The following is a 72089-nucleotide window of genomic DNA, read 5'->3' as shown; positions in this document are numbered from 1 at the left end:
AACTTTAGAACCTGAAAATGACTTTTCAGAAAACGGCAGGGTATCTGCCAACAAAAGAGACTGGGAAGCCCCGTATCTCTTAAAATTTTGACAGGGGTAGCGGAAGAAAAATCACTAGAAAGTGATATAAAACCATCATGAATAAATGGCTCGAAAATACCCATAATGCTATCCTGAGAAGAATTGACCTTGACCTCATTAATTGGGGATAAGAGGGGTTTAACCTCAGAAAATGTGTTGCACACATTATTAGACTCTAATTGAGTTGATGAAGAAATAAAGCCGGTTGGCTTAGATCCACTTTGACCACTTTGACCTTCATGTTTTCTTTTCAATTTGAAACAATCTGACATTAAATGGCCGTCTTTCTTACAATAATTACAAGAAAGTGTACCGAACTGTTTGTCAGAAGGAGATTGAGACTTGGGATCTGATGATGTGTGAGTGTTACTTAATTTTGTGAACTGTTGTCATTTGATTTCCTACTTTCCTTTGAGAAATTCTTGGATGAAAAGAGGAGTTAAATTTACCTGCATTGTTTCTGTATGAAAAGGACTGGGATGGTTTGCTGAGAAATGAAGATTTGTGGGTCAATGAATAATCATCGGCCAAACGTGCAGCGACCTCCAATGTATCTGCCTTTTGTTCATTGATAAACGTCTTGATGTCACTCCGGATGCACCTTTTAAATTCCTCAATCAAAACGAGCTGTCGTAATTTGTCATAATTCTGACTGACCTTTTCAGAAGAACACCAACGATCAAACAGTTGTTCTTTTGTTCGAGCAAATTCAACATAAGTTTGATCTTTCGCCTTCTCACAATCCCTAAATTTCTGACGGTACGCTTCAGGCACCAACTCATAGCCTTGAGAATTAATTCCTTCACAGAATCATAATCTGAAGCCTGCTCTACTGACAACTGAATGTAAATTTCTCTGGCTTTACCCACCAAAGCACTCTGCAAAAGCATAGACCAGGACTCCTTAGGCCAATTCAGACTCTGAGCAATTTTCTCAAAATGAAGGAAATATTTATCAACATCCTTTTCTTGGAAAGGGGGAACTAACCTGAAATGCTTAGTGATGTCAAAATTGTCTGAAGGGAAGAATTTTCCTGACTGTCCAAGCTCTAAACGTCTCATTTCTAACTGTAGTCGATGTTCTTCTAATTGCAATTCTTTTTCTCTCTGTCTTTCTTCCATTTCTAATTCTTTCTCTCTCATTTGTAATTCTAGTTTCTTGATCTCCAAATTTGTCTGCATTTCTAATTCTAATTTTCTTAGTTCAAAGGTAGACTCGGGCTCATAATATTTCAGGGTGGATTCCTCAAATTGGCCTAAATCAACTAGATGTTTGGCAATACGGTACTGTATTTCCCTCTTGCGCATAGATCTTTTGACTTCTACTTTAAGGAAATTGGCCAGTGTTATGAGGTTGTCTTTTCTGAGGGAATTAAATGTGTCCTGATCAAGGTCATCCATAATTCGTCTGGTTTAAATTCCGCCATGATTAAATTTCGCTGAGTTCACAGTATACAGTAGTTTTGAAAAGGCTGTCAAAATGTTGTCAAACGGCTCAAAATATTCGTCTCCCGGACGAGCCCCCAATTTTGTTACGTGCAGAGAAAACGAACAAAAGGGTGAACTCAGCAAATAACGTTTAAACAGAATTTATTACAAAAATAAAACTAATTGCTAAGTCGGGATAGAGTACAAGCTTTAAAAGTGTACAGACTACTTATCTCAGCTGGACGGCAAAGCTCCAGTCTCAGAGTTGTAACAGTCATCGGATGAATGAACAGTCCTTGCAGTTGAAGCTGCACAAAGTCCACAGTATAAATCCAGCGTTGGCAGTGAAGGTCTTGAAAAGTCTTGAGAATGACTACTGCTGGAGTTTAGTAACACACAAGAGACACGATCCCAAAAGTCTGACTGGAAGCTGTGCACGTCCCTTTTATAAAGGCATGTAAGAACAATCTAGAACTTTTATTGACATGCTAATTACTGTTCTAAAATTATCTCCCTTACACAACTAATCAACTTTCCAGAACATTCCAAACATGACTAATTGAATTCAAGGTTGTGAGGTCATCAAGGGCAGTGACCTTGGGAATGTTCTAGACTAATTGAACTCAGGTCATGATGAGTGTGGGGGAAATGACCTACATAACAGAAGTAGGGGAGACTTGAAAGTTTTGCTGTACATATAAGGAACTGAGAATAGTTATGGTTCCCAATTATTTTTTTATATTGTCCGATTCCATAGTTTGAATGGTTATTCAATGAAAAATTCATAAAAATTATGTCATCCAATGGTTCTAATGTTAGTAATAATTAAATAAAATCTAGAGCCATTTTGGCGCATTTCATGACTTTTATTTTGATAAAATCTATAAATGTATGCATTCTACTGAATTTTCGTAAGAAAAACAACAAGTGGGCCTTTAACTGGTAAAAGCTACAACTTTTTATTCAAAATTTTGTGCAATGTGTCAAATACAGTTTCTTGCTGTCTCCTCATTACATCCTGAAACACAATATTCAGTTTTTCAACAAAGTCTGTCGATTTAAACGCGCGATAATTAAATTAGACTCCAGACTGAATGTCATTTACCAATGATACAAACGAACGGTACACATTCACAGGCTGTGTTGGCAAGCTGAACACTGGGACAGTTCAACATCCGTAGGGAGTAGAACAAGACCGCAGTTGTATAAACTGACCAAAAACATTGTCAAAATTATCAAAGTTAATACAGCAACATTCATATCAGCAGTGACAGAGATAGCTCTTACTCTGATGTAGTTGAAGAAGAGTTTGGTCGTATGATGCTACGACAGTGAAACGTACTTGTATACAAGATCAGGCCAGAGAGCAACACATGGGAGACCAGGAGACTTGGCAGACAACGGCCAAAGGGGACAATAGGTGCATAACTGTTCACAAAAGGGTGCATCTCCTTGAATGTAATGGTACAGTAAACTTCTATCCCTACATGGCCACCTGTATTTGTCATTTTACATTAATACATTATCCTTACAGTGCAAAAAAATGTGAATGATAAGTAGGTATGCTAACTTAATTTTGTTCAACATCGTGCAAATTCTGGTACTAAAGAAACACAATACTCAAAATTTACCGATATTTGAAATTCGAAATGGCCACCGCCCCTATGTTAAGGAACTGGTCAGTTTTTTTCGGCCTAGGGGGAGGGGGTGGCGGTGGATTATTTTTTGCCGACGTCAAAAAGTCGTTGTACATTTTAGCCAAATCTAATGTGTGCAGTGTCGGAGATGAACTTTTCTTGTAATATTGAAACCATAAAAGCACAGCTAATAATGACAAAAACTACCCTTTTTAACTGTTATTTTGGTCATAAAAAAGCATCATTCTACAGAAAACCTGAGACACAAAGGAAACAGTTGTATCAATGAGAAAGAAATATATCTTGTCATTTTACTATCTCTTAAATATTAAAGTCACTGTGTCAAAATATTGTGAAATATTTGTGCATGTTGCTTTGCCATACTGAATTCTCATAGAGAGAACAGAAAAGTATCAGGAATTTGTCTTGCTTATCATATGGAATGCAGATTTCATAACAGTACACTTTCACTTAGCAAACATCAAGATATCTCTGGCATATATCTCTGATTTATTAAAGTACGGAGAAAAATATAAAACATCCTGATATCTCGATACATATGCCTTGTATATTAAAGTCATGCACAGGAAGGGCGTGCTGAAAAATATCTGATATATTAAAGTAATGCGCTCGAAGAGCATGCTTAAAATATTGAACATACAGATATCTCTGATATATGTAAGCATGATATGTTAAAGTTGGGCGTGCTGAAAAAAAATGTCTGATTATTAAAGTTACGCGCCCGAAGGCGAGCCGAAAAATGAAACTGAATGATGAAATTTTAGGCTGACAAGATGCCTTTTAGGCAATGATGAACCTGTGTCGAAATTCAAAAACACATTGACCCCACCCCCCCCCTATTGAGCATTTCTAAAACAAGGTGACCCCCCATCACCAAAGTCAAAAACAGGGTGACCCCTGCCCCCATGAATCCACCGATCCCCCCCAGCCGAAGAAACTGACCAGTCCCTAACTATATGGGAAAATCTATATTCGGTTTTCGAAAAGTAAGAACAGTGAAATGTTTTCTGACACCAACAGATTTAAAATGAACACCAACATATCAGAAAACATTGTAAAAGTTAGAGAGTCCGAATATCTGCCCCCGAGGTGCATTCTACCACAAGGCTCGACTCCTGAACCCTCGTCACAACTTTGCTTTCTAAATATCGACATTGTGCACTTGTACTTAACTTTATCATATTATAATAATGTTGTACATAATAACAATAACATAATAATGTTGCGCTCGGGTATTCGCTTGTGGATATAGGACCTCTTTGGTGAAAATTGGAATATTTTGAGGGGAATAATCACCTCCTTTTGCTTGGTGTTTACCTAAATGATGTTCTTGCAAGTGCTACCGCACAGTCAAGTCACATCATTTTCGCCAACGGGAGATTGCTTATCGAATATATTTTGTCAATTATCGTCTATATTTTGAAACTACAACATTCCACAACTATTGACTTTTGCTCATATAAATATTCAAGTTTATCGATGCATTCAAGAAACATAGTCGCTAAAACATAGCCGTGAAACTTTTACCATTGTCTCAGTATAGATAAAAACATCTATTTTAAAGCCAACAGGCTAATTGTAGTATGTTACGAGAAATGGCGCAAACGTTTCCACAAAAACAATATTCAAGAGGTTCACGGTGTTAGGGAGAACGTACCTACAGCCTTTCATTTATTGAAAACATCGAACATATAGCGCGGATTGTGAATGTCAAAATCCTATCTGAAAAAGTAGCTTAATTAGTATTATGAACAAGGTCGCTACCGAACAGAAACGTCCATAGTATCAGTTGAAATGTTTGTGAGAGCGTACATGACAGCTTTTTGCCATACAAATTTCTGAGAGAGCGTTTGCCAGCTTAATGAGTTAGTGGGTGTGTGTGTCAATATGTACAGTGAATTTTAAATTTGACGCCTAAACCAAGCATGGCCAATGATAGGACAGAAACGCCGTTCCACTTATCACGAACACCCCCACCAAGTGTAACATTTTGTTCATTGGGTCCTAAACGCTACTTCTAAGTTTTCTAGACAAAGCATAAAGAAAATTTTCACTGGCGCTTTACACAGTGTTGCATGACTATGCTTTCTCAAAGAAGCAGGTCTTTGATGCTGAAGGAATATGACTAGAAAGTCTATTCCATAAGAAAGCAGCGGCATTCATCTGTGTAGTCGTAGCTCTCGTTTTTCTCGGACGAATATGGATTGCAAAGGGAAACTCCGAGTCGTGCAACGGAAAAAAAGTTTTTTCCGTCGCAACGTACGAGAGCTAGCTATGGCTGCTGCTACGGCGACATATGAGAAAGAACGATCATCATAATTTGAGTCTTGTTGGTTGAGTTTTAAGAGAAACTTCGTCACTTGAACAGAGAGATCTGAATTCTGGTTTATGAAATCGAAAACTTTAGTGTATACACAGTTCCTCATAACAAGACCAATTACTACGCTTTTAATAACAAGTTATTAATAGCGTATACTGTCAGTAAAATTGTCTCGGGTTCATTGGAGGAGAAAGGAAAAAATTGAGCCATGATTCTTGAAGTTGGCCGGCAATGTTAGCCGTAAGTTGCGTACAGCCTCCGTGTGTTCCCGGCGTTACACGGGCTAGCCGGCATGTGAGCATTTTTTCAGTTTGTCTGTGAATAAGTCAGCATATCAAAATTAGACTACAGTATATCAAAATTGGACCACATATATATCTCACATGGATATACTAGGCTTACATTAGATAAAAGATAAAAACAGTTAACCGCCAGCTAAGTACAAAGCAGGGATCGAGGTACGGGCCCGGGTACGGGCTGAGCGAATCCTTGTCCCCGTGAACGCTAGCGCTTACAAACAGGCGAAGTTGGTCAGTTTTTGTTTTATTGTTATGTCCCATTAGCCGAAATGTTCTGTGTCTGTGAATGCCGGACCCTTGTCCATAACAACGGAGAAAACATCAGTTTTGTAGTCATTCAAGTCACTTGAACTGGACCATTGATACATGTCATACCGTCGTACCGATCGACACGATCGCAAGCGTAGCACTCGGAGCTTACGGACATAAGCGAGCGCGTTCATGTATGGCCGTGGTTTGAGGGACTGTGGGGCTTAAATACTCGAAATTATCGTGTGTCGCAGCGCATTTCTTTTCATTTTCGACCAAAAATGGTGACTTTGGTATTTTACAACATAAAATGCACTTTTAATAGTTTGCTAGTATCCGTTTCAACTCACATCGTTTGGTATCGCCGTTCTCAACTACCGAAAATCCAGTCGTTGTGGACTGACCAGGTGGGAATGCAGAGAAATACTTAGAAGAGCCAAGTGTAGAATTTGGGACTCAGTGGAGATAATTTGTTTGCGTTCCTGCCAGCCTTATCCGAAGCAGTCTTTGTAGTTTTATCGCCCTCGTTCACGACTGAATATTCATAGACGTGGGCACTATACGGTTCTCGGGCCTGTATTTAAATAGTGTTCCCTCAGAGATGCGCAATGGCTAGTATTGAGCAGTTATAACTCTCATTATAGTTTCTATAGTTTATTCATAATAGGTTTCACTTAATGATAAAGTCATTTAATCACGTGATAAATTACTTTTTGTCACATACCATGCATTATGATAAGCTAAATTACAGTTTCTTCTCACTTCGATTTTCTTTTAACAAAAGTGGGCAAAAGACCTTCCTTAAATTTCTGTAAAATTACATTCAAAAAGAGTATGAAATCCATATTCAGAAGAGTGTGTATTAACAATTTCATTACATGTTCTGATCGGTCAAAAACCTAGACACAACGACTACTTTCAATAGACGGTTTTGGGACTAGAATATCGTACGGTCGTATCCGCAGGCAGGCATTAATGGATCATTGCAGATCAATGCGACTCATCATTCTCCGAGAGCAGTTTTTTGATGTTGACATATGGCTATAGAGTGTCCTTGTTTTCCATAGATCATTTGTTTGTCATTCAATTGATGGCTCGTTTAGGGTCGATCCTTAATTGCTTGGTTAATCGACGATTCGTACTCAATTTCTTCTCGCGTAGGCACTAATATGATAAAAAATACACCGTTTTTACTTGAGTTGACGTGATATGGTTAATTTTGTGTTATATATATCATGTGTGTGAAAACGCTATCATCGATAAAACGCCTTGGCTATAGTTTGGCATGCAGTGAATGACATGTTCACATTGTCATCATACAATAACACAGAAGTGTTAAACCGTAAAAATTATAATTTGAACGAACAAATTGTATGAATAAACTGGATTTTTTCAATTTTCATCGATTTTTCCATTATTACGACCAATATTCTGAGATTTAAAGCTTTATGAGTAGCATCTAGGTAATGTAATGATGCCTTGTACTTTTATAAAAATTTCTTCGGCAAAGTTTAGCCAGGAATTAACAATGTGCATTAATCTCTCGTGACCGTACATTGTAGCTCGATGAACTCACAAATAATGCTTTGTACAAGCAGCGACGGCGATGAAAGAATTACACGTTTCATCAAATTATAATTGAGCGTTTTTTTATGACCCGACAAGATTCGGATTAACTCCAGTCGGCTGGACATGTAATCCAAAAAGTCCACTGATGCTTTTAAAAATGAATTAATTTAAGAACTTGCCATAGGAATATGGCTCTACTAACTGCCGAGAACCTTTAAAGCCACTACCGAGATTTACGTAGTGTCGTATATATCTACGAGCAGAACTTCACTATGCATTTTATTTTTTTCTACCCGTACTAATGTATACGGCTATATGATACCTCGGGGAACTTTGATCACATATAAATGTATAGACGGGGTTTAAAATTTTTGTGACGGTAATGAGGGAGTCTGAAAAAAATAAAATGTTTTAATCTTCAACCGATACCCCAAGCCCCCTCCCCCCCATTATTTGCGAAAGCAACCTTACCTGCAACATTACTTTTTGCATAGTCAAACTCTTAAAGGCAATTATAATGCTTAGCCGGACTTTGGCAATCTGGTTGACTAGAGCAAAGGTTTGTATTCGCAACACATTTGGAAGTTCGTGCATATTTTGAAGTAAAGCTTGAGAGCTCAAAGAGCGTTTATGTAGGACTGGTCTAAGGCTTTAAGTTGATTTTTATTATTACATTTTAGTCTGGTGCAGTTCGATTAACTCACAAATGAAGTGTTTGTACACTCAGCGACGGCGATGAAAAAGTAATACATTTTTTTTTTTAATTTCAGTTCGAGCGTTTTTCAGGTAAATCATTCAAGACTGATGTGCATTCGATGCGTTGCGTTACCGTATTGTATGGATTCAACTGTGCACGCGTTCGCGTTTCTGACATGTTCTTTTTGGGTTTGTATAAATGCTAGGCTTCTGAACCGTCGTCAAAACTTTACGTCCTCAACATCGACATTGTCCACTTGTATTTTAACTTTATCATAATTATAATGACGCTGTAAATGGTGCGCTTTTCAGGGTATTTGGTTGTGGATATAAGACCTCTGGATGAAAGTTTGCATATTTTGGGGAAATAATCACCTCGTTTCGTGACGTTCTTGCAAGTACTATCGCACGGCACGAAACGTCATTTACACTGAAATATAGCAGTGAAACTTTTACCATTGTCTCAATATATATATATAGATGGCTCTTCTAAAGCGAAGTGACTAATTGTAATATGTTACGAGAAATAGAGTTAACATTTCCACAACAACAATATTCAAGAGGATTTTGTGGTTCACGGTGTTAGGTAAAACGTAACTACAGCATTGCATTCATGGAAAACATTGAATATACAATGCAGAATGTGAATGTCAAAATCTTACCTGGATAAGTAGCTTAATTAGTATTATGAACAGGGTCGCTACCGAACAGAAACGACGATCCATGGCATCGGTTGTACTGTTTGTAAGAGCGTTTTAAATAAGTTCCCTCAGAGATGCGCGATGGACCACTGTCTTAGTAACGGTCATCATAACACTCATCAGAGTTTCTATAATTATCCATAGTAGGTTCATGTTAATAACATACTCATTTTGCCGGTAATATATTACTTTTGTCACATACAATTCATCATGTCAAAAGATATGGAAAATCATTATTTCTCCAAAACGCTCTGATTGGTCTAAACCCTACACTACGACTACTTTCAGTTGACAGTTTGTGACTATAGCATAGTACCGTTGTGTCCACAGGCAATCGTTTTTGGATCTCTGCATGCCATGTGACTCATAATTATCGAAAGCAGTTTTAGATGGTGACATGTGGCTATAGAGTGTCTTGTTTCCATAGTTCCTTGTAAAATATTCAATTAATTGATCAGTTAGTTATCCTTGAGTGGTTGATTAATCGACTGCTCGTACTCACTTCCTCTCGGGTCGGCAAAGTATGATGAAAACAAATCATTCGTTATCACGTTAGTTGACGTGACGCATGATGTTCTGTTATATAGATCATGTGTGTGAAAAAAGCAATCATGGATTAAACTTACCCATATTTTTCCATCAAAATAAGGCTATCTTTGCCTACAAACTATTTGAAAGGTTTCCCACGCATTTAGATTTTACATAACAAATCCATTGGCTGTGAGAAATGTTCAGTGAGTGATGTTTCACTTAACGAAAGAGGACGGAGCTATTTCGTCGTGTTTCAATGCGTGCCATCGGTCAGCTTTGTTCATTCTTTCAAGCCTGGTGGCAATTGTATGACGTAATTGGAGAGTTATGTAATTAGGTCAATGCGCCTAGAAAGTGAACGACTTAGACTGTTGCTTAAACTTTCCTCTATGCAACTTTCGACTACTTTCTTAGCAAAACAAGAATAAAAATAAGGGACATTTTGCAAAAGTTTGTACGTGAAAGACAAATTACTTTACATTTCTCGATATTTGAAATATAAAACTGCCTTACACTTGTGTTAACTCTATGGGAAAATAAAATTTTCGATTTTCGAAAATTAAGACGGTGAAAACTTTACCTTACACCAAGCTCTTTAAAATGAACCCCGTAAGTATTAGATCAGAAGTAAATTGATAAAATTTGAAAGACCAAATTTCTCTCGGGTGCGTTCTACTTTACAATTTTATTTATTTATTTTTATTTATTTATTTGCACAAAATGATACATAAAACACACAAAATGAACAAATTGTGCATGGATTATACAGAAAAGTCGAAAGACTTATTTCCACTGTGGTCCATAATTGACAAATGACTAACAAAACAATGGAAAAATACAAAGTGAAAAATCCGACTACAAGAGTAAAACAAGCACTTCCAAAAGATAAGTAAAACGAACTAAAACCCTCTGAAATCACACCAAAGATTAAATGAAATCTCTCCTGACACGATCGACATAAGAATCTTGCAAATGTCGTTTTAACTTTTTAAAAATTGTAATCGGAATCAATATTCTTTACACTATGTGGAAGGCAATTCCATAACTGCGAAGGTGAGTACTGAAAACTTGTTTGAAATAATTTAGCTCCTCCTTGGATAAAACTGAGTTATTGCCAGAACGTGTATTATAATTGACAATGTGTACATTTTGTCTGGTAATAAAATTTGATGCTAGTTAGGATGGAGCTTGACCCCTTATTATTTTATGCATGAGATCCAGTTTCAGTATGACACTCTTTGCTCTACACAAAGCCATCCAATTTTTTTAAAGTGAGCTGGCCCAATATGTTCCCGGGTGCATATCTAGAACAAACCTTATTATTTTATTTTGTGTTGTTTGTAGTCTATGTTTACTGACAACCTTCAAACCTTGATACCAGTAGGCACAGGCATAATCAGAAGACAAATAATGAGACTGCTGGCAAGAAGTTTCCGTGTTTTCCTGTCCAAAAAGTGAAACAAAAACTTGAGACGAATGTTTGCCTTCTGAATTATTTGTGTGGCCATACTCTCTCCTGATAGTGTTTGATTCAGATCGGCACCCAAATAATTAACGATATCCTTGGCGATGACATTGGTATAGTTACAGACTATATCCAGCTTAGACTGTTCTTTTAAGAAATGATTCGAGCCAAAAAGAATTGACTCCGTTTTACCAAGATGTAAAGTCAATTTGTTATCCACTAACCATTCATTCAAACTTTGCAATTCTAAGCTTAGTTCGTTTTGTATTTTACCAATATCCTTGTCAGTTACCATCAGTGCTGAGTCATCAGCAGACAAAAGAAGTTTACAATTTACAGCAGAACACATGTCATTAACATATATTGAAAACTAGAATCGGACCCAGTATCGATCCTTGAGGCACCCCACAATTAATCTGATTAAATGATGACATGTGATTATTTACGTTGACCACTTGCTGTCTGCCAGTCAGATAAAAACTGAACCAACGAACAGCTTTGTGACTCAGCCTAACGTTTTGAGCTTATCTCATAAGATCGTTGCTCCACGGTATCAAATGCCTTCTGAAGGTCGATAAGCACCATCCCTGTTCGTTTACCCACAGAGGAAAGAAATCAGTCCCCTGGGGTGGGGAGGGAGGGTTTTTTGTGCAACGGTTTACTTTATTTGATTTTATGAATATTGACTGTGTGATATTCGAATAAAGAGTTCAACTCCAAACCGTCTGACTGCTTTCTTTAATTTATTAATTTTGACTGTAGTATTTCAAATAATGATTTCGACTCCAAACCGTCTGACTGCTTTCTCTATTACTACAAGTCCATATCTCCTCTCAAATCTGTGTATAAATCACTGTAATTGCTCCGAAAACATTGCCAACTTGCTAATCCGCTGTCCGTATCAGCGGATTAATTGATTGAGTCAACACCACAGCCGTCCCACTGGCATTAAAATAAGGAAAGGGTTGAAGATCACAGACACAGTGTCACGATGTCGTCCGTAAAACTAGTGGACGCTTAAAATATTCATGAATTCGTAAATAAATAGGAAGGTACACAACTTATTATTCATAGATAAACGGAAAGGAGCTCCCTTGTGACCGGCCATTGAGAGAAATTACTGAAAAAAGTCGAAAACCTGAAAGCCACAACCTCGCGACTGGTCTTGTAGACAAATGTTGGCAAAAATTCCACACTTAACACTTACAGCCACGACCCCACGATAGGTCGTTGAGATAAATTACTGGAAAAAAGTCAAAGCATAAAATCCGTTACCTCATGACCGATCGTTGTAAAAATGTCGGGAAAAATTCAACAGTTTACGGCGACGACCCCAACCGGTCGTAGACAGAAAATGAAGTCGAATACCTGAAAGCCACGGTCGTTGAGAAAAATGTGAAAATTCAACACTTTACAGCCACGACCTGTTGCGATCGGTTTTGGAGAGAAAATATTCGGAAATAAATCGGAAACCTGAAAATCTACGACCATGGACGCTTAAAATATTCTCGTGGAAAGAAATTGAAGCTCCTTGTCTGTGATGAAATCAACTAGTCTACCGTCCGACCGATCAAGAGAGAAAATGTAGAAAAGTTTAAAAGTCACTAACAACAGCCATTTGGAGAGACAGCTCAGAAAAAATTAATATACAATCTGGACGGCCTGGAGGAGAACAGCAACGTTACAAAATTTTTGATGACATAGATTAAGTTCCTGACTATGTATTTCCTATCCTAGAACTTAAAAAGCTAAGTCATCCATGCTTTAGCTCATTCTTATTATGTGCTGCCGTCGTTGAGTTGCGTGTTTGAAGAATGAAATGGTGGAAAGTGCATTAACAATACAGCGAAAATATATAAAGTCAGCGTGGACCCTCTGATGTGGCGCGATCAACAACCTAAACGTAGCCGCTGACGTTTTTACAGACAGAATACACAGACAATGTGGCGAATACCATGATATCGTTTTTGTTGAAAAGGCGTGCTCGCAGTACCACACCTACAAACAAAATGTAATAAAAAGTTGATGATTTTATCCATCTAGTTCTCGGATACTAAGCGAGGGCTGTCCGTCTTTGGGGAAAATACTATAACTTACGCTACACATTGACGCGGAAGTGAAAACACACTTACATTTTAAAACGAGAACGGCCAAGAAAATGTCAGCAAATTTGTAGTCCTGGTAACAACTGGGTTAATATTAGGAAGTCTAGTCGTGTCCCTTGCCATTCAAGATGTTTTGTTGATACGATGTGCACATTGTGAGGTTCTTTTGGAGTACCTGTAGGTGAGAACTTCATTGGTACGGATTGTCGCTGATGTATTAGCGGGGAGGCCGGGCAAACGAGTCAGTCACAGTCGATGACGGTGTGCTACGTTTACGATAGACGCTATAGATGTACGGTGACGATGATGGCATCGAATAATATCTGAATATGATAGTGTATAATACTGGCATACACGATGACATCAATCTATATTGAGCTGCCTGCAGCGGTGTTCGTTCGGTTGATGCTGTCTGAGCCTCGCTACAAGGAGAAAAATTCTCCTTGTCTGTGGCTGTTGAAGCTACCACCTCGATAACCAAGGAGGTTTGTGTAGATGCAGAGGCAGGAAATGTGATACCTCGCCCTTCAGCTCTTTCTGTGCAGGATTTACAGAAGTTTTGGTTATATTCTCGAACTCATCGTTAGCAACATTTTGTGACAAAAAGGATACAAATTGAATCCTTGTTTTGATTTTGTAGGATTGATTAAAACCAGTCGTGTAGCGTGATCTTATAAAACTTTGCTCATTTTGAGCATGATGTACTAACTTTGACATTATATAACATCAAACGCATCATGGGAAATATGTTTACTTCTGGATTGGAAATAAACAGGTTTGAGGTCAAAAGGTTCTACTTCCGACTTCCGCTCTTACGGACGACATCGGACCATGACCGACTCAAAAATGTAGGTTGGTTTTCTGGCTCAAGATGACCATTTTAGACGGCGTACTTTGGCATGTAACAGTTCATCGGTATAGCGATGCTTTTGATAGTCGTTAAATTTCGATTGACTTCTATATCTGCTCAGATTTGCGTTTTTTGTGACACTGTGTCTGTGATCTTCAACCCTTTCCTTATTTTACTACGTGTGTGACGGCTGTGGTGTTGACTCAATCAATTAATCCGCTGATACGGACAGCGGATTAGCAAGTTGGCAATGTTTTCGGAGCAATTACAGTGGTGTATACACAAGTTGGAGAGGAGACAAGGACTTGTCGGTAATATATAAAGCAGTCAGACGGTGTGGAGTCGAAATCTTTATTTGAAATACCACAGTCAAAATTAATAAAATCATGTAAAGTAAACTGTTGCACAAAAAAACCATCCCTCCCCACCCCTCTTCCACCCCAGAGGACTGATTTCTATGCCCTGTGGTTTACCCTGGTCAGTTTGGTGCTTAATGTGATCAGTGATGTAAATCAAGCATGTATCATAGAGTACCCTGGTCGAAATCCTGATTGAAAGTCATACAGTAATTTTTTTTTCAAAAGGTACTCTTCTAGCTGGTCATAAATTATTCTCTCCAGAACTTAGAAACATGCTTGTAATCGAAACTGGCCGATAATTACCTTCAAAGTTTTGTCATTCTTTTTGTAAATTGGGACAACTTTGGCATTTTTAAATCATTCGGAACAACTTGTTGATGAATTGATAAATTAATAACTGAGTTAGACGAGCAGCAATTTGCTCAGCGCCGTCTTTAATAAATTTGGCTGGAATATTGTCTAAACCTGTCGATTTAGTGCTGTCAAGACAGGAAAGATGCTTGTAGACAACATAATCACTAACAAGGGACAGTTTGAAATCGTTTTCTACAACTCCTTTGCTAGAGTAAAAATGTTTGACGTGGTCTATGCCAAACTTACCTGACATAGGAGGTAGTTTGTCAACAAGTGAAGATGCTATTGTGCTGAAGAAGTGATTAAATCTTTGTGCAACTTTTGTTTTATCAAAACAAACCTCATTGCCTATAACCAAGCCAATATTTGTGAAAGTAGAACCAACTTTTTTAAGGGGAGCTCCCAAGTTTTTCAAGATTTTCCAAAGCTCTTTGCTGTTATTTCCACAATTGACTAATTTTGTCTTGAAGAAATCGGATTTTGCTCGTTTGATAAGTCTGGAAACCTTATTTCTCTGAAGGCGAAACTGCCTAAATAGGCTGTCCTCCCCGTGTTTTTTAATTTCCTAAATAAGCGATCTCTCTCTTTAATTCCGTCTAAAATATCAGAGTTAATCCACGGTTCCGACTTTGTTTCAAACGAATTCTTTGATAGGGGCAATTTTGTCTACAACAGATAAAAACAAGGATTTAAATGTAATCCACGTAGTCCGTGGGCTGGAGGGACCCACCGTGCACCCCCTCCCAATAAACCTACTACATGGGTATTTTTTGTGCTTTGGGATCTGCTGAACTAGAAAAAAGATGTTGATATTAGATATTTCGGGATGCACTACCTATGTACCGAAAAAAATGGCGAAAATGGGTAGGGATAGGGGGTACTATATTCTCCCCTAAATTGAGTAAACTAGCATGAAATAGCACAAACCTTACATTTTTGGAAAGCTCAGATACTGCGCTTTTCGAGGAACCACCAATTTAGCAAATTAATTTTTGAACAAGAATAGGACTACTTTAAATTGATTTTTTGACAATTTTGAAAATTTTTACCAAAAATACCATGTAACATTTTGATTTACTTTTATTAAGCAAAATTTTCGCAACTTTTTGTACTTGGGCCTCAGCCCAAGTACATTTGTTCATTCCGTGGGAAAAAACTGTAAGGTATAACCATTTCTGGCTGAGACCAGGGAGGGCAAAATGTATTGGCTTCATCTTTCTTGGCATAATAAATGGCGTAATGATGTAACTGAATGGAAGTGCTGCTCTCAGCCAGTCTTGAATAAGTGAGATGTGAATATAAATGCTTCTCTATCTGAGTTTTGCCACAAAATCTTCTGAATATAATCAAAATGTGCATCGAAATGCAACAATTAATGCACCCTCCGTTTCCTAGGCGATGGCACGACCCTTGCTACACCCACTGGACGAGCCAAAGTGGGAGGGGTAATTTCGGTTTGGTCGAACAGGAGGGCTCGAGACCAGAATTTAACATTTAAACTTGAAACATGTTTAATCACTGACAAGATGTGGATTAGTGTTAATCAAAGAGAAAGTTTGAAAAGGAAAGGTTTTATATCCCGGACACAATGAAAAACATTACGACTGGAAACTGTACCCCCGGTTGAGAATAGTAATGCCCACAGCGATGGAGAACACTTATCCTTGAGCTGAGAAAACCAGACCATCATTTCGAAATAGAGCTGCAGATTCGAGAAGCTCGTTAAAAATAGCTAGGTCACACCCCGTAAGGGGTGGTTTCGAGTCTTGAGGGCAAATTTCGCCTCCTTCATTTAGAAATCGTACGTTTGTTTTTCCAGGGGAACACATCATTTGACACAAAATTTGCATGAAAAGGGGTCGCCAGTAAGCACGTGGTCAAATCTGGCATAAGAAACAATATGAAATGTTGGGTAAAGCCAGTCCAAAATAAACTGATTTGAACTTTTGTGTTTTGTAATTTATACCACTGCAGTAACATGACTTTTTTTGACAACATCACACAATGTAATACGTTTTGAAACTGAATACTCCGACGTATTCTGTGTCCCCTTTGCTAAAAAATACGGTATGCCGATTACCATGTAAGGAGATGATGACGTCAAGACAGATTTGTAGTGCGTTTGGTCTTGGATGGTGCACGAAGTTTTGTCGAGGTAGCTTGTGTATTTATTTCCTAAATGGGAGATATTAGGGTCGATCTAAAAGAAGGCCGAAAAATGTTATGATACTCTAAGCGAGCTGAACTCCAATGCGAATGGTTGGATAATTTGGAGGATGTCTAGACTGATCTCGTCTAAGATTATTTGGCGGTCAGTATTGAATTTCAACTGCGTCACAAGTTTGCGTCGAACGGTCAACGAACGATATTTTAGAAATCTGGAGACATGGCACATCGCAGTTTTATTTTAGTATTTTATATTTTACAAAAGATGTAAGAAGCAATGATTTTGTTGAAAATTCTGAAAAAAATATAGGAAGATTTGATCGCGAACACATTTTCACTTGGGTCAACTAGCCCTGCGTACGATGCTGTGTGTTCCGCTACAGCTAACCGCCCCGCTCACCACAGCCCTGCAAAGACCCGTACGTTGGGTCGGTGACTTCAAATCCATTTTGGGACTTGACGTAAAAAGCCAAATTACTGCCGAAATTCAGCGTTCTTGGGCCCAAGTCGTATCCCAGCCTACCTCAGCTACTCGATCGCTTCCAAAAATGACAGTCTTTTATTCACTTCTCGTAAATAACCGTCGATGTCGGCAACTCTCTCGCTGGCCCTGCGTACGATGCTGTGTGTTAGCTGTAGCACATAGCATCGTACGCAGGGCTAGGGGTCACATGGGGTCGCAGCCATGTTGCCTCAAAACTTATTTCTGTCTGCACTCAAAACTCAAAAATGTCGCATATGAACCTGAAAAATCGATGTAATTTTGTCAAACTTCGCGAAATTTCAGCCTATAGACAAAATTTCATCTAGGTAAGGTAAATTTACTGAAATTTGATCGACAAATAATCCTGAGCTTGAACGTGACTCGCCTTCTCCGGGAAGTCATGCATCCGGCCAGCTGCCCATATGGCCGGGTGCATGAGATTGTTTTCAAGCGACGGCGGCAGACCGTACGGGGCTCTGGATATGAACCTACCGCCGGTGTAGCTGTAATAACTGTTGCGTTGTTTTTAATCACCACGGACGAAGTCCGAGGGGACTTATAGGTTTGGTCATGTCCGTGCGTCCGTCCGTCCGTTCACGCCTAGTACCCAACCCCATACAGATGCACGTCGATTTGTTTCACAATGCTATCAATTTGGCCGTGTTAGAGGACTTTTTAGTTTACACCTCCATAGACTCCCATGTATAAGGCAGTTCTCCATAGACTCGCATGTATGATGCCAAGAAAAATAAAATTTAGTTTCTCATCGTATTCATATTGCCTAAAGGATGCAGTGACAGTTTTTTTGTCCCCACGGATAAAGTCCAGGGGGCTTATAGATTGGCTCATATCCGTCCGTGAGTCCATCAGTGAGTCCATCGGTTCACGCAGATATCTCAGACATTTTGACAAAATATCATGTGACCTTGGTGACCTTTGACCTCAAATATACATTATTGTCCATAACTCAGTAACCACAAGTGCTAAACCTTTCATATTTGGTATGATGGGACACCTTATGATGCCACATATTGTACCCATTAATTATGTGCATATCTAATTATGAGCGAGCCAATAGAGCAAGAGGTCTGATTTCTGGTATATAGGGATAAGTTAACAATATAATTGTTTGACAAAACTTCACGTGACCTCAATGACCTTTGACCTCAAATATCATATTTGTCCACAACTCAGTAACCACAAGTGCTACACCCTTCATATTTGGTATGAAAGGACACCTTATGACACCATATATTGTACCTCATTAATTATGTGCATATCTTATTTTGAGCGAGCCAATAGAGCTAGAGGTCTGATTTTTGGTATATAGGAATAACTTAGCAATACAATTATTATGACAAAATGTGACGTGACCTCAATGACCTTTGACCTCAAATATATATATTTGTCCACAACTCAGTAACCACAAGTGCTACATCCTTCATATTTGGTATGATAAGACACCTTATGACACCACATATTGTACCTCATTAATTATGCGCATATATAATTTTGAGCGCGCCAATAGAGCTAGAGGTCTGATTTTGGTATATAGGAATAACTTAGCAATACAATTATTTTGACAAAATGTCACGTGACCTCGATGACCTTTGACCTCAGATATATATATTTGTCCACAACTCAGTAACCACAAGTGCTACACCCTTCATAAATGGTATGATGGGACACCTTATGACACCACATATTGTACCTCATTAATTATGTGCATATCTAATTCTGAGCAAGCCAATAGAGCTGGATGTCCGATTTTTGGTATATAGGGATAACTATAGGGTAGAAATCTAAATATGCCCATCTAAATATTAGACATCTACCATCGAGAACAAAAGAAATTTGCTGTAATTTGAATATTTAAGGAGTTTAAGCAATTCCCGCTATAAATAAAGAACCCCTGCCTCAAACTCCACAAAAGTTGCTAGACATATTTTGCCGTTGTCATGCCATTGCTTCGTTTAATAACCAGTTAATCAAATGCCTCATTGACAGGAGGAAATTCAAGACCATATTTGAATAGTAGTATATATTGTCCTCAAAATTACTCTATCACGGCCCAAGTACTCATTGCCTTCAGCAATACTGCCTTGTTATGTTTAAATTATTTATTCCGACATATTAACAAGAAAAATTGTTAACATCAGATATTTAACTACACACTACTTCTCTGGAGTAAATTTTGAATTGCGTGTATCTGTATGGGGTGCGCAAAAGCTAGGGGTAGGGGTACAACATTCTTTCCTCGATGTAGTAAACGGGCTTAAATGCCATATACCTTATAGTTTTAGAAAGCTTAGATACTGGTCTTTCTAAAATGCATAAGGTTTAAGTAAAAAAAATAAGACGTCATAAAATTGGATAACTTTAAATCAATTTTTTCAGGTAATTCAGTATTTTTAACCGGAAGAAAATACGATAACTATTGTTCCTCCCAATCAAGCATATCAAACAGATTTATGGATGTTATTTACTAATTGCAATGTGCTGAAGAAGAAAATAAATGTCAAAATAGGGTATTTACAATGCATTATTGTCTCTACTCACTAAAATTTAAGCAATAACCCCCCGCCGCAGGAGGGTATACACGAGATTTTGGTACAATGCGCGACATATAGCACGAGCCGATAGGCGAGTGCTATATGGAGCGAATTGTACCAAAATCGAGTGTATACCCGACTGCGAAGGGGGTTATTTCTATTATATTATATCAACTTGCGTGTATTTGTTGTCTTACTTGGGTATTTTCATCACTCTAAGCGCCAAATGCAGAAAATGGACGTGTGAGAGATCGAACGTCGGAAATTCTGCGCCCGAGACCGAGCATTTTTATAAGTTGGGATTCGTACAGGCACACAGTATCCTACGCATTACGTCCATATCGACATTGCATTTTATTCGCATGCAACACGAACGATACTTGTCAAAAAATACCTGCTGCACTCACACAGAAAATGGGTCAAGAGTTCAAATCAAAAGAAAAAAGTAACAATTTTTTTCGTAAATTTACATAAGAACAATAGTCCTGGCTTTTTTGGCATACTAAAAATAGATTTGTCTCATTCTGTACAGCGCATACCGTCGCGACATTCCGTGGTGGCACAGCGAAGTTACAGGATCTATTTTTGATGGATAATTTCGACGTTAATTGTACCAGAAAACAAGCAGTTTTAAAATAATCCAGACTTGCGATGACTGCAACTGTGATGAACAGTTGTGCAGATTCTGAGTGTGTTGCCCGATGCAGGGAGAGCTGGACGCTGACACTGCTCGTTGCATTTGATGTCAAATATCGTCGCAGTCGCCAGGAGTCATCCCATTGTTATTTTGAACTTCTTGGTCTACATCGTCAGGACATCCCGATCTGTTACAGCCCAAACTTTGGTAAATAATATCTGACATACCGTTACTGTGAGGAAGTGTCAATTTATTTGTGTATGAACGGATACTATATTCATTTTAAAGAGCGATACTAGGATATATCCCATCTCGATTCCCGCAAGGTGCACGGTGCGCTGTCGCCCTAATATTTGTGTGCATCATACCCCAAATGTGATGCTTCAGAGATGTCTCTCATCATCGATCCCAACTTATTTACACCAAGAGGTGAGTTACAGACCCACACTTTATCTGTGTATCAAAATTCGGTCTTCGGTTTTTGAAACAAAGGGGACTGTTTCGGTCTTTCTCGAGGGTCTATGGTTTAGATAGGTACGTTCAAATGCACCGACCGGGCAATTTTCGAAAATGCTGGTTTAGGGGCCCGTTTTAGCACTGCTATCAGTGCTAAAACAGTATTTTAGCATCGGTGGAATGAGCTCTCGTCCAATCAGAATGGCGCATGGTAGCATGATATAATATAATGCAAGTTTTGCTACATGGTATATCGTGAATGGGATTTTATGTTATGCAATGAACTAATGCACAGCCTTAAAAAGAAGACTTTAAAACGCACACACATAGTCATATTGCCATTTTCTCCTTCAAGTAAATAGATTGTTGATGACTGTTTTTTTTATACTTAATATTGCCGATTTAACCGAATATATCTTTACTTAGCTATATCATACTATATCTTCACGGTAACAGGACAGTTACCCCCGGACATTTAGTCCCCGGACATTTGTCACCTACCATTCACCCCCGCTATTTAGCACCGGACACATTCCACTCGAACATTTACCACACAAGACATTTACCTCCTGGATAATTACTCCTCTCTTAAAAATAAATTTTAAAGGATGTCTGATTGATTATCTTTATTTTCAAACAGTTTCGAATTTTTTGTATAGCATAGACACTGACTATTATTCAAACAGCCTTATGAAGTGTATGTTATAGTGTTGGTGATGAAGTAATTATTAAGTATTTTATGAAACATCTAACACACATTCTACCCGTAAAACATGAACTTTCGATGCAACCCGACCGGTTTTGACTGAAAAAAGACAAAAATGGAAAAGGAGACAAATGTTATTAGTTGTCTAGTGTTAGGGTCAAGTTAGGTTTATGGTAAGGTAATAAAATTATTCGTAGAGTGACATCACTTTAGTCCGTTAACATTGTTCATTAACATTATATAGTTGTTATTCTAATGTAACCAATAAGCTTGATTTAAAGACTCACCTTTTTAAAGCACTATTCCTATGTATGGACGTGTAACCATTTTTCAGTAACCGTTGATGCGTGATATATTTTTAACATTTACTGATGCTTACTTCGTAGAATTTTAATCATTATTTTACTTATACTACTGTTTTAACTTGAAATTTCATCATTTTCAACCATGTACATTTCTATCTTATTTAATTGTTTTTACACTTTACGTTTCTTGTCTTGCTTTGCTGGTATTTTTATATATTTAAACATGTTAAGCGCACAGAGACGTATGTGCAGTGTATTTTTTTAAAATAAATAATTAGTATTATCACATGCACAAGCAAAGTTTGTCGTCTCCGAACAAAAAATACGGGATTTATTCTCTGGTCGTTCTACGTCACGACAACCCGCGTCTATGTCATCAATTTTGGTGCGTCGGACCTTTTTTTTGTCGATCTTCGGTGTGCTCGTAAATATGTAAACAAACAACATGGCGGCCGATGTTTCTCCCACGATCAAAAGTCATTTAATGAAATCAATATTTTCACAGACTACGACATTACTAATCCGAACAATGTAAACACAAAAGTGTACCGCCTGTATATTCCGAAGGAATTACGTGAATAATTTGCGGAAACAACGAACTCGAAGCTGGTCGCGTATATCGTGGGTTCCGTACGCATTGCAAACAGGGTCAGGCGCGACGAATACGCGCCGTCGAGATTAAGTCTATATTTGTTCACGAAAACTAGCGTATCTTCGTCTTTGATAAATTTCTAGGACTATGCTATCTTTGAAATAGAGTATAATTTGCGGAAGGTAGCCTACGTGTAGACAGAGAGCTGTCATTCGCTCCACACACGAAAGAACGTGAGCGCTAACGCACACGACGGACGACTGGAAAATATTGACAACTTGTGCACGGCGTACTGATATTTATTCCTATAGTATTTCAAAAGTTTAAACGTGGAATCGTCATTAAATTTTTATTTTATTTTGCAAAAATAACGAATTCTTGGCTTGTGCATGTGAGAAGTATATTATTCCCTAATATTTTTTCTTCGTTCAGCTCGGAAAATACTCGTGACGTAATGACCGTGTCACCACTCGTCTCCGACTCGTGGTGACACGGTCATTACGTCACTTGTATTTTCATTCGCTGAACGAAGAAAAATATAGGGAATAATGTCTAATTATTATACACCTACGTTTGTAACCTATGGAATTTTGTCGTACAGTAAGTTTCGGTATCAGAATACGCGGAGTCCATAACTTTGACGCGGAGTACAAACACCTTTACGTCAGTACGGAGAAAAAGAAGAGAAAATTTTAGACCTTTTACAAAAACATATTCTTCTTAGCATTCATTACTTCAAAATAAAATCGTGGTCAGTCCAAAACCTGTGAATTCGAGTCAAATTATGCTGCTGACGTACAATTCTACCATGTGCACCGCGCAGCTCAGGTAGGAATTTCGTTCTGTGCGCTTAGTAGACGCGCTTAACGCGTTCCAAGTCTGCTCGCGATCACTAAGTACAGTGCGCGACAAGCATCACAAGACGCCTTAATTTCGACTTTTTTCTTGTAAAGTTGGACTAAAAAGGTCTTTACTAATAAGTTTATTCCCAAAATACCGGAGTTAGTCGGAGTACATCGTGCAGCGGAGGTATGGTCGGAGACGCGTAGCGTCGAGGACAATACCGAACCGTACGATGTACAAGGACATAAATCCCGTTATTAGGGGAATAACCTTATGCTATTATATTATTATTATTATTCACTTATAGTATTCATTTATTATATAATGCATGGTTAGACATGCAGTGTAAAGTTCAAGATTAACATTTCAACTGACATGCGGCAGACAATACCCGTGGCGTTGGCGTTAGAGAGAGTGGTCTTTAGTATCCGGCGTCCTGGTTCGCTTCCCTGACAGGCAAAGGTTACATTTTTGAATAGGTAAAATTAAAATGTATGTGAAAGTAGTCAGGTTTAAATGCTTACCAAACATAGCGAAAGACAATACAAGAAAAAGATCGATGCAAACGCAGTCTTCGTGATTGTTCGGGAACCGTCATTTTTCATCATTTCATATTTTGGACGTTTTCGACAAAACAATATTGTCGTTATAAATAGTATTGAGGGGGTAAATGTCCGGGTGGTGAATGTTTTGGGCAAATGTCTCGGTAGTAAACGGTTGGTGGTAATTAGCCGGGGAAGTGGTAATGTCTGGTGGTGATCCAATCTCCACATAGATTGAAGCGCAGTGGGGCAGCAGCGCGGCGTGGATAATTCGAACCAAGCTAGAGGGTCTCCGAGTCGTTGACCGCGCGCCCCCATCAATCTCTGCTGCAGGCAAATTTAAATATTCCAAACTCGGACTTCTTTCAGTCCTGCGCGCGCCCAACTGGCTAAATAAACGTGGCGGAAATAGTAAACGGATAGGAGCAATCCAGCTAGAGATCGCACTTTCCGCACACTGGTAAAAATAATACATTAATACACTAATAAAAATAATAAATAATCTGCTAAAACTTTGGCAATCGCGTCTGCAAAGCTGATAGCCGTTGGGGCCAGCCGTTGGGGCATACATTTTGAATCATCAATTTACATCCATGTAACCTAGAGCAAGGTCTATGTTTTTCAAGTGTTCACGGAATCGAGGATCGATATTGAAACTAGTGTACTATTCATTTATCTAATTTTTTTTGGTTCGAAGTATTATATATAAAAAAAAGAAAATGTCTACCATGGAAAACGCGCAATACCCAAAAAGTTGGTGAAAAACCGTCGCCTGTGGCAGAGATTAGTGTGGCTACTGCTGAGACTCCCCAGCTAGGTTATAATTTTCAAACAGCGCTACAATCTCTGTATGGAGATTGGTGGTGATCGTCAAGGGGCTATTTGTCTGGTGGTTACTGTCCTTGAACAATCTTTACAAGCAATATTCAGTTTGACGTTGCTTTGCGCTCAGAAATGTTACACCTCGGCCACAGATCAGTAACAACTTCATTGAACTTCTCGCTTTTGCCAGTATATATACAGAACAAGGTCAGGTTCTCTACTAAATTATGCCCGACAAATCGCAACTTCAGCAATGATCATCCTCTACACTCAACAGGTCCACCGAAGTGTAGAAAGATGGCTTTGCAGTCTCTAAGGAATTCAATAGTCTGGTAGAATATGATTCAGTGACCTCGAGTTGAAACTCCAGTATACATGCCAACTCGCTTCGCTAAAGATGTTCCATTAGCTAATTGAATCGGTGAGGAGGTTGGTTGTTGACAAAAATGGCTGCAAAGTTCTCTTCCTTTTCTGAAATAACGACAATATTTAGAAACGCGTTTGGTTTTGCTTTTTGTAGTTAATATATCCTTATGATTATCAAGTTTACTTCTTTATTTCTTCAGTTCGTCTCACGGGCCATTCTTCTCATTATTATTTTATGCACTGCAGCGTGTTGTCGGCAGAACGATACAAAGAAACAAACCAAAGGGGACACTTCACTGCAGCATTAGCCATACATAATGATCAATTAAATACAAATGCCAGCACGTAGTAACTATTATTTGGCACTAAAAACTTTTCACCATTGCCGTACAGTTGACATGATTTACTACTGTCAGAGTTAAAATTGTTTGCCGGTGCTGACAGATATCACTCTGATTCATAATATTGGCCGTTTTAACCAAATGTATCTTCAATCAGCTACATCATGCTATATCTTTACAAGCAATATTCAGTTTTACGTTACTTTGCGCTCAGAAATGTTACACCTCGGCCACAGATCAGTCACAACTTCATTGAACTTCTCGTTTTTGCCAGTATATATACAGAACAAGGTCAGGTCCTCTATTAATTGTGCCCGAAATCGCAACTTTCCCAATGATCATTCACTACACTCAACAGGTCCACCAAATTGTTGAAAGACATCTTTGCAGCATGTTTTCTTTAAGTCTCTGAGGATTGAGTGGTAAATTATGATTCAGCGAAATCTAGTTGAAACTCCAGTAGACATGAAACTCGCTTCGCCTAGATTTCCATTAGCTAATTGAATTGGTAGGGAGGTTGGTTATGACAAAATGGCTGCAAACTTTAAGTTCTATTCCTTTTCTGAAATGACAACAATATTTAGAAACACGTTTGGTTTTGCTTTTTTAGTTAATATACCCTTGTGATTTTCAAATTTACTTCTCATTTTCTTCAGTTCGTCTCACGCCATTTTCATTATTTTGTGCACTACAGCGTGTTGTCGGCAGACGTTTATACCTAGACAAAGGTAAGGTTCTCTACTAAATAATGCATGAAATAGCAACTTCCAGAATGTTTATCCCTACAGTCAACAGGTCAACCAAATTGTCAAGCAAAGTTCCTTGATGTCTTTGAGGAATAAAATTGTCTGGCAGAATATTATTCAGTGACCTTGGGTTGAAACTCCGGTAGGCATGCCAACTCGCTTCGCTAAAGACGTTCAATTAGCTTAGTGAGTTGGTGGGGGAGTTGGTTATTGCCAAAAACGCCTGCAGAGTTAACTGCATTTTCTGAAATATCGACCCAATTTAGAAACAGCGTTAAGTTTTGCTTTTTGTTAATACACCCTTCATTCATGATTTTAAAGTTTACTTGAATTTTCTTCAGTTCGTGTCATCGCCATTTTTCTCATTATAATTTTAGGTACGTACTTCAGCGTGTTGTCGACAGGACGATATAAAGAAGCAATACCCAAGGGGACAGTTCACTGCAGAGTTAGCAATGCATATTATTATCAATTAGGCATATATGCTACAACGTACTAATTGTTGGTTTGACGATGACGTTTTCACCATGGCCGTACAGTTGACATGACTTATTTTCAAAATTTTCAAATATTTGGCCGTGAAGACCATTGTCACTCTATTTCTTAATTATTACCCGTTTCACCAAATGTATCTGTACTAATTTATTTCCGTTACACCTTGGCTGCATATCAGTCACAGTTTAATTCAACAACTTTGTGGTTCGCTACTATATATCCAGGACAAGTTTAGGACCTCTACTAAATTATACTAAACTCGCCACTTCCAGAATGCTCATCCACTACACACAAGAGAAACATCACAATGTTGATGGCGATAATGATAACGCAGTGAGAGTTATCAGTTTCCATGGTAAAGTTTTCAGCAACATCACCATAACGCATACCATAAAATGTATAATTATGCATTTGAAGTGTCCTGTTTGGCAAATGTACCATGCTAACTTGCCCTGCATGCGTTATGGTGTTCGGGAAACGTAGAATATGCTTAGGGCCAAGAATGTTGGACGTTATGGCTGTTGATGCACCTAAAAAAATCGAGAGATGGCCCGAAGTAAGATGTAACGGTCTAGACAGGTTGCTTGTTATTGGCTGATCCATTTTCAAGTCACTTTTCAAAATAGAACACAGCTATTACACGAACGGTGTATAACAATAATCCTCATTCTAAGGAAATGATCTATTTCCTAACACATTATTTTCGACTTGCCTAGTTCCGAGAACAAATAAGTAATGTCCAAAGTTTATTGAAATGCAATAGTAGTGAGTTTTATTGAGAATGTTAGAGTTTCCTCTGGGAAGTTTTAGATTCATTGTATAAAATCATGAACCTGGACATTTTCACACTCCCGTGTAGAGAGTGACTGTCTCTCTGGGATTTACTATGCGCCATTTTGACGATATTACCCGGTCGACAGCCTCCAGAAATAAAAGTCTCAAAGCGAAGCTGACCGAGCGTAATATCTTCCTGGCACTTCAAGTATTGGACATGGAAGGAATTTCGTTTTGTTTACTCGACACAACCATAAACAGCAAACTATACTGTCTGTGACTAACGTACTGGTTATCTCTCTGTTCCTTTTTCTCTAGAGCGACAGCAAACTTTGATTGCACGTTATATATCTTGTAAACGCAAACATGCAAAAAGCAGAAACAAACCTATGATATATCGATTGCTGACGTGGCATCGAGATTTAAATGATTGTTGGAATACGTGTTTGAGACAGATTGCATTATGGAGGTGATCAGAGGTATAGAGGCTCAGATCGTCTGGAATTAGCTTGTGTTGTACTTTATTTTCAAGCTCCGGGGTTCTTATGAATGGGTTTGACCATTCAGATGGCAAACTCTCCGGTAGCTTTCGGCAAAATTCTTAACTCTCAGTGGCAAAATCTGACAGCAATGTGAAACAAGCCATGAGCAGACAGGCGGTGAAGATGAATACTAGGAGAAACGGTCGCCTGCACGGAGAAGCCCTCGACTACAATGTGACACAAGGACTAAAACTCTTATTTTTGGTACAACATATTTTCAGAAGAACAAAGCTTTGAACATCGAACAATTGTATTGCCTGGAAAACTTGCCGAAAACTATACCTTGCAAAAATAGAAAATCTGATACTCGTGTTCTCGAAAGAACAGCAGAAAATGTTTCCAGCGTATGATAAACATATCTGAGACCGCTGTGTTGTTATTCCTAAAATGCCACTTTTACATTAGATTTCGGTGCAACAAAGTAATTCCCTAGAATAATTGCTTCCTTAAATAGGGTAGGAAGATTTCCAGCAATTTTTAATGGATAATTCAAATCTCAGAAGTACAGTAAAAAAGGAAATTTTCAAAAGTTCCCTGATGTCTGATAAATGGCCTATATACAAAGTATGAGCGATCATTAGATTTTCAATATCATGTGTCCAAAAAGAATGCATAACATGGGACCACGGGGTGGTATTGGACTTTACCACTTTTGTTCATTCCCCCAATACGTAAAGCAAAACAGCAACATTGTGTTTTGATGATAACTTGGACGAACCCGTCTGTACGCTGCTGAAGTGTCTTGCTAGACTGATTATCTACTTCCAAACTTCCCACTTAAAGTTCCGTAGCCCCGCCCACGCATTATTTTTTAAAGCCACGTGTCAAATTCACGTAACGCGAAGACATCAATTTCTCTCTATACTATCGAACCGCGGGAAATTATATTTAAGTATTGTTAGGCTGCATTTGCAAATACTTGTGAGAGGGCTGGAGGAATTTGGCGGGGGGGGGGGGGAATTAGAAATATCTGGGGGGGTATAAGGGTTGACTTGAACGTTTTAGTATGCGTATAGGGGGACCTGAAAATATTTTGTTCTTTTTTATTTGTAACTTTTTCCTATTCCAACGTTTGGTAGGTAATTCAACGAAAATTAGGTAATATCGTTATGCCATCCAATGACTCTGAGTTATTTAAAGAAGAGTTAAGGTCATATGACATCCATGGTAGTGAAACTACTTGTACACATGATCAGCCTAGAGAGCAAAATAGGGAATACCAGGAATTATAGTTGTCAGGGATCTTAAAATTCTCGCATATCAGGTTAATAAAAAATAATCGAAAAAAGATAGTGTCACATACGACGAAATGTCAAAGATTTTCATGAAAATTACTTAAAATCGATATATAAAACCATTCATTTCAATTTAAGTAAAAGAATTTTTCACATTCTCATTGTACAACTACACAAAAGTAAAACTTCGAACAGTAAAGACGTTTATTTGACGGAATAGTTTAACCCTTTGCACCCCAAGGCCCTGGGTGAGTTGACATTTGGAAGTACCATCTAGTATGACATCTGACTTCTTAAATTAGCAAAGACTGTCCCCCATACCAATATATTTTTGGAATCACCATAAAATACTTGTCCCAAAAATATGCAAATTATGATCATGTGACCTCATTAATATTCAAAATGGCCGCCAACATATAAAATATTGTATTTTTTCAACATATTTCTTTATATTTATAGGAAATCCTCATTAATTTATCATTTTTCATCACCACAAACCATTGCTTTCTATCACATCAGCATGAACTCATATAATATTGAGACAAAAATTATGAAAAACACTGATATTTGTATAGTTTTGGCCTGCTAAGTGTAATGTAAACAAAGGCCCTGTATAAGGGTTAGTTCAGTCAAAGCATAATGTAACATAACATCCAGCATCTTATATTGTGAAATATTTCAAATGGTAAGGATGTATATTTTGAATGACAATGAAACACTTGTCCCAAAAATATGCAAATGCTAGTCATGTGACCTAATTAAGTATTCAAAATGGCCGCCAACAATAGAAATTTATCATTATTTTTACATGTTTTCCAATTTTCCAGTAAAAAATAATCAATATTGTATCATATGCCAATGCTGAATCACATTTTATAGTCCCATGACCATGAACTTTGATGTAAACTTTATACATTATGATAAACTTTACACAGATTTGATAAACCTACACAGATGTCCTTGTCCTCACTCGTAAGTGAAGAATTATACACTGTGCCCTTGAATTGGGGTCAGACAGGTCAAGTATCCTATTTTATAACATCTAACTATTGAATTCATCAAATTTGTCCACAATAACAAGATATTTTTTGAATTGTAGAATAACAATTGCCAGGAAAATATGCAAATACTGGTCACATGACCTCATTAAATATTCAAAATGGCCACCAGTATTCTAAATTTACAATGTTTTCAAATATTTGCTTCTCTTTCTGGTGACATTCTAAAGAATTTATCACTTCCCATTACTCAATTATGTCTAAATGTATATTAGATTCTGCTTTCTACAACTGATGATTCCAAGAAAATGTTTGAACATCATTTTTATGAATCCAATAAAAGCTTTTTTCAAACCACAGAGAACAGTAATGTTACAATCATTTTGCAAAACGCAGACTTTGATTATTCGAGTTTGCAAATTTCATCCAATATGCATGCAAAACATAAGAACACACAATTTCATTGTAACCAAAACAACATTATATTTTTCTTTAGTAAAAAAAGTAAAAATAATGTAGCAACACACTATAAACCAGACCAAAAACCCTAAAATATCACAAGGAACCATATCTGGACAAGGTGGGTTTTGTGGCATGTACATCATTTGTATAATAAATTGGGTCTTAGAACACAACACTATCAATATTGATGATATCAATGTCTTTTATCATATTCTGAGCTATGCATGTAATCTGTAAGTCTTCCTCTTTCCATCTACCAACTGTAACATTGAGAGAAAAAATGCAGAAAGACCTACAGTATATTGTCTTTTCAAAGTACAGTACTGTATGTAAAACCTACTAAACTTTCTTATTTTGTTTTCTCAATTATAAACCACATACAATAAATCTCATTCTGCCTTCAATTGCATTTTTACTATCAAACAAATTACTCTGAAGAGAACAAAAGACTACAAACCCCAAGCATTATACTTGAAGACAAAAACAAATTGAGTATCTATACAGTACAAAAATGTCATATGATACTATTTTTACTATCAAACAAATTACTCTGTACAAAATAAATACTACAGACCCCAAGCGTTATACTTGGAGACAAAAATAAATTGAGTATCTACACGGTCCTATATGTCATCTGATGCTGACATACAGTCACCGGTGGACCATCGTCCTCTGGTGAATGAATAGTTGACAGAAAACAGACTGGCTTACTATCCATCCAAGGAAGGGCCAGCTATCCTCAATCACATCATTTCACTCTGAACGTAGGTAAGCATGTCTAGCAGAGCAGAACTAAATTTGACTGTTCCACACAGTCATGTGTCCTGTTGATAAGGTCTTGCTATCCTAACACTTGTATAAACGTTGTCTGTCTTCAGATGATGGCCTAAATTTAGTAAACCCTGCATAAGATCAAACATTCCTTGCCTAGCTTGCTTCACACTCCTTGCCTTCTGGTTTTAGGTTCTCTTTGCCTGAAACATAAACAAATACAAAATTTTTAAAATGTTATATATTTTGTGCAAATAAGTTTCAGTAAGATAATCCAAGTACAAAGCCATGCCTTTTTCATGGTGGCATATTCTATAAATAAGAAGAACAAAGCTTGATATGGACTAAGGAATTACTATTACATCTCTCTCTCTCTCTCTCTCTCTCTCTCTCTCTCTCTCTCTCTCTCTCTCTCTCTCTCTCTCTCTCTCTCTCTCTCTCTGTCAGGGTAGTGCAAACATGTTGCAGTTACATATTGCAAATACTAAAATATAAGAGTATGTAATACACTCTTGATGGAAATCTGCAAGGTATTAGCACCCATTTGCTTCGATAAAATTTATACCACAAATAATAAGTTTGTACAATGCTTACACACACTATCTGTATCCTCCTTACATTTGAACAAGCAGCTAAATAGTTCACCTTTGGCATTAGTATCCATGAATAAAAACAATAAGATTATGAGGAATATTTATATAAAACCATATGTAATACAAAAGACAGACGGTAAGTTCCGCCTGCAATACACATCTACAGTCAGTAGGGCACGTCCTACAGTAAACCTAACAATGCCCTATCTTGCATCTGTCAACGTCTGTCTTATCATCTCTGTTGTTGCTCTGTCTTTGCCTTGTTGCTTTGAGGTCTGTCATGTTTACTATAAACATCGAGCTATGCCAAGTGTCATCATCGATACATACATCTAACTGTGCACTGCAAGTTGTCAATTATAAAGAGGAACTAGCCTACTTTTCTTACTCTGCGCTGCCGCGGTGCCGGATTACTTTGAAGGCACGGGTCGGACTTCCAGTTGCTCTACTAGTGGCTGAATTTCTTCGCCGTTGGTGTGGTCATAGGACGCCATTTTGATCGACATCGATGTCCCGTTGGTCTAATGTGCGATGTTCACTTTCTGAGCGGATTTCTACTCGGCTTCGGTCAAAACTATCCCCCAAACACCCCCGTCTTATAACGGATCAAAGTGTAGCTGTCGTCGGCCGCCATTTTTAAATTCCTGTCAACTTTCGCTAACGATCGCCGCTTAGATATCACGAACTTGATAAAGCTGTTCGTATGTGAAACAGTATGTGGTTGTTTAGAAAGTCGTATTAGGCCCCCCTAGCTTTCTGACTCAGTGTTATATGGCTGGCATTGCTATTCAGGCCGGAAAGGACCTGACGTCAACGTATTGCAAAATCAGGGTCAAAAGGTCATCTTGCGGCAGTTTAGTGCCGAACGGGGTTCAGAGGGTTAACCCATGTATTGTCAATTTCACAGAACATTTTAGGACCATCTATGTCATATGTATCTCGTACTTTGCAAATATTCCAGTTGGTCACTGTGCTTAGTATTTAACAATTTGGCAAAATGTAGTAAGGAATTCACAATTTGTATACTATCTAATAATATTCATTTTGTGTGCTCATCAACAGCTGCCATTGAGCTGGCAAGAGTCGGATGAACTCAAGTCAGCTTAGACTGATTATGCAAAATGTCCACTGATGCATTTAAAATATATCAATTAAAGAATTTGTCTAAGGAATATGGGTCTACAAACTGCTGATAAAAAGTAGTGTCGAAAATCTGCGAGCAGAACTACAAATTTCATGTTTTCCCCCTTCGTATATATCCCTAATAAATATGCGTTGATATGATAATTGGGTACTCGAAACATTTTGATCATATAGATTGGGGACTCGAAAATATTTTAGGGTGTTTAGAGGCGGAGCTGAAAAAGTACGATTTCAATAGTGATTCCTCGAGCCCCCTCCCTCCCCTTAATCATTATTTGTGAACGCAGCCTTACGTATATTACATGCCTGTATAGAAAAATATCTTGTGTTTGTTCACACAGAGTAAAATCACACTATTCTGCAATTAACTTATCCACTCTGAAATATATTTATCACATTTACATTGACGGTCTAAATTATCTAAATGACAGTTACATTGGGACATCAATTGAATTGTCTAGGGTGACCCGGAGTCGACATAGCAACCGCCATGACATTTTATATATTCACAGCCTAACTTTTGCTATTCTAGATCAGAAAGCCGTTGAGTTCGAGAGCCAGGACACAGAAGTCGCGGGGTCAAAACGATTTGCTGATCTCACAGAGCTAACCGTGTGTATCTGGGTAAAAAACGAGAGATCCCAGTGGGAAGGGGACGCTTGTCTCGTCCTCAGTCCATGATGAAGATAACGAGCTAGCCCTGCACGATACGACAGCATATATTGCAATTAACCATCAAACGTGAAACAGCAGCGATGGAATTAGCGGTGATTGATGCAAAGTGGAAACATGTTTGTGTTACTTGGTATTGATGTGATGGGCTTGGCAGATCTAATGGAATGGCAGTTTCTCAAACAGCGGGGCAGCGTTGAAACCTGATTTTCGTTCCTCGGCGAAGGTAACCTAGGCTTAGGACAGGTGAAGGAACTTACCGGATGAGAATACATGCCGACACTGGCATTTCTTGACACTCTTGCGGAATTCAACTTTTGGTCATTGGCAATGACAGGTCTTGAGATATCGAAAGTTGCCGGAGATAGATGATCTTTTCTAATGGGTGTAACTTCAGTATCGGAACAAGGCGATGTTTCCCTGAGCAGGTCTCATCTTCTTTGTAAGCTGTCATGACAGCTTTACCCAAACAGATTTAGACTTGGTGCCTATGGCCTCTTCTGGCTAATTCGGCCATACTCACCACGTCTATTAAAATTCATGAATTTACTTTTCTTGTTGAATTTATCCATGGAAATCAGGGGAATGGCTATTACATCAGGTTGACAACCCAAACATGTAAGCTGCGAATTCAGATTACTCTTTGTATGGAGCTAGCTCCATGCTCTTTGTAAGACAGTTGCGATTCTGAATAAAGCAAGACAAATTTGTTGGATTCACGTAATTTCCCTGCAGTTACAACTCTAATGCTCATCAAACAGGGAAAGCTATGCAGACCTAGCAAAGCCTTGTGTAGTGACATTCGAAACACAGTGAGCATGTAGTGACCAGGATATTCCACATTGCTAGCCGTATAGCAAGGAGGTACTAGCTCCGCGCCTGGCTCCATGACTAACCATGGAGGCAGAAGAGAACTTTTTACCTTCTTGGACTAACGTACGCATGATCTAAAAAAAAGTCACCGAAGTTGCCATTAAAGTGATTTTCTGCCACGGTAACAACCGATGCGCGATGGTCAGCTATTAGCCCTACGGCCGGTATGAGTCAAGAGTGCTCGGCTATGACCTCACCGTAGTGGTATTATAACCCTGCCACGCAGAGCGGAGTAGCGCATGTGTAGATGCTAAATAAGTAGCCTAGGCCCTTCTTTTATTGTACATGTGGTCTTTGGTCCTTGCAAACTTTACAGCAACCTGTGTGTGATGATTTGTGTTCGTCCTCAGTGTTTCCCTCTACTGTAGTGCAGCGTAACATAGTGAACGGAACATGTACACAAAGGTCCACACAGCATCGTACCTATGGTGCATCAGTAAAACATGATAATTTTTTCTTCCTTAGAGAGGGATTGAATGCATACAATTAGCACCTAGTTAAAGCTTGTGGCAACTTCTTATAGAACACAAACTGACCCTGAATCATTTCCTCTATTATTAACAATCCATGTAGGCATAGACCTTGTCCTTGATGTATGAGGCATCATCGTTTTTTACTCCATGGATCAACTATATTGATTGGTGAGGGACACGATGGAATTTAGTTTTATTTCTTTTTTTTTTTTGGTCCAATTACGTGTGTTGCAAATTTGATTGTATATTTATCTTTACTGAAGTGATATAATCGTCACCAACTGGAACAATTTGATGTCGATTTGTTGCAGTTCTAGCCCCCTCCCCCAACATCCCATTGACCAGCTTCTCTATATTCTCTTCGCGAAACATTCGGCTTTTAGCGCGGCGATTGAGCCATTTGTTGTATGGAGCTACCTCCATGTTTGTTGCTTCACGTCACGGTGAAAACATATGACTGAAGTTCAGATTTTTTTACTGCTATACTGTACAATATATTTTACGTTTCAATGTAGAAAAATGTTCAGTTAAATGTATGTCACACAATTTCTGTATCGTTTGCTGTCTTGTAGCGTCTGATCTAAATCCACCCCTATGTCAAAACCCCCTGAGAAGGAACACTGCACAGCGTCTCAATGCAACTTTTTAGTAGTGTAACAGCTTTTTGTAGTTTAAAACATACACAGTAGAGGGGACTTCTCACTATACTGTCTATGTTTAGAACTAATGTTATATAGGCAACATGATATCTGACCATTACATAGGCCTAAGGGTAATTACAAATGCTCAGAACAGCCATTTTATCCAATCACAAACGCGCTTCGTGAAAGGTGTCACATTAATTGGGCTGATCTAACATTTGTAGTTAAATATCGAGAACAATAGTATTATGCATATGCTATAATCCCAAGCTGGCCAGTTTCTGTGTAGGGAAAAGTTGGAATGGTCATGACCAAGTCAATGATATAACACGAATGCTGTAATGTATGTTTATATTTTTTTATATTTTTCAATCTGGGCGGATGAAAGTTTACAGTGACAGAGAATGCTGGATGGAACCTGTGGAGACAGCCTCGTTTAGAAAATAAATGCCGAAAGGGCTCTACAAAAGGAGCTCAGCAGGATAAATGATCGATGCCACCGCAAGACATAGGCACTCAAAATGAAGTACAATGAGGTTGTTGACAGCAACATGGCGAAGCGAAAGTACTACATTGTTCATTTCAGCTATTTAGTTACAATGCTGTATGCTGTATGCTTAGCAAGAAACACCTTTTGAACTCGAGAGGGTGCATTAATCCAGCTTAAACCAAAACAAAGACTTATTTTTGTGTGTGTGGACACAAGCGGACTAAAACTATTAATTCCTGTCTTTGCAAATCACAGATAGTCACAGAAACGTTTCCAATATTTCCCTGTCGGAATGTAGTATTAATTACAGTATATAAACGGCAAGCGAGGGTATTTGTTTGAGGATATAAGACCTCTGGGATGAAAATAAGCATATTTAGTCGAAATAATTTCCTCGCTTTGTTCGGTGATTATTCTTCGACAAATATGCCCAAGCTCATTGTTTATAACCTCATAACATGCTAATTGTAAGTTAAATACAGTGGACAATGTCGTCATTTAGCCTTTAGGACCAAAGACTGAACAAGCGTTCAGGAGCCCAGCCTCAACGCAATTATACTCTAAAAAGAACGTTTAAGAACCCATCGATATCGCTATTACACATCGAACTTGTTAACATTTTTCCTTGGAAAAAACGCTCAAAAACGTTAACAATTATGTTTTTGTTACATTGCTGTCACTGATTATACAAACTCTTCATTTGTTGGGTCGTCGAGCTGCAGAAAACTAAAATTTAACAATCAAAATCATTCTAAGCCGTACACTTTTTCGACATTATGGCGCGTTGAATTCTGAGCTGGAGTTCGAAATTTGTGTGAGGTCAATTTTTTTTCCCATACAGTTAACACAAGGATTTCGATCATGTTGAATTTCTAGTGTTGGTAAATATGCTGTAATTTTGTTTTTCTGATACCAAATTTTGCGATTATACTCAGCTTTTTATCCCAATGGGAATGGTGTACGCCTTTCTTACAAAATGTTCGATCAAAGGTTCAGGGCTTTCAATTTCTTGGCGCGTACTACCTTATTTTTAACTGTTACAACCGCGATGGAGTCGGAAAATACCAGGAAATTGACCGTGCATTACGGTAGCTGAAACATTCGATGCATATGGCTGCGGATCACTCGTCAAAACTGCGTAGTCCAAAGCGTTAGGATATACTCTGACAGAAGACATATTATTAAGTGTTGTCTATTTCAATATATCAGCTATATAAAGAATGGTGATTTTTGTTATATAGACTCGAAGGTGGTAGCTCTTCATTACTGTTCCTTTTGTGTCAAGCAAATTAGCTGAAATGTAGTCGCTCTTTGGTAAATGAGCTAATAGCTCGACTTGAAAGGCTAGGCTTGAAACAATGTAAGAGCTGCCTCTGACAAAATTAACGAATGGGTGACAGTATTTCTATGCTACGTGGAGAAAATCGAAAACCCTTTTATTTTTTCTCATTGCCTTCTTTTATATTTTGTCATTACCTTTCTACTCTCCTCCCCGTAACCTGTAACCGTTACTTTACATAATCACACATATTAAGAAGCAATGATGTTCTTACAAGTAATATCATTTACACAAAATGGAGATTTTCCTATCGAAAACATTCCTTCAATTACTGTTTAGTTTCGACATTAGAACATTCCACGCAGTACAACAGTTAACTATATAATAACTCTTGTTAACTTACACGGTTTTTTTATTCGGTAACACTAAAAGAAAAGTCATTAAAACATAGTCGCAAAACCGTTCGTATTGTTTCATAACAAATACGGAAGGTTCTTTCAAAGCGAAGAGACTAATTTTAATATGTTATGTGACACTCATGAGGTAACCGTTTTCTGAACGAAAATATTTTTTGGAGTTTTATGGTTCATGGTATCAGGAGAGGCAAATAGGCAGTTATAACCTTGCATTAATATGGGCTTAAATTTACGTTTTGAATACGTATAAAATACAATGTAAAAGGTTCATGTCAAAACTTACCAGCAAAAGCGTTGCAAACAGTACTATGAACTGCTTATTCATGGTCGCCACTGAATGGACACGATCTTAGTATCGATTTAAAATGAACTATAAGACAATCATCTTTACACGGCATGGTAATAAGCTATCTCACTCATAAAATTTGCCTAATTATTAGTAATAGGTACACGATGATAAAAAACTCACTTTCAATGTCCATGCATTATTTAACAAGACATGGAAAACACTTGATGACACAAATAGGTGCACTTACATTTTAAAGAGCCGAAGTAATCATCTTTCCCCGTGTACATATTTTTAATGCCCATGCATAATGTAACGAAAAATGGAAATACTTGACAACATATGTAGGTCTACTTAAATTTTAAAGAGCCGAAGAAATCATCTCACCCCTTCTCCCCGCCCGCGTGTGTGTGTAATTCACGATTTGATTTAACAACTTAATTCCAGATTTCGCCAGTTTACATCCAGAACAAGGTCAGGTACTTCACGAAATTATGCCATAAATTCCAGAATGCTCATCTGCTACACTCAACGGGAAAATCAAAATTCTAGCGCCAATGACAACGTAGTGACAGCTTTATCAACGTAGTCGTTTTTTTTAGGAATCGATAGCAATGACGGCTACGTAGACAGACAAACATAATATTTCGTACATACAATGCACCTTGTTGTCTATTTAGCAGTCACGATACTGGTGACTGTCTCTTTATGATATTTTGTGTGCTATAGTACCATATGCATATGATTTGAGCTTGAAAAATAAATACGCACATAAACTCGGAAACGTGTTTGTTTTGATTTTACACTTTCACTTGGGGTCCCAAAGAGAAAAGAACCCAGTTACAAAGGTTTGAGCAGGCGGACTTAGCCGGAAACCGTTCCTATCGCCTCAAAATCAACACACATGGCTTTTTAACCGCGAAGAGACTTATTTTAATATGTGATGTGATATAAGGAGATGCAAAAATTCACTAACTGTAGCTATAACCTTGCATTCATATGATCGTAATGTATATTTTTAATATTTGAACATACATTATAATAATACCAAATAATATTAAATCTTACCTGCAAAAGCGTTGCACTCAGTATCACAAGCTGTTTTTTCATCGTGGCCACTGAACGGACATGATCTATGATAGCAGTTAAACTGCAATTTTGAAATGAATGAGTTTTCTAAATGTTTCTATCAGATATCCGTTATGAATCAATGGCTCCGTAACTATGCAACCAATCGTCTTTACATCGCCTAGTAATTAGCTATGTCTCTCTTTAAAGTTTTCTTAATTATTAATGACAGGTAAGCATTGATAGCAAACTCATTTTTTGAATAACCATTTTTAATGAAACGACAGATGGGGAATCCTTTGTGACATATGTAGATTTCGCATGGAAGATACTTAGCTATAGACTCTACCTTTTATCAACCAAATCTAGCACCAAGGTTATGTATGTCGAAAGGTGATCGAATGCTTTTCTTTTTCCGCCATTGGAAGAATGACACCAGTACTACTGACCGAAAATCCGACAATTTAACATGTGACTTTAGTAGCATCTTCCAGTAAAATGATTATATTACTACGGAAAATAATACTACAACAATAAAAATAAATAAAAAAATGAAGAACTGATGGTAAACGTGACCTATTTGTTTATCTAATTAACATAATTGTAAACCAGGCTGTGACAACTGCTGAAATTATGAGTGTAGATGAACAGAGTAGAGTAGATGTTGATTTCATGGATGAAGGAACGTGACATCTATTCGCCAGTCGCTAGCAGAAGTATAGATAAGTTTCGTTCCTGTTGGTAATTGTTGTAGAAATACACAACAAATCTAACACTTTTGTAGCTAAAATATCAACGAGCACCAAATACATAAGTGAGCCACACTGGCGACTACGTAGTTAATTTAGCACATGAGTGAAAACTGTTTATCGGACTCATTATAAAAAATGAATGCGATGATTTTGGACTAGTTTGAGCGTAGAGTTGATACAAAAAAACGAGTTGCATAGGTGGACAAACGGTGGTTAGAAGTGGATGTGTGTGCAACAAATTTGATTTTGAAATGTTGATACAACATACATGACAGTCTATGAGGAAACTAGGAATAATTTTTTCCACTTCAAAAATAGCTAAATGTTTGTATTTATTGACATTTGATAATTCATTTCAAAGTTCTTGATTAGACTATGGTCGTTAGAAGTTTCTATGTTTGCAAGAAACTGGATCTTGGAATTTCTCCGCAATGTTGATTCACTATACATGGAAGTCTATGAGGAAACTTTGAATAACTTTTTCCTATTCATAACTATCTAAATCTGTGTATTTATTATGTTTCATAATTCATTTCAAAGTTCTGGACTAGACTAGGGTGGGTACAAGTTGATATGTGAGCAAGAAATTTGATTTTGGAGTTTAATCGAAATGTCCACTATACAATGAAGTTTATGAGAAAAATTTGAATAATTCTTATACAATACGAAACTAGCTAAATCTGTGATTTTATAGGTGTTTGACAATTGACACAAATGCCCTTGGTTCAAATAGGGTGTGTGAAAGTTCAGATGTGGAAAACATATATGGTGTTGAAATTTCACCTAAGTATTATTTCACTCTTCATTCTAGTCTTCAGGGAACTATTAAATATTTTCCCTGACAAAACTTGTTATACCTCTAATATGTAAGTAATACACTGCAAGTTTTTCTGGTTTGCCAGCCAGCTAAATTCAAGCCAAAAATAAACCGGCTTGTTTGTCAGTAAACGGATTGTTTCGAGTTGTGAATTTTGGCTTATATTTGGCTTTCTTGCATGCCAAGTCTGGTTTCTGTGCATGCCAGTTTTGTTTTTGATACGGTATATATACACGCCAAGCAAAGATCACTTCAGCTTGCCAGTAAGCCAGTTAGTACTGGACAATGGTTTACAGGCAATCCACTCTTATATGAACTAGGCTTGCTAGCAAGCCATGTTTAAGATACTGTGGCTTGCCCATATACCAGATAATGCTGAACAGCGGCTTATTTGTAAACCAATACCACACATCTCTGGCTCAACAGTAAGCCAATTCTGGTTCCATCTGGTTTGAAGATAAGCCAATATTACTGCAATGTGGCTTACCAACAAACCAATTTCTGACTAATTCTGGTTTACAAGCAAGCCACTATACGGATTCCTCTGGTTTACCAACAAGCCATTACAAGCTGGCTTGCAGACATGCCACTCTAGGGCTTTTGTATGGCTTGCTGACAAACCAGTTCAATATTAGCCATATTGCCGGGGGTGGGGGTGGGGAGGGGAGGGGAGGGATAATTATTTCTGACCATCCTTCAAATTCAAATTGGATGTCTTCAAATTTTGTAGACACAGAGGAGGATTATCATCCCATGGAATGGCCTATTGGGTCCTCTATGTGATGGAGCTACACAAAGCAGGACTGTAAAATATCTGAAACACAAACAACAGCTGAAATAGTTAGAAATCCTGCATGCAAGCTACATTAAAAAACAACAATCATCAAAATTAATTTCACATTAACATTTATTGCAATTTACAAGAAATGAAACAGCAATTGTTGCAACATAATTAAATCTAATACTTACATGGGTATACTCACTGAAAATGATATTCTTATGAACGCCTTGATGTTATAAAGTTTACCTCATGCATCTGATGCAAAATTGCTAGCTGTTTCACCAGGAAATCCCCTGTGCCATACAGACCACTCATAATTGTCAGCACATTTAGTTCACATCCCAGCTTTGTCAAGCCAGAAGTACTCTTCAAATTGACAAGTTCCTTTCAGACATCTGATGTAATTAAACTTTGAAACCCTAGATAACTGAGCAAACCCAGCATAACATTGTAACATAACATTTGGCCAGAGGTCTATATATCTTTCTTTCATGAATTTGACTTTGTTTGTGTACCGTCTATTTACTGTCTGTTCTGTGCTGTTTTGTGTCTATGTTTACAACTATTGTCTTACAAATTTTGGCCTAGTGTTATTGGATTATGGATTGGTATGATTGCGATTATTGTCTCTTTCCATGCTGCAGAGTAGTACACCTTCAAGAAACAACACAAACTGCTTGCTCCTTCATAGACGAGCATACCTAGACAGGGCTGCTGCTTTGCATCTCTTCTCAGAGTTTTCCAGTATCCTGGAATATAAAAGATGTAAACATTTAAAATTTGAGGCACAAGATTAGATCATGCTAAAACACTCAGTGCCAAGCTACTAGTACAATGAGGGCAAGGCCTATCTACTGGTATATTTAGGGAATTTGTACAATATTGGAATGTTCATTGGTAGCATTCTAAATTACAGTCATGTTCTTAAACACATATTTGACTGCAGGTACACTATTATCAAGTCTTTCTTGTTGCACCAATAATCTGATATGACTACTCAGGGTAAAGTCTCTTAGCATGAAAAAGATAGCTCTTACAAGTTATTGTCATTGTCATAGGCCTTGCTGAATCACTGCACTGGCAAAAAATGTGTAAAACTATGGTTTGACTGTCATGATAATGAATTTCAAATCCAGAATATCAAAATGAATATATTACAAGGCAAGATATATTAGAGTCACTGTGCAATGTGCTTTTGAGACTTGCAAAGAAGTTGGAAAGACTTTGAGAAGGCATTTTATCACTCTGGCTATGCAACAGCCATCATAGTGAAAATACTCATGACGTAATGACCGTGTCACCACTTGTCTTCGACTCGTGGTGACACGGTCATTACGTCACTTGTATTTTCCTTCGCTGAACGAAGAAAAATATTAGGGAATAATATCTAATTATCTTGAAACAAATTGACAAATGCAGATTTGACATGGCCATGTCCTTGTACAACATCCTAGCACAGCTTTGACGAGCACTCTGTGTACCACCCATGTACCTGACAACACTAGCTGGGGTAATTTTATACACATCCCTGATATAGGAATGTGTGCTGTAGGTATGTGACGTGCCTAGCACTATATGCATGTACCAGAAGAGTTGTTCACCTCCCTGTACTAGGACCTGTGTTCAGCATTTGAGGCACAGTGATGAACACATCCACATACCAGCTTGCCCTGTTGAAATTTTCAGCCCCTTTTTACCCTGGTCATATAAAAGCTTACCTCCCTGTACCAGCCTTATTGTTAACACACAATGCAATTGTGCCTATGCAGACATTCATGTACCAGTTATGTTGGAATTTCCCTATTACAGAACTGTATTGCTTCTACAAGGTTGATTTCGAAGCAAATTTTCAAGCTCATTTTTTCAAACCCATGTTACATGTACTATTTGCAAAACTATTGTACAGGACTGTTAACACACTAGGTACATGGATGTGAAATACAGCTGTGCTACTTATTTTTCTGACTATACTATACTGAGGATATTATTTAATAGCTGGTAGTCTCTGTAGCTTCTCAGAGCTGGTACAGGTATGTGCACATCCCTGAACCAGCCCTCAGAATGTAACAGGGCTGTGAGAGATTTCCAGTGTAGGGTTACACGGATTTTGTTGTACTGAATCAGACAGAAATTATAAATCCAGCATGATGAAAACTCCATCAGCTGTAGCCATTGGCAATTTCCAAGTAGTTTTGTTGTGTGTATATACTGCAGTTTCTTGTTCTACTTCTTAAGGCATGATGAATGTCTAACATACATTATCAATCCAGTTCATCTGTGTATAGCATGGTTATTGTTAAAAATCTAATTTCAGTCTGGAATAGAATTCATTTGTCAACAATACAATGGTTGTTAAGCATGTACACAGTACATTGTCAAGCAGAACACTGGTATTCAAGAGACTGTTATATAGCTATCAAAACTGCAGTTTGTACACACAACAATGAAGATTGAAAATTGCTAAAACTTACAGCTAATGTCAGAGCAAACTAGTCAAGGCACATTATGTGCCTTGACTAGTTTGTACTGAATCACAGTAACAAATTTTTTCAACAAGCAATACTTACATCACAATTGTTACCATTTTTCCAACTGCAGTTTTTCCACCAAAGACACTCTTGGGAACCAAAAATGTTTGATGCCTGTTTAAAAATAAGGGAAATGGCAAATTATGTTTTGATACAACAGACTAAGATTCAATATCATAAACTAGGTGCAAGCAAGTGGCTCCCCTCTTATGATTGATTATAACAATAAAAAGTTTAAACATGTCTGTCTGTTGTGTGACCACGACAAAGATAATATGTCACAGATGTGTACATTGTAATAACAGCTGAAATTTAAACAAAACCCAAAGTGTTAGTGTAATATGCGGAAATATGAGGAACATTCATGCCTGATTTAATTATTATCACTGCACATAACAATACTTGATCACCTTTTATATATCCGTTCTTTGAATTCCATATCTGAGGGCAGTCTTCATTCTGCTTACACATTGTACTCAGAGAATCCATTGTTAATTTGTGGAGCTGAAGGCATTTTCTGTATCTAGTATATTATGTCCTGGACAATCTGTTGAAAAAGAAACAAATAATTATCTATTACCGGTAAGTGGAAGTCAAAAGTCACATTTGTACAGGAAGTTATTTGCTGAAAATGAATCACTTTAATATTTACTTGTCGTGAGTGACAAGATGGCTCACAAAATTTGTGTAAGCAATGTTGAAGGACCTAAGTTCAAATCATGCTGTGGAAATATAAATTTGCCTTGAATAACAGACTCAACCATTACATCTTTTTGGCCAAAGGATTTGTGAGGTATATGTCTGTATTAAATCATCTAAGTTGCCAGTTTGAGGTTATTATCAACATAAACAAGAAATATCATCCATGAGACAGTCTATGTTGTTATTGAAAGAATGGCATGAGGATATCTGCAAATAAGCTGTGGCAGTCAGTTTGCCTGAAATCACACAGAAAGGTAGCGTGAAACAAATGTGCAGTTTTACTACATTTTCTGGTAAAATGGGCATCTCTTTACTGTGGCGATAGCTCTTGTTGCAGCTATTTGTTGGTGTCTCCGTCCTATACACAATAATGACAAAGGGTTATTAAATGCAATTTTCCTGTGAACTGATGGATGACAAATTTTAAATGATTGCCATCTTTCCGTTCAGGATGGACAATGGCAAGGGGTTATTAAATGTACAGCGGACTACGGACGACGTACACCATGATCCACCTCTCAGAATAACCCTGCGTACAGTGTGTTCCCGGCGTTATAACTTACAGTTACACGGCCTCCGCCACAGCCCTGCAACGGTTTATGGAGATAACTGGGGTCTCTGCGGTCCGGATGAGGACCGCAACGAAAACGCGGTCTGCTTGGCCAAAATTCAGCTCTATCGGGGCAAAATCCTTTCCCAGCCTACCTTTACCTCCTTACCGACCCAAGGAAAGATGCGATTAACTTCTAACATCCAAAACCGCTCGTTTTCTGAACCATAACGTACTCGACAAGTTGTTTACCCACGGGGATCGCCATTTTGAATCTCGCCGCAACAACCCCAGTTATCTCCATAGACCGTTGCACGGCTAGCTAGTGGTGGAGGCCGTATAACGCCGGGAACACACAGACCTGTACTCAGGGCTACTCTTAGAAAAGCTCCTCGTCGCTGACCAGCTGACACAGTGGAAACGCATTTGATTATTCACCGTGCACGGACGATTTCGGGGAAACACATTCATTCGCCGTGGTGAAAAGCCATACAAACACGATAACATACAAAATGGACAAACACACATCAGTTCAGCCAGATGAAATGAAATTGAAGGCTAATTTGTTACATCCTTGGCAATGATCATTAATGAGCAGTGCTATCAATTTTCGCTGGTGCACCCGTCCATGGTCATGATGGTGTAGCGGTATGTCAAAGAAATTTTCAGTTTTTCCAACAATACTCAAACGCATGTATGTTACTTAAAAATGGTTCAAGCTAACCGATATGCTTTGAGGAAAAAACAAGCCCGGTTTAAATCAATGACTTTGCAATCTTCTACGGAATATGCAAAAACAAGCTTACGTTGATTTGTGGCATGCATTCCAAGACGTCGGTTGCAACTTGCATCATGACCCGTGTATATGTGGTGGCGAATAGCTATCGTTGAGGTACATAACCAGTTCTTGCTTGCGAAGTAATTCTTCATCGCTGACGGAAGCCATTACTGTCGACTTGTGCCGGAGTACGGAATCGTAAGCGCTGATACGATCGTCAATAACGCCTCGGCATGCTCGGCTACGGTGCGAAGGCCAGTGGAATTCAGAATTTTCGCGCCCAGCACAGCAGTATTAATACGCAACTGACTAAAGTGAAGGATGGGGATTCCAGTAGCCAGCGGTCCCTTTAAGATTACGATTAACCAACAAGTACTATAATTCTTACATGTGTCACGGAGATATAATATCTATACCGAAGTTTAAACATTGGCTTGGTGATCATTGTGTAAAATTGAACTATTTTAAAGTGTAATGTTACAAAGGGTGAAACGACGGTCAAAGGTTAAGGACTTCCTCCTTGTACGCTGTTTTGGTAATTTGAACGACCGTCTCAATATCAGTTGCGTTTGCTATGGCTTGTGTATATTTTTGGCGCATTCAGGGGCATAGAACATCCATTTCAAACATGTCCTTATTAATAAAATGCGTCGGACTTATCCCAGGATCAAGGCTGTGGCCTGGCAAAAATTAAGGATATGCCTACAATCCGAGCCTACAGAGAATAGCATTATTCGCGATTTCAATACTACAGCACGCGCGCATTCGGCCAAAGTTTGTTGTTGGATGCGTGACTCACGGTTGTGGTAGCTTAAGTCTGAGCCATTAATTATTGTGGTTTTTACTTTCGTCGTTGTCTTGGGAAATGTTGACAATCCGACGTATAGGCCCTACATTTATTTTTGCATGTTAGGCCTAATGAAAGAAAAATGACGTCATTTGAGATCAACGTTTTTTATTGTCAATTAATTCCTTCAATTTGTTTTGATATTTATGTGCCCACAGACTTCAAGCAAGTCCATGTCTTTTGTTCAATTGAAAACTTCACAAAATTGTATCGCCCAAAATTAAAGCTAATCAATCTGTTGCACTGAATGCGCATGGTCCTCCCTATCGTGTGAAAGGCCTGTCAAATCGTGACGTGATGTCAAACATTCTGGTTTAGAAATTAACCAGTGACTGATGATGACAATGGCTTGAAAACAGACCGATTAATTTCTTAAAGTTGAATGGTTTAAACTCAAACCATGCCCACAAAGTTGCCACTTGTGGTTGGCTTAAAGATGAGCCAATGAATTTGTCGGTATATAAACAAACCAACGATGCCAGTGGCTCAAATTTAAACCGATGAATTATATTGTCACTGGCTTAAAAAGAAGCCATTCGGCTTAAATTTATACCATGACGGGCTTGATAATAAGCCACCAATGCATTGGTATGAATACACGCCATCCATACTCTGTGTGGTGGCGTGACTTCAAACCATAAAAACCTTAGTGGATTTCGGGCAAACCGAAATATTTCAAACATATACACACTGGTTCACCCGCAAGCCACCTACAAACCAAGTGGTTATATTTCAAGCCAGAAGAATTTGCAGTGTAGGAATCGTTAATTGCCTTAAGTGAGCCCGATTTACAAGAAGACGAGCCTCAAGGTTGCCAAGGCAAGATATTCATTTGACAGATGACTATACTTTTATCCCGATTTACAGTTAAATGACTTCAGAAAATGAAATCATGCGTCGAATCATATTTATTTCCCAGAATATTTTTGAACACTTAAACTGCTTGTTGATGGGAAGGATACTAATGAAAATAAAGTGCCCCCCCCCCTGTGCTGTTTGCCCCTATGCATTTTTCTAATTTTTGGTGACGCCCAGAATTTCGCCGGCCCATCCCGGGCGGCAATAACTGAACGCTCCCTTAAATTGACGCACTTTAATCAGGAAGCGTCTCTAAAGTTAGACTGACCATATACCTGTTAGATGGTTATAATCTACACGAAAATTTGGTGAGTATGAACGACGAAAATTGCAGTAAATTGAAAAGTAACACAGCACCGGAGGGGAAAGGGCGCAGAGTCTCCGCTGTAATCGTATAGTGAATGTTTTCGATAGATATTCTTTCATGATCGGATATAGATACATTGTTGTCTTGCTCACTCGCATGTTGCTCCTAGCTCAAAATGGCGCCAAACTTTGGTAAAGTGCGCCAAAACTTGCTAAAACATAAAAATATCAACAAAACTGTAAATAGTATCGTCGATTTCATTTCAGTACAGGAAACCAAAGGATACGTTAATTTTATGGCATTTAAGTCAATATATAATATATATATATATATATATATATATATATATATATATATATATATATATATATATATATAATATTATATATATATATATATATATATATAGGTGTTATTATAGAACTATTCATGATATGTCCTGAACACACGTGCGGCCCGCGTGCAGATTTCGATCGATATTCTATTGACAATAATTGACATAATGTTCACTGTCGTCAATAGAAACCGGGTGAAAGCACTCTCAAGTAAGAAATATGCTTCGCGGAACTTCACACTCAAGCATTCTTTCGGATCGCAGTGAGTACCCAACTTTACAAGGTGGCAATTGCTTTGTATTCTGTATTTGGTAAGAGAGAGGTTAAATGTTTCTTTGAGGAATGTTTGAGCAAAGTAACGTTTGTGAATACAAAAGTTAAAAACGTGGTAACGTGTTTAATGCCATGGGCATTAGGAAATGCTTGTGCGAGAATTTCACCAGATGATAAATTGCAGTATATTTCCCTAATTACTCAGTGAGTTTAATCCTAAAAGCTGAACTTTAGTTGATGTGTCTACAAATTTCATTAAAAACGTTACATTAGTTAATTGAGTTTTGGGGTGTATTGACAACGACGTCTGCTCACTAGACAGATACCGGTGAGGTGGGGCCAGGAGGAATTCAGGGGAATCTCAACATGCTAGGGCTAGTCGATGGGGACTTGAAATGTTTGGTCTGGGGAGAAGGGTGCAAAAATATTTTCCTTCCCTCCCTACTATTTTTCACATGCTCCGTTGAAGTAGAAGATTTCGTGCCTGTTTCTACCAATGAAGAAGTAAGTTATTGTTTCCAATCAAATGATTTTATCGGAGTAAATCTACGCGCAGTGACGGAACCCCTACGCGATGCCGTAGTGGTTAAAACAACGACAATGTCGCTACTTCTTCTCAGCGGTGACGTGGAAATGAATCCTGGCCCACACACTCGCCAGTCTAAAATTACCGAGAAAACTTTCCAAAAAGACTCCACACAGTCATCAAATTCCCCAACAGAGACTACACACGAAATTATTGATCCCGAGAGAGACTATAACTTGGCAGATGTCATGGCCGAATTACGAAATGTAAAAGTAGAACTTTCCAAGCAGATTCAAGAATCCGTGGACAATGTGAATGCTAGAATTGAGGAACTCGTACGCGATTCAACCCTTATGAAAGAAAAACTTGATGCAGAAAGTGAGAAACTAACAGAATTGGTATCAGAAAATAAATACTTGAGAGACCAACTGCATAAATTGGAAAGAGAACGAGAATTTCAAAAGTCGCACTTGCTACGAGACAATCTAATAATCCGCGGTCTTGAACAAGATAAAGATGAAACCTGGGACGAAACTGCGCTAAAAGTGAGAAATATAATTACAGAAAAATTAAATTTAGATGGAAGTGGAATTCATTTTGAAATGGTCCACCGCGTGACATCTTCACGTCAAATGCCTCAGCTGGTTGTGGCTAAATTTAGCTTCCACAAACAAAGAGACGAGGTATTTCGTCGGGCTAAAGCACTGAAAGAAGACATCTTGCCATGTGAATTTTCAGAGGACTTCACGCCTCGTGTTCGAGAAGCAAGGAGAAAGTTGGGACCCCATCTGGTCGAAGCAAGAAAACAAAACAAAGAAGCATACATTGTCTACGATAAACTGAAGATGGGTGAAAAAACGTTTGTGTATGATGCCTCGAAAAAACAGGTGATCGAGCTGAAGAAGAGACAACAATGACAAGACGGCCACTGTCAACTAGAACATTCGATGCAAAGAAAGGACATACAGCATAAGTGTACTTACACAACCACTAACGTTCCTATGTTGGAATATACAGGGTCTGGCCAAAAAGTGACTGATGATAACCTCATAAATTATTTAAATGGTTTTGAATGTATGTGTTTTGTTGAAACTTGGTTGAACTACGACTAAAATGTCCGAATTGAAGGGTTTAAAGGTTTTCATTCAATCAGACGAAAACAAGGTAAACCGGGACATAACTCGGGTGGTATATCTGTATTTATAAGATCAACTGACCTATATGACCGGTTAGACTCGACAGTATTTCGGAGAATATTCTTTGGGTGCATCTTATTTTTCAAATCGAATACTCCAGTGGTTATGTTATTGCTGTCGTTTATAAATCCCATATGGTTCATCTATACACTCAAATGAATTATTGTTCGATATCATAGAAGATGAACTAGTTAGATATCAAAAATTGCATCCATTATGTAACTTTTTGATTTGTGGAGACCTAAATGCTCGCACAAGTGACAGACCTGATTTCATTGAGTATGACGACAATTGTCATATCCCGGTTGGTGACGACTATGATTCTGATAATAACATGCCAGTTCGTACGAGTATAGATAATATTGTAAATTCCTATGGAAGACTTTTACTTCGTTTCTGTATTTCTAGGGGATTTAGAATTGTGAATGGTCGAAAAGGTGACTCAAGTAATTTCTACACATGTATTACCCCAAATGGCTGTAGCATTGTAGACTATCTTCTTGTACACCAAAATGACTTTTCCTGTGTAACGAATTTCGAAATTGGTAGTCGTACAGAGTCTGATCACATGCCATTAATTTTCACAATACCTGGTGTACAGAAAGATAAATCAGAAGAGAACGATGAAAATATAGTCGGAACTGACAGCCTAGGAAAAGTTATTATCAATAGAACATACTGGGATAGCAGTAAACTAGAACCCTATCTCAACCTTTGGGAGTCAAACTTAGTGCGAGACTATGTGGTCAACATAAACCGTCACATTGCAAACGGTGATATCGATTCTGCTATTGTTTGTTTAAATGACATTTTTGCCGCCGTTTCATGTGAATTTCGTAAAAATACTTGTACCTGTGGAAAGAATATTAAAACGGGCAAGACTTGGTTTGATTATGATTGTAAACAAGCAAAACGAAATGTCCAAAATGCCCTGAACAAGTTTCGTAGATACCGCAACAACGAAAATCTTGGGATGTATCACGAAACCAAGAAATCATATCAGAAATTAATTGATTATAAAAAGAAAGAATATCAGCAAAGTAAAATGGACACTTTTCTGGAGGAAGCATTAAATAAAAACTCCCGTAAGTTTTGGAGGAGGTTCAAAGATTTTTCACCTTGTCCGTCAAAAAATATCAATATTACTTCATGGTTTCAATACTTTTCTGAACTTTTTAATCCAGCTATTATATCTGATAGAGGTTTTGACGAATTTCATGCAATGGCAAAATCTTTTGTTGACAATTTAGAATTAGACGGTGAAGTTGATCAAAACATTGATTGTAGTTTACTTGATAAACCTATTACAATTGATGTAGTTTCTAGTATAAACAAACTTAAAAATAATAAGTCGCCAGGCTTTGATGGCATTGTGGGAGAAATATATAAAAATGCACCCCCACCAGTCTTACCAAATATATTGTGTAAACTTTTTAATTTACTCCTTACCTCTGGTTTATTTCCAACGGAGTGGATCAAAGGTATGATTTCACCAATATATAAAAAGGGGGAGCGTGATAATCCCGGAAACTATAGAGGGATAAATCTTCTCCCCGTTATAGGTAAGATTTATTGTTCAATTTTGTGTAGCAGACTTGATAATTGGTTTCAAAATTACTGTGAAATTTCAGATATTCAATCAGCCTTTAAAAAAACCAGAAGTACTATTGACAATATCTTTATTTTAAACACCATTGTAAACTATTATTTATCACAACCAAAAGGCAAAGTGTTTTGTGCCTTCATAGACTTTGAAAAGGCATTTCGCCTCTTTTGTTCTGTTTCTTTGTAAATGACATGGAAACTGAGTTAAAGACGGAGTATTCATCCGGTGTTTATATCTCGGGGATAAATTTAATTTTACTACTTTTTGCTGATGATCTTGTTTTGATTAGCTGTACAATGATAGGTTTACAGAGATTGTTAAATAAGTTATCTGAATATTGTAAAAAATGGCAATTGAAAGTAAATCATAGTAAATCCAAATTGTTGTTTTTAGGCGTGGGGGACACTTAAAAAATCATATAAGTGGTATCTTGATGGACACAAAATTGAAATTGTGCCCTTCTACAAATACCTTGGTTTAATTATGTCAAGCAGTGGTGAATGGTATCTTGCACAGAAAACACTGGCTAACCAAGCGAGTAAAGCTGTGTTTGCATTGAAACGCCAGCTTTCAAATATAGGAGATATATCCCTTGAATATTCATTTAAAATATACGATTGTAAAATATTGCCGATTTTAAATTATGCTGCTGAAATATGGGGATCTTATAATGCTGAAGATGTTGAGCATGTCGAAAATAACTTTTTGCGTCATATTTTGGGTTTGAAACGTAGTACCCCAAATAGCGCCGTAAAAGCTGAAACTGGCCGACATGGTCTAACTTTTTTTCGTCAACTTAAAATACTAAATACTGGCTGAAATTGTTGCAAAGTAAAACAGTCAGTATTTTGACAGTTTGCTACAAACTACAATATGAAAGGGCAGAAAAGAATATTCATTGTTGGGCTCTGCAAGTTAAGCATATGTTATGTAACCTGGGCTTTGCAGAAGTGTGGTTGCTACAAGGTGTTTCAAATGAGAATGTTTTTTTACAAATATTTAAAGAGCGTTGTCAGGATGTACAGATGCAGAATATCATGTCCGACTTACAATGTGTTAGGAAGCTAAATACATATCGTTGTTTTAAATTTACCCCAAGTTTGGAAAAAATATTTGTATGTAATATCGAAGAAGATTTACAGAAGTGCTCCGACTCGCTTTAGACTATCCAGTCATGTACTGCGCATCGAACAATGTAGGTGGGAAAGGATTAAGCCCCTAGAACTGAAATAAAATGCTTAGTATGTAATTGTGGGCAAGTCGAGGATGAATACCACTTGTGTCTTGTTTGTCCTGTATATAGAGATCTGCGAGCTAAATTCATTCCTAGTTATTTCTTTGACCCCCCTGTAGAATATAAGTTTTATCAACTTATGTCAACAAAAAACGTTTATTTATTGAATCAGCTGAGTAAATATATTTTTTTGCGTTTCAAAAAAGGGAACATTTGTTACAAACCTAGATAAATTCCTCCTCAAATACCAAGATGGTTAAATGCAGAGTTGTATTTTGTTTTGTATTTAAAAGGCCATTGGCCTTATATATACGGAATAAATGATTATATTATTCATTCAGAATTGTTTGTGCGAGAATTTCACCAGATGATACATTGCAGTAAATTTCCCTAATTACTCAGTGAGTTTAATCCTAAAAGTTGAACTTTAGTAGATGTGTCTACAAATGTCATTAAAAACGTTACATTAGTTAATTGAGTTTGGGGGTGTATTGACAACGACGTCTGCTCACTACACAGATACCGGTGAGGTGGGGCCAGGAGGAATTCAGGGGAATCTCAACATTCTGGGGCTAGTCGATGGGGACTTGAAATGTTTGGTCTGGGGAGAAGGGTGCAAAAACATTTTCCTTCCCTCCCTACTATTTTTCACATGCTGGGATTCCATAGGTCGGGCGGTAACTCAGTGAAAAGGGAATAAAATTTTTATGCCATCGAATGGTTCAAATGTTAGAATAATTTAACAAAATCTTGAGTCATTTCGTTTCCTGTCATCACGATGATATACAAAAAGAGTGTATCTCATTGGATGTAATGGTACAGTTTACTTCTCTTTCTATACGGCTTCCTGTAATTGTCATTTGACAATGAATAAATTGTCCATAGAGTATGACAATGATGGGAATGATCAATAGGTATGTTGCACGTGATATAAATTCTCATCATTGTATTATGTATCGACAACATTTGTGTGTAGTTAGTTTAAAATTTATCGCTTCATTTCGCATCAATATACCGAAAATTTCAGAGATAAAAGTTTTATTTCTGTAATATTTAAACCTTCAATTGCGAACAAAATTATGTTAAACTTTTACAATTAGCAGCTAGGTCATATATATCTTGCTTTGTTATTATTATATTTCTTCAGAAGGTCACCGTGCTCACTTTTTCAGTAGCTGACAAAGTGTAACTTAATTCATACACATTCAAAAAGATCGGACAATCATGGAAAAGGCTAAACCTTGATAAGTCGAGTGGCCACGCAATATTAATCCCATTATTATTGAAAACAGTGTGTGTTTCATTTGCTCTTCTGCCAACGTTGACCATGCTTGATTTTCTACACTTAGGTTTACCTTCAACTACTTCACTCCTCTCTCAACATTTGCTGACATTTACTCAAAAAATTCTTTAGTCGTTCATTTGTATCATATACACGGCATGCACGGTCACAAGACATTGTTTGGTCTGTGTTCAACTTAAATCGCCATGTTGGTAAACAATTTAAATTATTTTAATGTCGTTTACAAACTATTTTCTTAATGTTATCATAGTTCATATACACTGTCGTTTGTAACAGTCTGGTAGTAGAATACGTTCGCAGTATGAAAAGCCAGGCCTGCCACTTTTGTGAACTCGCATAGCGTGTCCTGTACTTATCAAAAAGCTTAGAAATAGTACACTGCAAATTCTTCTGGCTTGAAATATAACCACTTGGTTTGTAGGTGGCTTGCGGGTGAACCAGTGTGTATATGTTTGAAATATTTCGGTTTGCCCGAAATCCACTAAGGTTTTTATGGTTTGAAGTCACGCCACCACACAGAGTATGGATGGCGTGTATTCATACCAATGCATTGGTGGCTTATTATCAAGCCCGTCATGGTATAAATTTAAGCCGAATGGCTTCTTTTTAAGCCAGTGACAATATAATTCATCGGTTTAAATTTGAGCCACTGGCATCGTTGGTTTGTTTATATACCGACAAATTCATTGGCTCATCTTTAAGCCAACCACAAGTGGCAACTTTGTGGGCATGGTTTGAGTTTAAACCATTCAACTTTAAGAAATTAATCGGTCTGTTTTCAAGCCATTGTCATCATCAGTCACTGGTTAATTTCTAAACCAGAATGTTTGACATCACGTCACGATTTGACAGGCCTTTCACACGATACATGCGATAGGGAGGACCATGCGCATTCAGTGCAACAGATTGATTAGCTTTAATTTTGGGCGATACAATTTTGTGAAGTTTTCAATTGAACAAAAGACATGGACTTGCTTGAAGTCTGTGGGCACATAAATATCAAAACAAATTGAAGGAATTAATTGACAATAAAAAACGTTGATCTCAAATGACGTCATTTTTCTTTCATTAGGCCTAACATGCAAAAATAAATGTAGGGCCTATACGTCGGATTGTCAACATTTCCCAAGACAACGACGAAAGTAAAAACCACAATAATTAATGGCTCAGACTTAAGCTACCACAACCGTGAGTCACGCATCCAACAACAAACTTTGGCCGAATGCGCGCGTGCTGTAGGCTAGTATAAAACAAACTTGAAATCGCGATCGATGCTATTCTCTGTAGGCTCGGATTGTAGGCATATCCTTAATTTTTGCCAGGCCACAGCCTTGATCCTGGGATAAGTCCGACGTATTTTATTAATAAGGACATGTTTGAAATGGATGTTCTATGCCCCTGAATGCGCCAAAAATATACACAAGCCATAGCAAACGCAACTGATATTGAGACGGTCGTTCAAATTACCAAAACAGCGTACAAGGAGGAAGTCCTTAACCTTTGACCGTCGTTTCACCCTTTGTAACATTACACTTTAAAATAGTTCAATTTTACACAATGATTCACCAAGCCAATGTTTAAACTTCGGTATAGATATTATATCTCCGTGACACATGTAAGAATTATAGTACTTGTTGGTTAATCGTAATCTTAAAGGGACCGCTGGCTACTGGAATCCCCATCCCTTCACTTTAGTCAGTTGCGTATTAATACTGCTGTGCTGGGCGCGAAAATTCTGAATTCCACTGGCCTTCGCACCGTAGCCGAGCATGCCGAGGCGTTATTGACGATCGTATCAGCGCTTACGATTCCGTACTCCGGCACAAGTCGACAGTAATGGCTTCCGTCAGCGATGAAGAATTACTTCGCAAGCAAGAACTGGTTATGTACCTCAACGATAGCTATTCGCCACCACATATACACGGGTCATGATGCAAGTTGCAACCGACGTCTTGGAATGCATGCCACAAATGAACGTAAGCTTGTTTTTGCATATTCCGTAGAACATGTAGAAGGTTGCAAAGTCATTGATTTAAACCGGGCTTGTTTTTTCCTCAAAGCATATCGGTTAGCTTGAACCATTTTTAAGTAACATACATGCGTTTGAGTATTGTTGGAAAAACTGAAAATTTCTTTGACATACCGCTACACCATCATGACCATGGACGGGTGCACCAGCGAAAATTGATAGCACTGCTCATTAATGATCATTGCCAAGGATGTAACAAATTAGCCTTCAATTTCATTTCATCTGGCTGAACTGATGTGTGTTTGTCCATTTTGTATGTTATCGTGTTTGTATGGCTTTTCACCACGGCGAATGAATGTGTTTCCCCGAAATCGTCCGTGCACGGTGAATAATCAAATGCGTTTCCACTGTGTCAGCTGGTCAGCGACGAGGAGCTTTTCTAAGAGTAGCCCTGAGTACAGGTCTGTGTGTTCCCGGCGTTATACGGCCTCCACCACTAGCTAGCCGTGCAACGGTCTATGGAGATAACTGGGGTTGTTGCGGCGAGATTCAAAATGGCGATCCCCATGGGTAAACAACTTGTCGAGTACGTTATGGTTCAGAAAACGAGCGGTTTTGGATGTTAGAAGTTAATCGCATCTTTCCTTGGGTCGGTAAGGAGGTAAAGGTAGGCTGGGAAAGGATTTTGCCCCGATAGAGCTGAATTTTGGCCAAGCAGACCGCGTTTTCGTTGCGGTCCTCATCCGGACCGCAGAGACCCCAGTTATCTCCATAGACCGTTGCAGGGCTGTGGCGGAGGCCGTGTAACTGTAAGTTATAACGCCGGGAACACACTGTACGCAGGGTTATTCTGAGAGGTGGATCATGGTGTACGTCGTCCGTAGTCCGCTGTACATTTAATAACCCCTTGCCATTGTCCATCCTGAACGGAAAGATGGCAATCATTTATAAAATTTGTCATCCATTCACAGGAAAATTGCATTTAATAACCCTTTGTCATTATTGTGTATAGGACGGAGACACCAACAAATAGCTGCAACAAGAGCTATCGCCACAGTAAAGAGATGCCCATTTTACCAGAAAATGTGAGTAAAACTGCACATTTGTTTCACGCTACCTTTCTGTGTGATTTTCAGGCAAACTGACTTGCCACAGCTTATTTGCAGATATCCTCATGCCATTCTTTCAATAACAAACATAGACTGTTTCATGGATGATATTTCTTGTTTATGTTGATAATAACCTCAAACTGGCAACTTAGATGATTTAATACAGACATATACCTCACAAATCCTTTGGCCAAAAAGATGTAATGGTTGAGTCTGTTATTCAAGGCAAATTTATATTTCCACAGCATGATTTGAACTTAGGTCCTTCAACATTGCTTACACAAATTTTGTGAGCCATCTTGTCACTCACGACAAGTAAATATTAAAGTGATTCATTTTCAGCAAATAACTTCCTGTACAAATGTGACTTTTGACTTCCACTTACCGGTAATAGATAATTATTTGTTTCTTTTTCAACAGATTGTCCAGGACATAATATACTAGATACAGAAAATGCCTTCAGCTCCACAAATTAACAATGGATTCTCTGAGTACAATGTGTAAGCAGAATGAAGACTGCCCTCAGATATGGAATTCAAAGAACGAATATAAAAGGTGATCAAGTATCGTTATGTGCAGTGATAATAATTAAATCAGGCATGAATGTTCCTCATATTTCCGCATATTACACTAACACTTTGGGTTTTGTTTAAATTTCAGCTGTTATTACAATGTACACATCTGTGACATATTATCTTTGTCGTGGTCACACAACAGACAGACATGTTTAAACTTTTTATTGTTATAATCAATCATAAAAGGGGAGCCACTTGCTTGCACCTAGTTTATGATATTGAATCTTAGTCTGTTGTATCAAAACAATTTGCCATTTCCCTTATTTTTAAACAGGCATCAAACATTTTTGGTTCCCAAGAGTGTCTTTGATGGAAAAACTGCAGTTGGAAAAATGGTAACAATTGTGATGTAAGTATTGCTTGTTGAAAAAAATTGTTACTGTGATTCAGTACAAACTAGTCAAGGCACATAATGTGCCTTGACTAGTTTGCTCTGACATTAGCTGTAAGTTTTAGCAATTTTCAATCTTCATTGTTGTGTGTACAAACTGCAGTTTTGATAGCTATATATTAAACAGTCTCTTGAATACCAGTGTTCTGCTTGACAATGTACTGTGTACATGCTTAACAACCATTGTTATTGTTGACAAATGAATTCTATTCCAGACTGAAATTAGATTTTTAACAATAACCATGCTATACACAGATGAACTGGATTGATAATGTATGTTAGACATTCATCATGCCTTAAGAAGTAGAACAAGAAACTGCAGTATATACACACAACAAAACTACTTGGAAATTGCCAATGGCTACAGCTGATGGAGTTTTCATCATGCTGGATTTATAATTTCTGTCTGATTCAGTACAACAAAATCCGTGTAACCCTACACTGGAAATCTCTCACAGCCCTGTTACATTCTGACATTCTGAGGGCTGGTTCAGGGATGTGCACATACCTGTACCAGCTCTGAGAAGCTACAGAGACTACCAGCTATTAAAATAATATCCTCAGTATAGTATAGTCAGAAAAATAAGTAGCACAGCTGTATTTCACATCCATGTACCTAGTGTGTTAACAGTCCTGTACAATAGTTTTGCAAATAGTACATGTAACATGGGTTTGAAAAAATGAGCTTGAAAATTTGCTTCGAAATCAACCTTGTAGAAGCAATACAGTTCTGTAATAGGGAAATCCAACATAACTGGTACATGAATGTCTGCATAGGCACAATTGCATTGTGTGTTAACAATAAGGCTGGTACAGGGAGGTAAGCTTTTATATGACCAGGGTAAAAAGGGGCTGAAAATTTCAACAGGGCAAGCTGGTATGTGGATGTGTTCATCACTGTGCCTCAAATGCTGAACACAGGTCCTAGTACAGGGAGGTGAACAACTCTTCTGGTACATGCATATAGTGCTAGGCACGTCACATACCTACAGCACACATTCCTATATCAGGGATGTGTATAAAATTACCCCTGCTAGTGTTGTCAGGTACATGGGTGGTACACAGAGTGCTCGTCAAAGCTGTGCTAGGATGTTGTACAAGGACATGGCCATGTCAAATCTGCATTTGTCAATTTGTTTCAAGATAATTAGATATTATTCCCTAATATTTTTCTTCGTTCAGCGAAGGAAAATACAAGTGACGTAATGACCGTGTCACCACGAGTCGAAGACAAGTGGTGACACGGTCATTACGTCATGAGTATTTTCACTATGATGGCTGTTGCATAGCCAGAGTGATAAAATGCCTTCTCAAAGTCTTTCCAACTTCTTTGCAAGTCTCAAAAGCACATTGCACAGTGACTCTAATATATCTTGCCTTTTAATATATTCATTTTGATATTCTGGATTTGAAATTCATTATCATGACAGTCAAACCAGTTTTACACATTTTTTGCCAGTGCAGTGATTCAGCAAGGCCTATGACAATGACAATAACTTGTAAGAGCTATCTTTTTCATGCTAAGAGACTTTACCCTGAGTAGTCATATCAGATTATTGGTGCAACAAGAAAGACTTGATAATAGTGTACCTGCAGTCAAATATGTGTTTAAGAACATGACTGTAATTTAGAATGCTACCAATGAACATTCCAATATTGTACAAATTCCCTAAATATACCAGTAGATAGGCCTTGCCCTCATTGTACTAGTAGCTTGGCACTGAGTGTTTTACCATGATCTAATCTTGTGCCTCAAATTTTAAATGTTTACATCTTTTATATTCCAGGATACTGGAAAACTCTGAGGAAGAGATGCAAAGCAGCAGCCCTGTCTAGGTATGCTCGTCTATGAAGGAGCAAGCAGTTTGTGTGTTTCTTGAAGGTGTACTATTCTGCAGCATGGAAAAGAGACAATAATCGCAATCATACCAATCCATAATCCAATAACACTAGGCCAAAATTTGTAAGACAATAGTTGTAAACATAGACACAAAACAGCACAGAACAGACAGTAAATAGACGGTACACAAACAAAGTCAAATTCATGAAAGAAAGATATATAGACCTCTGGCCAAATGTTATGTTACAATGTTATGCTGGGTTGGCTCAGTTATCTAGGGTTTCAAAGTTTAATTACATCAGATGTCTGAAAGGAACTTGTCAATTTGAAGAGTACTTCTGGCTTGACAAAGCTGGATGTGAACTAAATGTGCTGACAATTATGAGTGGTCTGTAATGTACAGGGGATTTTCCTGGTGAAACAGCTAGCAATTTTGCATCAGATGCATGAGGTAAACTTTATAACATCAAGGCGTTCATAAGAATATCATTTTCAGTGAGTATACCCTTGTAAGTATTAGATTTAATTATGTTGCAACAATTGCTGTTTCATTTCTTGTAAATTGCAATAAATGTTAATGTGAAATTAATTTGATGATTGTTGTTTTTTAATGTAGCTTGCATGCAGGATTTCTAACTATTTCAGCTGTTGTTTGTGTTTCAGATATTTTACAGTCCTGCTTTGTGTAGCTCCATCACATAGAGGACCCAATAGGCCATTCCATGGGATGATAATCCTCCTCTGTGTCTACAAAATTGAAGACATCCAATTTGAATTTGAAGGATGGTCAGAAATAATTATCCCTCCCCCCCCCCCCCCCCCCCCCACCCCCGGCAATATGGCTAATATTGAACTGGTTTGTCAGCAAGCCATACAAAAGCCCTAGAGTGGCATGTCTGCAAGCCAGCTTGTAATGGCTTGTTGGTAAACCAGAGGAATCCGTATAGTGGCTTGCTTGTAAACCAGAATTAGTCAGAAATTGGTTTGTTGGTAAGCCACATTGCAGTAATATTGGCTTATCTTCAAACCAGATGGAACCAGAATTGGCTTACTGTTGAGCCAGAGATGTGTGGTATTGGTTTACAAATAAGCAGCTGTTCAGCATTATCTGGTATATGGGCAAGCCACAGTATCTTAAACATGGCTTGCTAGCAAGCCTAGTTCATATAAGAGTGGATTGCCTGTAAACCATTGTCCAGTACTAACTGGCTTACTGGCAAGCTGAAGTGATCTTTGCTTGGCGTGTATATATACCGTATCAAAAACAAAACTGGCATGCACAGAAACCAGACTTGGCATGCCAGAAAGCCAAATATAAGCCAAAATTCACAACTCGAAACAATCCGTTTACTGACAAACAAGCCGGTTTATTTTTGGCTTGAATTTAGCTGGCCGGCAAACCAGAAAAATTTGCAGTGTAGACTATAGATAGGGAAATCCCGTAGATGGACGAAAGTGTACTTTGCCTCTTTCGCACCCACGAAGAGCTTGTATTATTTGTTGGATAGAAATAGGTCAGGGCGACCCAGTAGCATAGCTAGAAAATCGTCAAAAATTTCGCCACTGGTGTACGGCTCGAGCCACCGGAAGGAAATAGGACTCCTCTACCTGCTGGATATTTTTGTTCGTGCATTTCCGATTCCATAACTCCTCCTAGCCTCTCGAATCCTAGCTTTCCCGTTTGCATCTTCTTGTAGGCAAAGGGAGGAACATTGCTTCTTCTTGGCATTGTTTCCTCTCGAGAGATTTGTTCCTACAGATGTGTTATCATTTATTTAGGGGAGTGTTCCTTCCTGTTCACATGTGTACCAAGGGGTTTAATATTCAAAATTAAGGGTTAAAATGGCATAAGTTAGCGCGAGTGGCATGTTGTGAGCCTCTTGAACGAAATGGAGGCTGAGAGAGGAAAGTGTGGTCCAGTTTGTATACTACTAAAGAGGCTGAATATTTAAAATTAAGGGTTCAAACGGAATAAATGAGTCGCCCTATAAATAGTATATTACCTAAAGGTATATTTAATATAAGCGATATGGTGTTTGGAGCCCTCTTTGGTGAAATAGAGGCCTAGACAGAAAGCGTTTATTGATCTTTGTAAGTAACAGAACTCGTCGTCGAAAGCAGTTTCATTTGGTAGCTGTAGATAGAGTGGCTTGATTCCATAGACCGTTGGCTTAGCATTTGATTAATTGATCAGTTAGTTGATCATTAATTGGTTGATTAATTAGCTGTTTTTACTTAATTTGATTTCGAGTCGGCACTGGTATGATCAAATTGTAAAAAAAACCATTCGTTTGTCCAACAAGCTAAGGAAAGAAAATTACCGGAAGAGTACTTCAGAATATGAAATAATTTGTAAAAGAAAAAATTTCACCGTCGCATATTTTTGAAAATTGTATTTTTCCCCATAAAGTTAACATAGGGGTGTCGGTCAGTTTCAATTTCAAATATCGATAAATGTTTGGAATTTGCTTTCCCAGTACCAATCATTGCAATGTGACACCTTATTTGTATTCTTTATTTGGCTAGAGCGATGCTATAGGTTTCAGTGAGCACAGCTCCAGCAAAATTTTACGTCTTTCAAAATCGAGGTGCGTGCTACCATAACCAAAGTGGCAAATGTTAAGAAGCCAGTGGCACGAACGGACAGCTATATAGACACACTCACACAAACCGAATATGTAAGACAATAACTTGCGTTTGTGAACATAATAATGAAAAACAGGTACCGAGTTTGATGCTAGAATTGTGTATTCGCGAAGTTCACCAATGATAATTCCGATAAATGTCGCTTATTTCTCCAGGGAGTTAAATCGTCGAGGCTTAAACTTTAGTAGACATGCGAACACACTTCATTAAAGGCATTTCATTAGTTAATTGAGTTTGGGGGTGTATTGACAACAATAGCTGCACAGTTCACAAACACTGGTGACATGGGGTCAGGAAGAATTTAGGGGAATTTTGAATCTGGGGCTAGTCAATAGGGATTTGAAAGTGTTGCGCTACGTCTAGGGGGGGGGTTGAAATATATTTGGTTCCCTATTATTTTGGACATTTTTAGATTCCGTAATTTGGGCGGTAACTCAATAAAAAGTTAGTATGATTAAACAAAATCTATAACCCTTTTTAATGACTAAGGTACACAGAAAGAGTGCATCTCATTAAATGTAACGATACACTTTACTTGAACTTCAATGTGGCTACCGGTATTTCTCATTTCCAATGAATAGATTGTTCATACAGTGCAGGTAGGTATATTATACTTGATATAATGTTTTAACATTGTAATGTGTAACAACAGCATTTTTGTGTAGTTAAGTACAAATATGTTTAAGTGCTTGAAACTTATTCACACAGCCTGCGTTTTATTGTGCAGCAGTCGTAAGGTATATTGACACTTTGATGTATATAAGATGCAACTGACGGCAATATAAGTGTACATGTACACTGTATTTATATGCTTTAATAATAATTTTTTTCAAAATAGTGAGATGTAAAATAAACGAGAGATCGGAGATAATTCATGAAGCAATGTATTTCTAGCGACTACGTTCTAGAAACTGTTCTTTCAGAGAGTCAGGTTAATTGAGAATAGTTTAAGGAAGTCCACACTTCAATTTACATACGAGAGGTACACTCTCGATAGCAACACCATGTACACAGCAATGCCTCAAGAGCTGTCTGGACCCGCTGCAGAACTTCCACCGAAACACAATGGTGTCGCCTTTTCTGTCTTGAAAACAAGATTTCTGCAAAGGGATGAATTCAAAGAATATACTGGTTACAGTTTACTTTATGTACTACGGATTAGTTTGTGCACGTAGACAATTGTTCATGGCGCCTAGAGGTCCCCTTGCTCCATACGGCCTGCCTTCCTCAACACAGCGATAATGGCATGGAGTTCTTGCCTGTTTATTCATGAATATAGAGGACTTTCATCTATCCTCAAAGGTAACCCAACCATTGTGAAATGAATAGTTTCTTCTGTTTGGGACGCCCTGGCCTATGTTACACACAATTCATACACGTACAGTCATTTTATCAAGTGCTGATATCGGCAGATAGCAGCCAAACCCTTAAGAATACTAACATGGTTTTAGTGTATATCAATATTTCATAATTATGACATCATTTTTGATAATTAAGAAAATAGTATCAGACTCTTAGACTATTACTCTGGTACGCCTGTTGGTTAAGGCGAACCTGTTCAGCGAGGGGACCGCCGGCCAACAGCGCAATACAACGAGAGCTTGCTGACCTGTAAACTGTCATGTACTGTTATTATAAAATGCCACTGAGAACAATGGCAGGTCTCGTTAACTTGGATGTCCATGAGCGAACCATGACGTTTTTAATTATTCGCTTAGCATGTTGGTTTTTTTCTATGGGGTTTCTGTTTCTGTTTTCTTTTTACGGTGCACTCTTTTGTTGTTTTTGACTCACAGTAACGTGTTTGAGTAGATGATGCGCTGTGACACTTTTATCTAGTCTAGGTCCTTGACTCATTTCTACCGCTAGCTGCGCTGCTAACGATAATAGGGTCAGGTATGAGCTACCGTTGGCCATCATTTTAGTCACAATTTTGACTGCACATTAATGAGCACAGTCACCTGACAAATCATGTGATCATATCTGTATAGTATCAAGCTTGGAATTGTGACGACGAAACATTAAACGTTGAAGTTATTTACACTGTTTCGCTCTTCAGTCCTCGACTTTGCAATTCTATGGTCGCATTTTGTGGTGGAATGACCATTGTCGTCTATGGTTTTTTCTCAGATTTGACAGACTATCACTCCTTTCGCATATACTTCAATGACTAAAAAATAAGTCAATTTTCGTTTTTCATTCAATGTCGACATGGGATGCGTGGTTCGGGAAATCATGGAGGTAAAATTACTCCAAGATCAAACAAAATCACTTTAAAGGTAACTTCAAGACGAAATGAACTTCCATGCAATCATTGCGCTCATACTGTTGACCACGATAGCAATGCTTATAATAGACTGAGCTATTTTCGGTTGCAGCGCAGCCAACGGAATCAGACTAACGTTTATCTAGCGCCATCACTGTCGACTTTTCGATTCTGTTCTTATCTCTTTTTAAGAGTGAAACTGGATGTGGTTTCTCATTTGAATTATTTTCTGGTATATTTTTTCGAATGGCAGTTTTCGATTATATTTTAATGTATTTTTTGTACGTAGTATGGTTTTTTGTCATGATTATTACTTTCTTTTTTAAAATCAACACTCATTGCATTTTTGTGTAAGTTATTACGCCTTTTAAAATAAGTGACTCCTTTTTCCTCAGTCCTTGAAATCTCTTAATTATGTGTTATGTTTATTTATTCCCGTAGTCGCTTGAAGAATGACTTACAATGGACTCTTTATATCTTTTTTCTAAACTTTTTACTGAGATTGTTTACTTATTTTTTGGCCACTCAATCTTTATCTATACCTATATTTAAGCATAATTCCTATATATTTTAAGATAAATGCGATTTAAGAGAAGTTTCATAAATAAAATGCGATCATATGGACAGGATAGCTTTCTGTTTATTATTCATACGCGTTTAAGAGTTAGTTGAGAAAAAATTTTGACAGTTTTTATATTTTAATGACAAATGTTTATGGAACATTTGTCGCGCCGTAGGAAGATCGAGAGATTTGAATTTTTAGGGTATTGAGCTGAGCATGCGAAAATATATATCAATCGCGATTACTCCAGCCCCTTCACCATTATTTCTGAACGCAGCCTATCGGCATTATTTAGGCACAGCTTTTTCACTCGCTAAGCTTGTAGACCTATTGCAAGTGATTTTTAAGCTTACTTCAAATGTAAGGGTCAGTTAAAATTTTTCACACACAGCTCCTGTAACAAATATCTGTAATGTAATCTCCCAAACATTTCTTATCAATATTGCTTATATGTATGCGTAGAAAGCAATATCAAGTTTAACCACTGGGGATGAACAACTTCTGACGTTTGCCATGCAATGAGTAAATCTTGAATTATAAAAATCCTATTTGTGCACCTAATGAATAGGAGTTGATATTGCGGTCATTGGTTAATTGACTGGCTCAGATACCTTCTACATATCATAAAAACTATTGAATAACATTTACTTAAACTTGATGAGTTGGTAACTTTGCAAATATCGCTGGACTTTGTGTTTTCACTTTTTATTGAATCATTTAGAGTAAAGTTTTCGGTCACTATCTACATTATCGATTATGCCTCAAAACTGTTCATTTATGGCCTTGATGTTTTCCAAATGTTTCTAGTCTCGCTTTCCATGTCTTGAGCTACTGCAATACAGTTTAATAACAAGATAATTAAAGCTGCAAGCAGCGTTGGCGGGGCCCAAGCGGATAACATGGTTGAAAGATCTTGCACTAATGATATTATGTGCAAAATTCGATCTTGGAAAAGTATGATTTTGAACATCATCTCATAGTTACTGTACGTGTCAGTGGGAATTGCATGTTTTACGTAAAATCCAATATGGCGGCCAAATATGAAGGGTGTAGCACTTGTTGTTACTGAATATTGACATATACTCATATTTAAGGGCAAAGGTCATCGAGGTCACGTGACATTTTGTCAAGAAAATTGTAATGCTAAGTTATCCCAATATACCAAAAATCAGACCTCTAGCTCTATTGGCTGGCTCAGAATTAGATATGCGCATAATTAATGAGGTACAGGATGTGGTGTCATAAGGTCTCCCATCATACCAAATATGAAGGGTGTAGCACTTGTGGTTACAGAGTTATGGACATATACGTATTTTCAAGGTCAAAGGTCATCGAGGTCACGTGATATTTTGTCAAAAAAATTGTATTGCTAAGTAATCCCTGTATACCAAAAATCAGACCTTTAGCTCTATTGGCTGGCTCAGAATTAGATATGCGCATAATTAATGAGGTACAGGATGTGGTGTCATAAGGTCTCCCATCATACCAAATATGAAGGGTGTAGCACTTGTGGTTACTTAGTTATGGACATACACTCGTATATTCAAGGTCAAAGGTCATCGAGGTCACATGACATTTTGTCAAAAAAATTGTATTGCTAAGTTATGCCTATATACAAAAAATCAGACCTCTAGCTCTATTGGCTTGCCCAGAATTAGATATGTGCATATTTAATGAGGTACCGGATATGGCACCATAAGGTCTCCCATCATACCAAATATGAAGGGTGTAGCACTTGTGGTTACTTAGTTATGAACATATATGTATATTTAAGGTCAAAGGTCATTGAGGTCACATGACATTTTGTCAAAAAAATTGTATTGCTAAGTTATGCCTATATACCAAAAATCAGACCTCTAGCTCTATTGGCTTGCCCAGAATTAGATATATGCATATTTAATGAGGTACCGGATATGGCACCATAAGGTCTCCCATCATACCAAATATGAAGGGTGTAGCACTTGTGGTTACTTAGTTATGGACATACACTCGTATATTCAAGGTCAAAGGTCATCGAGGTCACATGACATTTTGTCAAAAAAATTGTATTGCTAAGTTATGCCTATATACCAAAAATCAGACCTCTAGCTCTATTGGCTTGCCCAGAATTAGATATGTGCATATTTAATGAGGTACCGGATATGGCACTATAAGGTCTCCCATCATACCAAATATGAAGGGTGTAGCACTTGTGGTTACTTAGTTATGAACATATACGTATATTTAAGGTCAAAGGTCATTGAGGTCACATGACATTTTGTCAAAAAAATTGTATTGCTAAGTTATGCCTATATACCAAAAATCAGACCTCTAGCTCTATTGGCTTGCCCAGAATTAGATATGTGCATATTTAATGAGGTACAGGATATGGCACCATAAGGTCTCCCATCCTACCAAATATGAAGGATGTAGCACTTGTGGTTCCTAAGTTATGGACGTATATGTATATTTGAGGTCAAAGGTCATGGAAGTCATGTGACATTTTGTTAAAAAAATTGTTTTTCGTTGTTATCCCCATATACCAAAAATCTGACCTCTTGCTCTATTAGATTGCCCAGAAATAGATATGACTCTTACATAGGCCAGAATAAGCCATTTGTATAGCTTAGCTGCAGAGGTATAGGGGAGGTCAAAGGTCATTGAAAAATCAGAAGAATAATACTTTAAAAATTTTCTTCTCAAAAACTGCCTGGTTAATTTCCTTGAAATTTATTATATAGCATCTAGTAGTATGGCCTATAAAGTTTGCGAAAAGATTTTGGTGTTAGTTCTGGAGAAGAAGTTTTTGAATGATAAAATTGCGATTTTTCGAAAATCCAATGTGGCGGCCAAATCATGTGACCGATCCAAATGTCTTTCGCAAACTTGAAAGAGATCACTCTAAGGATGACATGAGTAAAATTTCAGTTAAATCGGTGTGTTTGTTCTGGAGAAGAAGATTTTTAATGATTAAATTGCGATTTTCGTAAAATCCAAGATGGCGGCCATATCACGTGACCGATCCAAACGTCTTTCGCAAACTTGAAAGAGATCACTCTAAGGATGACATGAGTAAAATTTCAGTTAAATCGGTGTGTTTGTTCTGGAGAAGAAGATTTTTAATGATTAAATTGCGATTTTCGTAGAATCCAAGATGGCGGCCAAATCACGTGACCGATCCAAACGTCTTTCGCAAACTTGAAAGAGATCACTCTAAGGATGACATGAGTAAAATTTCAATTTAATCCGTGTGTTGGTTCTGGAGAAGAAGATTTTTAATGATTAAATTGCGATTTTCGTAAAATCCAAGATGGCGGCCAAATCACGTGACCGATCCAAACGTCTTTCGCAAACTTGAAAGAGATCACTCTAAGGATGACATGAGTAAAATTTCAGTTAAATCGGTGTGTTGGTTCTGGAGAAGAAGATTTTTAATGATTAAATTGCGATTTTCGTAAAATCCAAGATGGCGGCCAAATCACGTGACCGATCCAAACGTCTTTCGCAAACTTGAAAGAGATCACTCTAAGGATGACATGAGTAAAATTTCAGCTAAATCTGTATGTTGGTTCTGGAGAAGAAGATTTTTAAAATTAAATTGGTATTTTTCGAAAATCCAATATGGCCGCCAGGTCATGTGACCAATCGAAATTTGTATACCCAGGTGCACGAGATCTCATAGGTACCTATTAGCCCTGCAAGTTTCAGAAGTTTGCGGTAAGCGGTGTTTGAGTTCTAGGTCGACAAAAAAAGAGCGGAAGAAGAAGAAGAAGAAGAAGTAGAAGAAGAAGAAAGTTGAACTCCTATAAAACCAATAGGGGCCCAGCCGGTTGCTTGGGCCCCTAAAAATGAAACGCTGTCAGAGGGTATATAATAACTAAGAGCAAAGCGACACAGTGACTGCCTCGAGACTTGTCACTTATCTTTTCTTCTCAGCGCACGTCACCATGACTGTATACATGTAGGAAGAGACGATTTATAATATTCTAGAGCTGAAGATGAGCCAGGAATATTTTTTAGGTATTTTAAATAAAATTGTGATTCATTCTTAATAATTTTTTTTATATCTGAGAACATCCAAGAGAGACCTCCGTGTGACTTTGTGTCCTTCTCTATTGGACTACTATTTATCAAATTTCCACGTCACTCACAAATACAATGGTTTGTTCAGAACATATAAATGAGAGTTTAGAGTTCACTACTTCTGTCCGAAGATTGAACGATGCATGAAACTTAAGTAACAGATATCATTACTTCTTACTTGAAGTAATTAGTGTCATTATTTATAACGCTCTGCTTTAGCACTGAGGACTATAATTTCCTACGAAGACATCTCTATACTTATCTATCTATCTACCTTTCTCTCTCCCCCCCTCTCTCTCTCTCTCTCTCTCTCTCTCTCTCTCTCTCTCTCTCTCTCTCTCTCTCTATATATATATATATATATATTATATATATATATATATATAACACAAATGCAAATTACTTCATGTACAAATAATCATAATTCCAGCAATCGTCAACTGATTGCTACCTTCCATGGATAACCTTTCAGGGAAGAACGATGGGACTATTTGAGAAGAATTCTAGTAGATTGTATTATGCATTATAATATGCCTAGCTTGAATTCGGCCATCTGATTGGCTGGAGCCAGGGTTATATCCTCAACAAGAAGACCTGGCCAAGACAGGAGAACTCTGCATTTGATTGGCTGTGGTATTGTGAAAATTGTCGTCTGCACAATATGAGAAGCTCGCGCAAATTTCAATATTTCTGATGTAGAGCTCAATCGATGATCAACACCTAACCATGTCGGACCAACGGACGGAGGCTAATTTCGATCTCAATTTTAGTCTGGAGCAGCTCGATGAAATCACCGACGAAGAGCTTGTGCGAGCAGCGACGGCGATCGAACAACAAATTGCGTCGTCGTCGGTACCCTCAGTTAGCAACGCACTGCCGGCTACCGAACCTCTCATTTCATGCCAACACAGAGCAAGACGATTCCCCGAATTAACAAACGAAACGGTGGAACAGTTGGCAGCGAAAAAAAACGAAGCAAATACGAACGCATCAACTAAGTGGGGAGTGAAATTACTAAAAAGTAAGTATTAAATAAAAAATAAATGTCGAAGGATGAGTCTCATCTGAATTGTGATTCGAATAACCGTCGGAACCTCTATGGACGGACGTACCACACCAGCCGGGCGCCGCCATTTTAACTGTTTTGTAAACAATGCAGTGACCGTTTGACCTGTTGACCTTCACTTTTGACACGCATTTTACTGTATCGTATTTCTTCCGTTGCAGCCTGGTGTGGAGAACGATCATTCTCACCAGATTTTGAGATGCTTCCGGTAGAAACCCTGGCTCACCTACTGAGGCAGTTTTATGCCGAAGTAAGAACACGAGAAGGCAACGATTACAGCATTAGAAGCTATTCCGGAATTAGGGCGGCTATCCATCGTCACATCACGAACGTACCATTCAACCGTACCGTTAACATCTTGCGAGACAGAGAATTTCAGGCGGCGAATAATGTATTTATTGGAAAGATCAAGAGTCTGAAGCGAGAAGGCAAGGACACGGTCCGTCACAAAACGCCGATTAGTGCGGGGGACCTGAAGAAGATGTTTGCGAGTGGGACACTGTCAGACTCTGACCCGTTGTCATTATTGCGCCTCGTTTGGTTTCATGTAGAGTTTTTCTTTTGCCGAAGGGGGCGGGAGGGTCTGAGTGATTTACACAAGGGGAGTTTTATTTGAAGAGGGATGACGAAGGGAGGGAATTCATAACTTTAGCATATGTAGAAGCAACTAAAAACCATCCCGGGATTTGAAAGATGACTTCGAGTCTGAGAAACGTATGTACAAAACGGGGTCTCCTCTTTGCCCAGTTACAGCTATTTTGAAGTATATTACTAAAC

General features: G+C 38.0%; 1 protein-coding gene and 2 long non-coding RNA genes across 6 annotated transcripts; 2 read left to right on the top strand and 1 right to left on the bottom strand.

Moving 5' to 3' along the window:
- Positions 1-41898: 41898 nt before the first annotated feature.
- On the bottom strand, positions 41899-46636 carry LOC139152697 (uncharacterized). 2 transcript variants are annotated; one of them, XR_011556689.1, is made up of 5 exons: positions 46370-46636; positions 45299-45371; positions 44722-44858; positions 44351-44425; positions 41987-42532 (listed from the first exon to the last, which is right to left on the bottom strand). It is a non-coding gene; the product is annotated as an uncharacterized lncRNA (long non-coding RNA). The 2 variants fall into 2 exon arrangements; XR_011556688.1 differs by having other exon boundaries at positions 41899-42532; positions 44351-44858.
- Positions 46637-49561: 2925 nt separating this feature from the next.
- Positions 49562-50404, top strand: LOC139124232 (uncharacterized). The gene has a single exon (XM_070690367.1). The coding sequence runs from the start codon at positions 49562-49564 to the stop codon at positions 50402-50404; it is 843 nt and encodes a 280-aa protein (XP_070546468.1).
- Positions 50405-56196: 5792 nt separating this feature from the next.
- On the top strand, positions 56197-60783 carry LOC139152687 (uncharacterized). 3 transcript variants are annotated; one of them, XR_011556687.1, is made up of 5 exons: positions 56197-56802; positions 57808-57880; positions 58325-58459; positions 58754-58828; positions 60658-60783. It is a non-coding gene; the product is annotated as an uncharacterized lncRNA (long non-coding RNA). The 3 variants fall into 3 exon arrangements; XR_011556685.1 differs by lacking the exon at positions 56197-56802 and adding an exon at positions 56879-57256; XR_011556683.1 differs by lacking the exon at positions 56197-56802 and adding an exon at positions 56879-57462.
- The last annotated feature ends 11306 nt before the right edge of the window (positions 60784-72089 follow it).

Source organism: Ptychodera flava, chromosome 2 (assembly GCF_041260155.1).
Source record: "Ptychodera flava strain L36383 chromosome 2, AS_Pfla_20210202, whole genome shotgun sequence".
NCBI lineage: Eukaryota > Metazoa > Hemichordata > Enteropneusta > Ptychoderidae > Ptychodera > Ptychodera flava.
This window is presented reverse-complemented; position numbering and strand designations above follow the sequence as displayed.

Excerpts from the sequence above, each read along its gene's own strand:
- LOC139124232 (XM_070690367.1), top strand. The coding sequence starts at position 49,562 with ATGTCGCTACTTCTTCTCAGCGGTGACGTGGAAATGAATCCTGGCCCA.